We start from the raw sequence: 72,089 nt of genomic DNA on the forward strand, positions 1-72,089 counted from the left end.
TTTAAGATTTTGAACTGAAATTTTATTATGAGTTGGAAAATCTAGTTCGGGTTTAGATTATGAAAGTTATTAAATTGTTTTTTTCGCGCATGCGCAGAGAAATATGAATTGCTTTAAACGTTCATATTTCATAAAATTTTCAACATTTTAATTTTAAATGTTGATATTATACTTCTCTTGTGTACTGTTAAGTTTTCTTAAAGTTTGGTATGCTTTGATGGGAACCTTTTTGAGTTATGAGCCAAAAACCTTCAAATAAAATTCGTAGTTCTGAAAGAAAAATACTTACATCATCATGAATATCAGTGATATTTTCTTGAAAGTACGTAAAATACGTACGTACATAGTAAGGTTCCTCAGTTCTGAAATGTACAGCTTATTCTCAGCTATTTACGTGAACGGTGATCAAAAAATTGCTTTCCTCAATTTGTTGCTGGTGCCCTAAATGCATGGGTGATATAACTTTCAATGGAATATGACAGCTAGAACATACTTTTTATGTGACAAAAGTTGGAATTGGTATTTTAGTCCTCGAGAAATCCTTCAAAACGTTGAAAGTGTCCCCAATACTTTTGGTCATATATGTGTACTGTCCAATCAGGGATTGCATGGAATTTTCAGACGTCCAGATAAGACGACTCTATGTGAATAAGGTTAAAAGTAAAAATTTGATGAGCGTTTTCCGCTCATTTGAATGAGACTCTGCTTTTGCAAAAGCAAAAATAGATTCGCCCGTCTCCGGCTGTAAAACGGATGTTTGTCTTTCCATACGATCCGTAGTCAGACAGTATGTTAATAATTGATGTATATATTATTTCCAATAAGTAACTTTCAAATCCAAGAGTTGTTGGAGGGCGCCTGCTCACAAGTCAGCTCCATACTCCACTGTGTTTGTGGAGCTCTACTGTTGCCCCTTGAGTTTGTAAATAAGCGTTAAGTAAGATCAATTTGCAAAGGACTTGCAACAAAACAACTGTTAATAAATTCACAATGGATTTATGAGATTACTTTTAGAAAGAGGAGTTTATGAATGTATTATTTTAGGTCTTCTCATCCAGCACTGCTGATTCTAATGGCTGCCAAAGTTCCAATGATTTCTATGCATTCGGAGGATTGATTTCATTAAGCTGCTGACATTTCTAACCAGCAATTCTATTATGTGGCGGTTAGATACATTTTTCGGAAGGGGTGTCTAGATTTCATCAAAGATCATCCAGACGTTTCTATGGTCTCTCAAGATATGCAAAAATAAGGCCATCTTTTGTCCAACAGATGTTATTCCACACCCAAGTGAGCCCAAGTCAATGCTCATTTTACTCTTGAAATTATGACTGAAAAAAATTTTGCACTAAATGTTTCATTCCAAATAAAATGATATATATAATCAAATAATTGCAAACTATAGTGAAAGAATAATAAGTTGATGCAATGAAATAAATGCATAAGTTTATGTGATTTAAAGATCTCTTTTAGCATGCATGTTTTGCTAATTGAAATGCAATAAAGATTAACATATTGCCTTTATCCTCAATACAAAATTTTACAACCTATATTCCCCACAGTTACCAAGGCCCTAGACAATTTAGTATTCAATAAGTTTTGATTGAAGTTTAAGAGGAGGCTGTTTGCTAATCTTAAATTTTTTTTTTTCAAAACTTTTTTTCTTCTGAAAAAAAAAAAAAAAAAAAAAAAAATCTGTGAGCAGCTTCCTGCTTTATAAAAAATTTTTTTTTTTTTTTTTGCTGCACTTAAAAATTAATTTTAGGAAACAACAATACAATAATAATATGAACTTTTTAGTGCTAACACAAAGAAAACAAATAGGTCGGTAAAGCTGATATTCATAAGGCAAAATATGTACATCATAGGCAGCTCATGCATCAAAAAGAGGGGGGTGCACCTACAGCTGACTCTTTTATGAATTGATGTTCAATGTTATTACTGATTAAATGATCTTAGGGACGCGACCAAAAAAGGCTGGATTGATGGTTGCAATCAAATCCTTTCTTCAAATTTAAAGCTCCCACTTTACATCTCATGAAATAACTTGGAAAAAAAAAACATAAAACCTGCTTGACAAGTCAGTTCTTTATTCATTAAGCTCAAACCTATCGATCAATTTTATAATCTTTTGATTGATCCTGAATTTTGAACTTAGAATAGTGAGGGGTGGCAGTTGCTCTCCTTGCCCCTCCCGTAGAAGCTGTTTATGTTGCATATAAACTACCATATCAGGATTTGTATCAGTGTAAATGATTTTTCATCCTTATAAGTTGATTGACCAATAATCTTTACAGAAAAAATCAATTTCCTAGTTTTTTTCTGAAAGGTATCTGATTCATACTTCAGTTTAGCATGTAAGAAAGAAATTGAAGAGCAGATGCAAAACAGTAAAAATAATTTATTATCACAGTAAAAAATTATGCATTTTTTGTCATACATATATATAAGGCTTTTATAAATTTCCACTAACATCATAACATATTACACATGAATGGACAACATGATCACTTACAATAACTTCAATAGTTAGTTTTAATAAATTAGTAAATAACTTTGACAATTTATAATACTAGAATTTGATGAATGTAAATATGCTTCTCAGATTAACATATTGGCAGAAAACTTCGGTGCACATAAATACCATGAAACAATGGGAAAAAAAAGTTGTCAAAAAAAATGTTTTTAATGGTTAGAACAGTGATTTCTGTTATCAGAATCAAATTGGCTACTTATGCAAATTTTAACGTTTGATAAAATCTAATCAAGATTATTAAACACATGGACTTGTTTGGTCTTGAACAAAACTATTTTACATATACTTTAAAATTTACACATAATTTCAAACAACTCAGGTCTTCTCTCGATGATAAGCAGGGATTTAAAAGCTCCAGTGGAATAAACATGAAAATTCATTTTCAAGTAAAATACATCATTAATAACAATTCATTCAGCAAAATCTTTCAGTAAAGAAAATTAAAAATAATTTCAGATAAAAACTTTCAAAAGCGTTTTTTCAAATAAATAACAATTAAAATATCTCAAAGGTAATAACTTAATTTTGTACATAAGATTTTAACAAAGCTGTACTAAAATTAATTTCAGAACAGCAAAATTACACACATCAAATTTCAACAATCTCAGAATTATTTTATTGTTTCGGAATTAAAGGGAATTTAACATCAAAAATTTTGCATATATTTTAATAATATTTATTTTCAAAGGAAACCATTCAAAAAAAAGTGTTAAGTTCATAAGCACTTAAGAGTACATATTATTTTAATAATGGAGTGAATGAAGATTAAAACAATGGGAGGGGGGAGGAGAAGAAGCACAAAAATACAACAGTTTTGAAGGAACTTTGAACATCTTCATTGAACTAAGTTAATGGCAGGAAACTATTTCATTGTCCTCACAAACTTGCTTGTAATACGTCCGACAATAAAGCTCAGTGAATGAAGTCAGAACGGCCAATTTGACAACACTAATGGAACAAAACGCTGCACCTGCACATACGCAGGTATTGACCGCCTGCCCCTATCATTTTTCAGTTGAGCGCCATTTGTGTTCTGTGTAAGACTTGTTTCACAAAGTGCTTGTTTAGTTCGTTGATACTTGACCGAGAACAATAAAATGAACGAAAAAGAGATCATTTTAAAGTCTGTCTAAACGGTTTCAAGCAAAAAAAAAGGGGGTGGGGCCAATTTGAACATCTACTATACTTACCAGACCTCAATCTTCCAGACTTCTTCCTATTCCCCCCCACCCGACTCATACTCGTTTTGAAAGGAAAGAGATTTGATGATATTCCTGGCATCCAACGAAATGTTACGAGGCTTTTGAACTCCATCTCAAAAGAAAACTTCTTGCAAAGTTTCCAGGACATGTATAGCAGATCTCAGTGGCGCATAGTTATGGGAAGGAACTATTTTGAAGAACAGTAAGGTAACTTTCGTTAATATATTATCTAAGTTAATGTTACAGGACTATTCACTGAACTGTATGGTCAGAAGTTGTAGTTTCACAACTATGACTTCAGTTCTAGGCATTCAGCATTTCATTATACTAATTAACATCGGCTCAGTAATTCAAAGGAATGTAACATCAATATAATTCTTTTGAAGATAAAATAATTATGTTAAAAGACAACATTCAGAACCATGATAACAATAGGTAATCAGTTCAAAATCATTTAATTATGAATGTTGTTCAAATAATTGCATGAAAGATTTAAATAATGAATAGAAAAAGAAAAATAGCTTTTAAGGGTTTTAGAAAAAATCATTGATTTATGCAATGACAGGAAAGCAGCCCATAAAGTAGAAATTTCAAAAGCATTAATTGTTTAAAATTTAAATAAAAAAAAAGCATAGTGTGGATCTCATAAGTAGAGTCTTTCTTCATAAGTTTTTCTTCATATCGGCTTATTTCTAAAAGTATGGTAACTCATAGAGGGTGAGGGGATATTTCCACAAATCAAATACATAATTCCTCAACATTTCTCGTAATTATGATATACAAGATGTAGGGTAAATGATACTTTCCAGTTAGGAAATCCGACTTTCAAGGAAAAAATGATTCTTGTATGAGTGCCATCAAAAGATTACTATTGAGAGAAAAAAAAGCCTTGAAAGGAACAAATTCTTGTAGAAACATTTTATTTAGATTCTAGAAAAAGTAAGACTGTATAAAATATGAATAAACCAACTTAAAGAAAATATTAAAAACATATTACACATAAGTCTGAACTAAAACATGAAATGGCGCAAAATGGAAAATTGGTCGGAATTGATCTTAAAAGCAGTGAACTGGAATAAAATTAGCTGTCATCTGCCAAGAGGTAAAATAACAGTATCTTCATGTTCAGCATAATCTGTATAAAATACTGCAGTTTCAATAGATTTTTTTTTCTTTTTAGTTGATTTAGGGCTGGACGTACTTTGCTGAGAAAGGCACTGTAATTTACTTTTTGATTCCTTTTGTTTTTTAGTCTCTTTACTTTTAGCTGGTGTGGTTTCCGCACTTTTTGATTCAAAGTCAGGATTCTTTTGATTGACATCAGTCTTATCACATTCTTTATGATGAACATAAAACCTAGGACTGTCAAATTCACCCTTTTTCCCCCTCAATGGTTGTTGGGCACCTGCCCCTATTTTTTCGCTATCTGGACCCTTTGGCATTTCTAATAGCTCATCTTTGTTGGCTTTATCCATGGAAGTAGCTTTCGAACGTCGTGGGGACTGGGAATGAAGTTTTTGGAACAAATCAGCCATTTTGTTATGAGGAAATAATGCCGTCAAAAGGCTTTCAATTAACACGAATATGAGTCTGCGATTCAAGGATGGATGTTGGAACACGTTAAATATTAACATGGATCCCTTGAAAGATGTTTCAAACCCAATAATATGCTTCAATTCATCTGAAGAAAAATAAAAATTATTGTAAAAACATTATTACAAAAACAACAAAGGATTTTTTTAAGTTTCTAATTTTAGCATTTAAATGCAATTCTTAGATGCAGTTAATATTACACATAGTGAAAAATTTAGGCTATGCATTACAATTTTGTTTCAATAAAAACTCAACATAAAAAATGTTGTGAGAATCTCTTTATAGTTTGATGCAAGTAACATAGTTAAAATATTCTTTATGATCTTATAGCCTACTGAGGTAATAAACCAGGTTGAGTTAGGAATGTTGTTAACTATGCACATAGTGTACATGCCTCATTTCCCAAAAATTGGTCCTGGTACAATTGAAATATTTTTTTCACATACACAGGGTTGCCACGGAAGTTCAAGAATGAAATTCCCTGACATTTCCAGGTTTTCCAGGTGGTTTTGAGAAAAATTCCAGGTTATCGATCTCCACCTTCATTTTGCAACATTAATATATACATCTCAAATTTTGATGAAACTTACCTCATTTTCAAACTTTACAAACAATGGTTACCAAATTTAATTTACTCAAGCTGAAATAATCAAAAATATGTACTAAAGGTGGTTCAATTTTTTTTTTCTCTCAGCTCGAGTCCAAGACACCCCTTATTTTTTTAGACTTACTAATAGTATTGTGCTGTAAAAGTTTTAGCTTCTTACTAAAATTTTAAGAGGGTGCTCAATGACCCCTTAATTTAACATTAGCTCTAGCATAGAAAAAGTCACAAATTTAGAAACATTTAATTTCCCCAGCTGTTTTTTTTTATGTAAGTAATTATTTTATTGCAATGAATATGCATATAACTCGTGTAGATTATAGTATGTAACGTTGTTTTTTCAGTTCAATGTATTTTTTGAACCCCCTCCTCATACTTATGAAGTTTGAGGGAGGGTGTCGAGCACCCTCTTTCAGTTGGAATAGGAAGTTAAAATTCTTCCAGTATTTTACTATCCACAAGTCTAAAAACATTGAGTGGTGTCCTGTTTTCTAGGAGAAACCTTTTTTTTAAAGTGTATTTTTGAACTACCCTAATGTACTAACACAAGTGAAGCAAATCACTGTAATAAACAATTAATGTTAATGTAGCATATCTAATTTTCAATAGCGAGGAGCCACTGCCTTACATCAAGTGAAAGAACTGCAAAATTAACAATTGTGACATCTGTATCACAAAAATAAAGTTAATTGCTAAAATAATCTGAACTAAAAAACTTATGAAACCTAAACTTTTTCAATTATTGCCTTCTACCCCTCCAATCCATTGAACTCAAAGCTCTTTTAGACTTTGGCCTGTAAAAAAAATCATGCATCTTTTAGCTTCACATTTCCCCTGTTTCTTGCTCATAAAATAGGAGTGCTCCCCCCCAAGTTCAACGGCAACAACCCCCCCCCCATATTTCTGAACGCCTTGCCTTAGCGCTTTTTTTTTTATTTTTAACCCTTTTTTGTATTTTTTTTTTTAACCTATTTATTTATTTTTAATTATTATTGTTTTGAAAGAAAAGTGTGCTCGTTCCCCAATAAAATACACACACACAGATTAAAATAATAAAGTAAAATAATATGAGTAAATAATTTGAATAAAAATAAAGTAAAATAAATAATTAAACCTCCCCCCCCCCCCCCAAATTTTGATGGCACTCCTGTGGGCACCCTGTCATAAAGTTAAATTTTGAGCATTGATCAGAAACTTCTCAGATGTGTAGATTTTTTTTTAATCGGATTACTTTTATTTCGAAAGAAAGAAGCGCATTGGAAGCCTTTAAAGATCACTACCAAAATACTAAAAGATTAGCGATATTGTCCGTTTTTCACTAGTTGAGACTTGGCCACGCCCCCAACACGTGGTATCGGAAGATTCTATATGCGTCTTTTGGGGATGAGGCTTCAGACCAACACTGAGAAAGGTTGCAATTGGCCATCGTTATCGCGCTGTAAGAAGACGAGTGTTCTATAATTTTCTAAGAAATTACCTCCCACCTTCTTTCCCGAAAAAAAGGTGTGCTACTAAGACAATTGTTCGACTTAAAAGTATTTTAAGATTTGCAGTGTATTTCTATACGTTTTGGGTTAATTTATCATTGATTTTGCGAAGGAAATCCTAAACTTTCTGTCTTTCACGCTAAGTAAACATTTTCTGAAAACACGGTGAACAGTTGCAGGTGAAATTGGAAGGAAATTTTTTCCTTCTATTCTGCTGAAACTTTCACAGCTCTCAAACGTGGGTTTTTCATAGATATTCTAATTATAAATCTCTAATCGCATATTGTTAACTTTGCTGGTCAACCATTTCTCACCTTAATATTTTCGATCCGATTTTCTTCTTTAAAGCGTTTATTAAATATTACACAGTGCTTAGGGATAAATGAACTACTTTCGCAATATTTTGAACTGTTTTACTTCGAATATAATGAAGAATTAATGCGTTTTCGAATTGTGTTTGTTGTTACTTTGCGAATATGAGTCATTTTTAAAATAATACGTAGATTTGTAAAGTGAACAAGCAAAAATTAATGCCAAAAGATTTTTTAACTATCACCGCATTGAAAAAATAACAAAAAAAAAAAGAAAGAAAGAAAGAAAACGACAGACGATAACTTTAATTTCGAATTTTTCTGAAAATATTTCTGTGTCACCTCATTTTTGACCCATTTCAAACAGTGAATATTTTGTAAAAAAAATGTTGAATTGATGTAATCATGTAGAGACAGTATGAAAAAGTATTGAACTACTATTTCGATTCCTAGGCACTTCATTTTTAACCATACACATTTAAAGCCTACGAACAATTTTGGAAGCCTCAGTAGGTAAGTTGCACTCTGTGTGACACATTTCAATACTTTAGTACTATTTTTTTTTTCCCAATATGGCTTTTATTCTTCAGAAATGAGAAAAGGAACAAAATAAAAATTAAAGCTGTTCACATGCCTATATGGTTATCTACAGAATAATTGAATAAGTGCCTGAAACAACGTTTTATGTTACTGTTTTAACCTATTTATTTTTGTAAATACGAAAAAATATACATGCTTTTTTTATTCAAGTTTTTTCGATTACTCTAAAAGAAATTCAGTTCTTCCAGTACTTTTACGGAACAGCGTTACGTGTGGGGATCATAAAATAAGCAAAAGTTTGTTGCCCGTACAGATCCGAACAAGGACGGACACAAGGGAGGGGCGATGGGGCGACCGCCCCTGCCTTGAATCGAGATGCAGAACTCTTCCACGGCATGTCTTTGATACTGAAGTTGAAAATTGTTTTAGCCTATCTTCAATAGTTTGACGAAGCTCTTGCTCTCTGGAAAATGAAAGTGTAGCACATATCTTATTCTTAACACATTACTGATAGAGATCTGAACTTTGTATATAGGAAGTATTTCAAAGTTCCAAAAACTCAATTTTAGATGATATTAAATAGGGTTATAGGGTTCAAGGGCTCGTCTCAGGAAAGTTTCGAAAATTGAAGCCCCCCCCCTCAAAAAAAAAGAGGAACTTTAATGGGACACCTTTGATGGCGTTAAGGTAAGGGATGGGGTTTGGTACACTCCTCCACAATTTTGTAGAAAAGGAAGTCCCTCCCCTTCCCAAAATAACTGAAATGAGACGATCTTTCATTGTGTTTGGAAAGGGGGGGGGGGCGGAGGTTTGCGAATTTATAAAAGGGTAAGGGTGTGAAATCAATCGCCCCCTCCTTGAATAGTTTCTGGATCCGTCCTTGGCCCTGAATGTAAAATGCGTTATTTTTATCAAGAAACGTTGCTATAGTCAACCTATTCAGTTGTTCAACATATCCCACACTGGCAAGGAAACTGACTCAACCACAAGAAAAAAAAAACAGCAATGGAGAAAATTAAGGTTTGACGCAATAGTAATTTTAAGTGATTTAGTCTCAAACATTACAATATGCGCAGTCAACTTATTATGTGATGTTTATTAATTAGTTTTTGAAGTATAGATACATAATGCATACTTTAAGCTCGAAAAATATTCTTCCAAATTATGAAATTTTAATAATGTGTCATTATTGATGAAATCGTTTCTACGCCCCCCTCCCCCCCGCACCATTTAGGTGAGCTAACTTTGTGGTTTTTGTGTCGAGAAAAAGCACTAAATTTAGATTTTAAATCAATAGCCGGTACGGTTTTCCCAGATTTTGAATTGTGTCACTTTCCTTGCCGGAGTGCGATATGATTCTTTATTAAAAACATACATGATCATAAACAAATTGTGACTAGAGCTATCCAGGAAGGAGGGGGGGAGCCGGTCTTTTCCCTTAAAACAATTGTTACTGCGATTTTGGTGACTTAGAGCAAACCTAAGGAGTCGTTCACAAATGATGTCACGCTTGAAAGGGGTAGGGAGAGAGTTCGGGGTTCATGAACTTCGGACAGTTAGTCTCAAGGGGGAAGGAGGGTATTATAAGAAATATGACTTCACATATTTTGGTCCAAATAAAAGCGTTCGTTATAGCAATATGTTCATCGAACATTGCGTGAGATGTGACGAGGGGAGAGGCTAAGGTGAAGTGTAACGTCCTTTATGGACAATCCGTGTTTACGTTAGGCTACTGTGTACTGAAGTGTTAAAACTAACTTCGTTTCTGCCCCCCCCCAGAAACGAAGTTGGTTCCCCCCCTCCCCCCGCCTTGAAAATACTCGCCCTGGGGGTAATCGTCATCTCTTAAGCCGGCCCAACCGATGAACCTATAATTTTAAAACAGTATTCAAACCAAAGACACTTTTTATAACGTATCGCAAATTATTACATATTTCTAAACATTAATATTCATGCAATACTTAGAGAAATAGCCTTGATTTTAATAGTCAATTGCTTTAAATATTTCAGATTGATTTTTTATTGTTTTCTCATTTACTTTTATTTCTCACTAGACTCCTTTGGTCGTAAATAGAAATACACTTACTGCACAGTGGTACGTCGACAATATCCTAAGACCTGTTTTGTTGCCGTTCCTTTTGCAGTACCCTCGGCTGATTTTCAGCAGGACTATGCCAGATAACATACGGCATGTGTTGATATTAACTGTCTGCAAGCTTGTCAAATTCTTCCGTGGTCTTCCAGATCGTCAGATCTCTCGCCCATCGCGCATCTCTAGGATATGTTGGGATGGCGATTGCATCTGGCAAGGAATGTTGAAAACCTCATTCGACAATTGGAGCGAATTTGGCGGTTCCACGTTATGATAATTTCGCAATTTACTCGTCCATCTTATATTTTTGTTCTTGAAATTGGAATAGAAAAAGAACCACATCAAATTTTCGAAAAATCGCTTCGAGGTGCACAACCCCATGCTACAAACTAACTTTGTGCCAAATTTCATGAAAATCGGCCGAACGGTCTAGGCGCTATGCGCGTCACAGACATCCTCCGGACAGAGAGACTTTCAGCTTTATTATTAGTAAAGACATGTAAATCCTTTCTGGAACAATTGCCCAATCCCCGCCTTTGGTTCAACCAAGTTTTCTTTTTTTTTTGGGGGGGGGGGGGGAGAGGGGGGGGGCAACTTTTGTTCGAATAATGTTTTCATCATTTTTCAAAAATAACTGCTACTGTAGATCTACTGACTGTATATCCGCTCTATATGATCTGAAATTTTGTACAATCCATACAGATGCATCAAAAAGACTCAACCCGTAAGAGCTACTGAGTCAACCCCCCCCTCAAGAAAAGGGAGAGGGAGATGGAGAGAGATATTAAGTCTTCAAAACGAACGCAACCCTTAAGCATTTCAATGCCACAGTCTGTGTGGCAATGAAGTTTTCCTGTCCCCCCCCCCCTTTTTTTTTCATCAGCGCACTTGCAATTTCGAATATAGGACGTTAGTGTTTAAAAGGATATCGTTCAAAATTCAGAAAGCCTATCCTTAATAGAAATGTTTCATTCGGAAAACAAAATACCTTACTTTTTTTTGTAAATACATTATTTTTGTTCTGAAATTTTCAGTTTAAAAAGTATAGATTCCCCGTAGACGACAATTACGCGAAGCTAGAAACGAAAGGAAAGAACACAAAGACATTTTTACAAATTTAAATGCCCGCCAAATTTAGGGTTGTCTCAATTGAAAGCGGTAGCGATCACCCCCGCGCTAAACTTAGCTTTGCTTTCGGGAAGGCGTTCCGAAGTCTCTTCTCCTCATGAACGCACAATACTTCTGTAAGAACGATCGGAAATATGAAATTTTTCATTTTCCCTGACATTTCCCTAATTTTCGGCCATTTTCATTTTCCCTGACAATTCCAGGTTTTCCTGGTGCGTGGCAACCCTGCATACAGTGAAAAACCAAACTTATTTTCTGACTAAAAGAATGTCTGCTTTTAAACTTCAGCATCAATTTTGAGATGAAACATTTTTTCTATCATATTTTGGCTATATTTGACAGCATGTTTTAATTTGGTTTAGCTTTGAAGGGAAAGAAGTATTGAAGAAACACACAGTTATTAACTGGGTTATATTAACTGGGATTAAAAGCAAATCTTTAATTATTTATTTCCCCAATGAGATGGGTCACAGTAGCATACATTTTTCATACAGTCTGCTACACAGATTAAATTTTTTTTTTTTAAAACCTGCAAGAGTAACCACAAAATTTGGGCAGAGAGAATCGCTCAAAAATAAAATGATATTACAAGCTACAAGCACATGTTACCTGTGGATTAAATCCAGAAAATACCATTCCTCATCAGCTTAAATTTAAGATTTTTTCTTTAAAAATTTTAGGTTATTTTCTTCCCCAACTAAGAAATAGTCTTCAGACTTTCTCAAGAATCTGCAACTCACAACACAGCATCACGCTGTTCTGCAATCAGTGGGACAGGTTTAACCCCTAAAACCTGTCCCTTGACCAGTCTTGGTTGACAATGTATGACAAAAGCACGGCATATTTAAAGAACAAACCTTTAAACAAAAGCTAGTATGAAACATGCATAGTATAAGTAAAAATTCTTACCAGGTATTGCACAAAACAGCAACATTTTCGTTACTAAACATGTTCTCAATTTAGTGTTAGCATCTCTTTCTGGAGATGGACTTGCTAGTTTGCCATCTGGCCAAATTGTTTTGCTGAAAAATCAAAATTGAGCAAAGCAAAATTAGTTATCCAGTTTTACAAGACAACTAGTAGTTAAATAATAATTCCATGTACATAACGATCTGCATGCATATTGTCAAAAACCGAAAGCACAATATGCAAGTTATTATAAGTTAAAGTATAGAATAAAAATCATAAATTACAAAAGCACTAGTAACTGAAATATCAAGTTGAAGATAATACAACAGATTATCATGCAATGCTTGATTGTCATCTTTTGAAAGAAGCGCTGGTAATTACTAAAGTATCTTTCAAATGGTATTTAGTATCTATATTTCAGTTAAAAAATCTCCACAATTAAACACTTTTAATATGAAACTAGATGTAACTAATTTCAGATTCAAAACTTTTTTGAATGACACTATCATTTAATAGTAAATTATTAAAAACTAATCCTGAATTAGTTTATTAATTGAAGCATATTTATAAAGCAATAGAAACCAATTAAAAAGAAATTATATCTTAAAAACTAAAATCACAATAATAACAATATAAAATGATAAATGCACCATGTAAGTATTTATTACATACATTTATTTTTATATGTTACTGTGAAAGTCCAAAACCTGATTAAATGTTACCATTTGCTTGTGAATGCCAACATTCACACAGCAAAATCATCCATCAAAGATGTGATTGCTGACATTCTCCAATATTAATATTTTAAAGTAAGATAAATACATAAATTTTTGGTGCAAAAGTCTGAAATGATTATAATAATATTTGCAGTAAAATAAAACATTTATTTTCATTGTATTTTCAATTCTGATTGCACCAAAGATTTATAGCTAGTTTTGGCTTGACTACAAGATATGTAAAGAAAAATTACCTCAGAAGCTTTAACCATTCAGCTATTTGAGTTGCACTAGTCATTCCTTGAACATACTCTCTGATTTTTCTATAAACAAAACATATATAAGAAGAAAGAAAGCAACTGACTATCAAAAGAAAATACATGCTACCATATCACCCAGGATGCCCGAATGGACCAAGCAAGAGTTTTTGGAATCCTGGTGAACCCTGAATTTTACAGAATGATGCCTGATGCAGGGTAATATAATATATAAAATTATTTATGATTGTGCCCAAGCATTTAAAACCCCAACATTTGATTATGTTCAAAATAGATCAAATAACCAAGCAATGAAAGTTCAATTTTGGAGATCAGTAGTATTGGATTAAGGTGATATATTAAAGCCTAGCATTGATTCGAACAAATATTAGAAAGGGCAACATTTCCTGTTCCTCAAAATTTCAAACCAGCTACAGTCAATAATCGGCAAATAGCCATTACAAAAGAAACTAGCAGGAAAGATTACAAGAATGAGCAAAAACAATGCAATTAATGTCAATTATGACTTTTTTTTCACTGGGAAAGATTCAACAGTAACCCTACGAATTACTGTATCATTCTCAGTAACTCATGATGAGTAACTATACACTTATCACCACACTTTACGATAGTTTTCAATAACTACAAACTTTGCTAGAATCAGAATCTATCCCCAGAAAGATATTTCCGAAATTCTCACTTCAAATGATGCATTTTATGAGCTAGAAATGAAGGGAAGACTAAACTCTCATGCCACTCAGTTGATGACGAGGAGCTTGGTTCACATTCATGAGAAGCGGATACAACTACAACTATTTCAGCTTCTATATTCTGTGACTAGTGGTACCCGCACGGCTTTGCTCGTAATAGAAAAATTAAAAGGTCTTTTGGTTCGCCTGTAGATTTACAAATAATGTATGGTGAATTTTCTCACCAATTGGCTTGTGTCCATGTTACGGTTCAACGTTATGATAATTTTGAAATTTACTCGTCCGTCTTAAGATAGTTTTGTTCTTAAAATTAGAATAGAAAAATAACCACTTCGAATTTTCAAAAAATCGCTTCGAGGTGCACACCCCCATGCTACAGACTAACTTTGTGCCAAATTTCATGAAAATCGGCCAAACAGTCCAGGCGCTATGCGCGTCACAGAGATCCAGACAGAGACTTTCAGCTTCATTATTAGTAAAGAAGACAAAGTTTAGCAAGATTTCCAAGCAGTGCCCCAGTTCGTAAAAAATGTTTGGGGGAACTCACCAAGAGCACCAAACCAATTTACCTTACATTTGCATTATTTTTACAATGAAAAGATAAACACTCTGGGGATATTCCTCCACAACTACAACACTGCGTCTAGGCAGAGCAAATGTATAGAGGAGGGCATATGGTTGAAAGACTGGTAATTTTTTTTTCAAGAAGAAAGATTTTAGCCTTCAGTTTTTATAAGATAATTCCGTAAAAAATTGTTGAAGAATAAAAGAGGAATTTTTGTGGTACATATAACAATGCAAAAGTTTAGTTAAACATTTAACTTAAAAGGAAAACTTTTTAGAAAAGCAGTGCCGGAATGACGTTTCAGCACCAATGCATCCATGATATATAAATAGCCTTTTCCTCCATTTAAAGAAATGCTTATCATATTACAAAGCATTCATTAAATAATAATGCAGTATACCTATTAATTGAGCCACCTTGCATAGTTTTAATGATCTGTCTGAGCAGAGCCATTATTCTTCGTCTGAACCACAGATCCTTATTTCTTAAATTAAAAACTTCATCCATTAATAATAGAATTATTCTAAAAGGAATATCATCAGTCTGTAAAGAAAAATAACTTCATTGTAGCATGACAAGATGCAAAACAGCATAATCAACTAATATAGATCAATAACTTAAGACTATAAAATAGCTTACTCCATGATACTTAATTTTTAAGAAGGCAATGAAAACATGGAGCCTTGTTGTGTAGTACGCAGGTTTTAATACAATGAACTTTCCGATTTGTGGGCATCATCAGGTATTACTGGTTTTTTCTACTTATGCAGCCTTTAAATAGACTCCAAGAGAGAAAAAAAAACTTATTTTTGGCAGTGTGAGGAGTTAGCTGGTTTACAGTACAGTCTAAGTCATCAGTATTTAAAAATCAAAAAGTATAAAATAGCATTACCTTATTTGAAATATTTTACATCTAGGAAGATGTTGCAGAAACCATATCATGTTCAATAAAGTCTTTATAAACACACTACTGTATTAGTAACATACAATTCAATATCAAACTACATCAGAAATTTAATTTTACCAAGAATATTCAAAACCAAATGAACACTCAAAGGGTCTTTTACATGCCATATGATCATACAACACGCATATTGTTGATTTTCTGCATCTTGAAAATCTACTGACTTGAGCCAAATTCGAACCAACACCTTTGAACATAAGAGGCCAACACTTAAACACAACCTCACTCTGTTAGTCGGTAGCATAGAAATCTAAAAGTCTTGTTTTTTTTAACATGCTACCGTATTTGAAATAAATTTCAGATCTTGATAAATTTACAAGAGTAATCCATGAAAGAAATAAGTACCTCCAAAACTTAAGCAAATTTTCAGGAGGAAAGGTTTTTATTTTAAATTTAAATTTTGAAAACTTTTGTTAGTGCATAAAATAAAAACTAGGAAAAAAATCACAAAATTATAACAGTTGGTCATAATTGTAACTTTTTTAAACTATAGAAACACATTTTTTGTTTGACCTTGAAGTTTTTGTGTAGTGTGTATGTTCTTTCTGGTCAAAATATTGTCAAACTCCTGGTTGATTGTGCCACAACAAAATGCCGATGTCACCTGTTAAGTGACTATCGGAAGAAATAGGAGCAGCATATAAAGGTGAGAACATTCCTTTATGACACTTACCTTGTAGGGTTGTAGAGCGTAGGATCTGATGAAAGGGGGGAGGGGAGTCAAAATGGCTAAATTAAACTGTAAATATAGTTTGATATAGCTGTATAATTTAATCGAAAGATATTTCATAAATGAATTCGGAAAGTGCCGTCCTTGCTAAGACATTGCATGAAATCACACCCGGCAGAGTGATGAGGGGTAGTAAGAATTTACAAATATGATTTGAACAAAAAACCCAAATTAAATGATTTCCCTATTCCCTATTGTTTAAAGAACTAAATTTGCTTCAAGTAACATGATTTGCAAAATATACTCAAAAAATCACCATTGTAAATTTTTTGCCAAACTCGCCAACTTCTGCACAAATTTTACGAAGAGAACGCGTTGTCTTGGTTTCCACGACTTTCAAGACCAGTATTATATTGAATGCAGCCATGGAGTAGGCCATCCTTGTAAGGAGGGAGCCATAGAATTTTTTAACAAAAGGTTCATTTAATAAGATAAGCTTCTACAATTTTTACACCTATTTGTGCAAATTATACAGTTATGTTTTTTTGGAAAAGAACTTCTGTTTTTCACTTAATGAATTTAACTAAATAGTTAAATTATGTTGAGATTCATAGTAGTTTTTTATGATTTTAAAGTTTTCTTACTGTTAGTTTATTTTAATACAAAATGGCTGTAAAATGCCTCAAAAAACAAGACACTAGTTAAATAGTTTATGTAAGAGGTGTCACCATTTATGGCGATTTCTGCACTTATGACAATTTTACATACAATTACAGGACTATTCAGCAAACTTTTTTGCCACAGGTTGTATATATAGTACATATATATACGATTTCAGAAAAGTTTGATATCTATAAGAGATCAAAACACATTTGATGTTCTGCAAAAAACATGACAAGAGATTACCACTATTTATCAGACAGCTAACATTATATCGTCGCCTCAGAGAAATAGTTGGATATCTTAGTGTTATTTCTGGAATTAGATATCTTAGCAGGGGCGGCAAATAGGGGGGTCGAGAGGGGGCGTTCGCACCCCCAATTTTTTTGAGAGAATTGGCAAAAAAATGAGCAAATTCAATCTATCACAATCAGTGTTCAAGAAAAACAATATTGCTGGTTTTCCGTACCGGTTGATGAAACTCAACACATTTCCAGACATGAGCAATTGTTTTCCGTTTTTTATATTATTAGAAATGTATCAAGCCTTTATCGGCCTTTTCAGAACAGAAGAAACTGATGAGGAATCATGGTGAATTTTAACTAAAGTCGTAATTTCCTCACATAGGCTAAATATATCGTTCTTGTGTGCTCTGTGTAATGATGGTTATGAGAGGCTCAGGTGGTGTGGCTGCATGATTTTCACAGGAAAATGCCTTGGTATTTTACATTCATTGTTAGGCTCATATTTTAAGTGTGTCTATTTAATAAGTCACTTAGTTTATCACTTTTTTCTTCTAGAAACACATTTCAGCTGCTCAATGCATAGTATGCTTTCGTAGAAACTCTTAAAAAATACATACTATTTTTGAAAAAAAATCTCACATCAACAAATATCTTTTCTGGGGCTCCTTAACTATATAATCTTCCCCATATCATGATTACTTGCTGTTAGCCAATATGTGTTTTGTTCCATACTGAGATAATTCATATTTAAGAAGCTTGACCCCCCAAATGAACTGCTGAAATGCTGCCCCTGTATCTTAGTGTTGCTCTGAAAAAAATAAGGCAACAATATTCTGAATGATACAAGTTTGGCAAAACAGGGTTTCATGAAAGAAAAGTTCTTTAATGCCTGATAAATTAATTTTCCTAATTTTATCTATGTTGCATTGAGAGTAAAAACTTACTTTAGGTTCCTTAAATGTAATTGGCTTTGCATCACTGGTAGTACAACTGTTGTCGACTTCATTGTGCCTGGAAAGAGCTCTGATTAAACCGCCTTTCAACTCAAACAGTGTATCAGGAACCAAACGTACAATGTTCCCGACGGTCCGTACTGACGTTTTGATGGGATTCACCAGCGTACCAACCTAAAATTATTTTAAATATAGATACATATACATCACACAAGTATTCAGTGAAACATTGTGATGTTACAAAGATTTGTTTTCTTTTTTTTTTAAATTGAAAAAAGACTTAGAAAAACCAGAACATTTTACAAGCCAAAGGAGGAGAGAATGGGCTAGCTCAATACATATTTGATGAAGTTGTGTAATTTAACCCTTTCTAAAACTGGAAGAACACTTGTCACCAAATTTATCAATTTTTAAATGACGCTATAGTTAAGAATTTCACTAACTTAGGATTAGATGATACATGAGCCGAGGAAAATATACTTGGCATTAAATTCATTTTATTTAACTATTTAAATAAACTCATCTTAAACCAATCTTGCACTGAAAGTATTTCAATATACCACTACTGAAAAAATCACTGAATAAAAAGCAAAGAGTAATGTAATCACATTTGAATCGATTATTTCAGAAAAGGCGTAAGTCCTTTAATCCATTACTAGTAAATACATTGAACTTGCATCCTTACTGAAATACTAGATTCATTTGCGGAAAATGGACTCAACATCAATCATTAGTTCAACACACGTGCATGCCCTTCAAAAATAAATAAATAAATAAATAAATAAAAATAATTCACCATCCTTTACAATCTACCCCAGATACTAACCTACAAGGTGAACCTTTTCTTCTGATTTTTAAACATAAAAATCCAACTCTTCGCGCGCACGCGGTGCAAGAATATTTTTTTAGTTTATAAAAACCCATAGCCAATTGGTTACAAATTTATTTTCAATAGTAAAGTAATTTCATAGCAATACCGTTTGAGAAACAAATAAAAACTCTTTCATTATTTTAATTTCAAATTAAAACTTACTACTCCAACTTCGGTTAAAGTTGCAAGAAAACGGATGATGGCAGATGTATCTTCTATGTTTAAAGGCCATAACTATAAACCACTACTAGCAAGCAAAAGTTTTTCAAATTGATGTTTATTTAATTTACATGTATATAGCAGAGCAATACACAATATGCATGGCAATAAACAGCATATATTACAGCATAGCAATAATTGCAACAGGAATTTTGAAGAAACAATAACCTACCGAGCGCACAAAAGATTTCTTCCCTTTTTCAGAAACATTTGGCTGAAGAAAATTATAAACCATCAACAACAATCCTTCACAAATAGCAAGGGTATCGTGAGAAAGGAGGAAATGTATGAAATCATTAAGCATGTAGCGTCTTTTCTCCATCAGCTGCCTGCTAAGGTTATTAAAAGGTTTCTTTGATGGAAAGTTAAAGGAAGACAAAACTGGAAACTGAAAGAAAAAGTAATAACATAGACTAGATGATTAAAAGTATTTGGACACTTTCAAAAATTCGCATTTATATGGATTTCTCGATAAATAAAAGATTAATTGCACTGCAATTTTTTTCACATAAAAAGTATACTCTCTCTGTCATTTTCCAATTACAATTAAGTCTGCTATTCATTTACGGGACCAGCAACAAATTGAGGAATCAAAAAAAGGTTTTTGATCCTTTTTCATTGTAAATAGCTGAGAATAAGCTATAAATTTCAAAGATAAGTTAAAAATCTAAAATTTATTTATATGTTTTCATGAAAGTATCTCTTATACCCACCGAGATATAGGCATTTCTTTCAAAAATGCAATTTTTTTGAAGGTTTTTGGCTTATATCACGCGCAGTTTTTGGTCAAATGTTACTGAACTTTCAGAATATGTGACAGCATATCGGAGAAACATAATAATAAAATTTGAAGTTAAAATATTGAAAATTTAATGAAATATGAACGTTTAAAGCAATTAATTCTTCAATGTGCATGTGTGAAGGATAGCAATTTATAATGTTTATAATCCAAAGCTCAGATATATCCTACAACTCATAAAAAAATTCCACCTCAATATTTTTAAAATTTAAAAAGTTATCAGCGATCTAATGAGCCAAATTTCTATCATTCTTGGATAGGTGACGAATGGTAAGGGGTCGTAGGCAAACTGGCAACACTTTCCTGCTATTGTTGCAGAGTGATTCATGATAAGAATGGATTATTTGCGAACAATCACTCACAATTCATCTTCTAGCCAAGAATTATTAAAATTCGGCTCATTAGATCACTGATAACGTTTTAGATTTTAAAGATATCAAGATGGAATTTTTTAATGAGATGTAGGATATATCTGGGCTTCTGATTATGAAGATTATCAATTACCATTCGTCACCTACCCAAGAATGATAGAAATTTGGCTCATCAGATCGCTGATAACTTTTTAAATTTTAAAGATATTGAGGTGGAATTGCTATCCTTCACGCATGAGCAATGAAGAATTAATTGCTTTAAACGTTCATATTTCATTGAATTTTCAATATTTTAACTTTAAATTTTATGACATGACTATTTACAATGAAAATTTTAATTAACTAAATTTTAATTCAACTTAATTTTTGTGGGAAAATGGCGGCTGGAGTATATATATCTTAATATATAAAAATCTTCTGTGCGGACGTTTGTCACCATAAGGCTTTTAAACGGCTGGACCGATTTTGATCAAATTTTTTGTGTGTAATTAAGTTGTGGCAAGCATGGTTTTGAAGCGCGATGGATTGAATTGGAAACGTTTCTGTTAATTAATTAATTTAAACATTGGATGCTTATATCTCCCAAATGATTAATATTTATTTTAACCTATTGTTGAGCGAGAATTGAAATAAATATTTAACCTGTTGCCAAAGGACAATAAGAAAGCCAGTTGTGATTTCTGTAGTGATTTAATTTATTTAAAAATTGGATGGTTATTTCTCCCAAATGATAATATTTATTTTAGCCTTTTGTTGAGCGAGAAGTGAAATAATCATTTAACCTGTTGCCAAAGGAAAATAAGAAAGCCAGCTCTGCTTTTTGTAATGAAAATTTCCTTCTACGATTGTGATGTGCTTCTCTGTAGAAATATTTTGGTTCCCTTAAAAGGGACATGTATTAAGCAGGTTTGCAACATAGAGAACTAACCAGGACAAAACAAATCTTATAACATGATATGAGATAGTATGATTCAAAATAGCATTAATTTAAGTTCTAGCGAGAGGGTGGGATTTAAAAGTTTGCGTTCATAAGATCGACCGCTAATCGGTCGGAGTACGCTTCGTTCACGATCGGTTGGATCACAGTAACATCAAGGATTGGCGACTTTGGCCATAAACAATAGAGTTACTGGATTATATGTTTACATTTTAACTGTTGATGTAATGTACTGTATTTTTGTTTATTTGGCGAAATATTTTAAATTGCAAAGGATTGTTTTTAGTTTACTAAGAGTTTAGATATTTTAGTTGAAGAATATGCTTATTTTTCATCAGAAGGGGGGGGGGGGATGAGTGATTTTCACTTATTCAGCGAACTGTTTTTACCTTTATCATTTTTTTAAACAATATTATTTCGATAGTTTTATTCTTTTTCATATGCGGGATGTTGCAGCGGGATTTCCCGTTCGTTCTAGATGGGTAGTTAGTTTTTTACTCTGAATATCTGAAACGCTTTTTATACTACGAGTGGCTGAAGGAACAAACCATCAAGTAAAAAATAGTAAATAAAACAACTGCTCTGTGGGCATTAGATAAATCAAGTTGTAATAAATATACGCATTTTGACACCATAGCAGCTTAAAACATTTTTTTAACTTATATTTTCAACAGAACGGTTCAAACACTTGATAGTTTATTGAAATTTTTTAACTTTTCCAATTTACAAAGTTTGAACAGAACAACGTCTGTCGGGTCCTCTAGTAATATATATATATATATATATATATATATATATATATATATATATATATATATATATCTTTTATGTGAATAAAACTACAAAGCAATTGGTCTTTTATTTCTCGAGAAATCCGTAAAAATGAATTTTTGAAAGTGTCCCAATACTTTTGGCCATATAGTATACAATTAATTTTACAAATAAAATTTAAAAAATTAAAAATAGATAAAAGTTTCTTATCCAACAAATAATAACAAATAATAATAATAACATGAAAAATCAAATTGAAGTTTTCTCCAAAAGATCTATGTTTAATTAGTAGGAAATATTGTACTCATTATTTTTTAAAAAATCTTAAAAGTAATTTTCTTCTCAATAAATACAATTTTTTTTTTCAATTTTATACTGAATTAAAGTACTGTTACACTGACTTAACATGCAGATAAAACTGAATTAAGGGGAACATTTGAGAACTTTTAGCAATAGAGAGGAGAGAGTGGGGAGCAGAATAAAGAAATACATTTGAATTCAGTTAAAACTTTAATCATAGCATAACTTTTAATTGCTAAACTATGTTTCAAGCACGCAAACACATAGCATACAACACACATAGAAAACATAAGCATGCTTTTATTATGTAGCAAAGACTTTTCAAGAAATAAACTCACTTTTTGAACAAGAAGCTCGTGGAAGTCGTAAAATTCGCTGTATCGCCGGACAACAAACCACTTTTCTTCAGGACCTTCCATTCTATAATGACTAACAGATATGGCATACACAGCAAAAGTTCTTCCAGCATGATGAGTAATGCCTGTGACAAAGTTATTTTTAGTCAAATAAAAAATCTAAAAACAGAAATAATACACTGGGCAAAGCAAAAACTCACGGCACAACAAAAAATTACATATTAGAATTTAATTGAATAGAAAATAAAAGTTAAAGTTTCTGTGTAAAAGAAAATAAGTATAGAAATGTTTACAATGTGGTTGCATATTGGTTTTTTACAAGTTGCAGAACTAGTGCATTCCGCATAATCAGGCATCCATTTCTTTATGTAGCACCTTTATCGGCAGATAGCCATTATACTATGAGAATTTTGAAGCCCAGTTTTTACACCAGGTGGAGGCACCCGGGCTCTCTTCGATACCAAACTACACCAGAAATTTAATTTTACCAAGAATATACAAAACCAAATGAACACTTAAAGGGTCTTTTACATGTGACATGATCATATGACACTTATATTGTTGATTTTCTGCATCTTGAAAATCTACTGACTGAAGCCAAACTCAAAAAGACACCTTTGGACATAAGAGGCCAACATGTAAACACTACTTTTGTAGGAAGTCTTTTCATCCATGAGCTCAGTACATTTTGCATTCAAAAAGGCGTTCTCTGAAACGCAGAAACATGTCTGCAGTAATCTGCGAATTGGTGCTTTTTAGACGTTGTTACTTTACGTTACTTTATTGTTCAGCACAAGGTATTTATTTATCTTACTACGTCACTCTGTTAGTCCATAGCATAGAAATCTAAAACTCTTTTGTTTTTTAATATGCTCAGATCCAATTCTACCACATACCTGCCTAAAAAGCAATTAGTTCATTAAAACCATACATGCAACTACTAAAGGTTTAGTAAAAACCTACTTTGGTGTGTGAGAGAGAAACATATCAATTAGAATCAACTATTCAACAACTAAAAATAAAAGTTACTGCGAAGCAAAAGAAATAGGAATTATCTTGTAACCTATATCTACCTAAGCAATTGATTGCAGGTCGTAGGATAATGTTTTAAAAGAGAAAAATCATAAGCTTTTGCAATAAAATGATCTTTCAACGAACAATGTTTTGACTATCATATGACACCTTTAATCTAAATTATTTCAATAGCTGTAAACTGAGAAAGAATTTTAATATAACATTCGCTTCACAGTAATGTTTTTATTCTAAACGAGAAAATCGCCCGTCAAGGTGTGGTGGGTGAAAATTGCTTCTACATTTGAATGAAGCAATTGCCTGTTTGGTGATATTTTGATAGTTGACATTTTAACCCTAACTCCAGTGGATTAACACTAAACCCCAGTAGGTAGCATACATTGTTGACCACTTTTTCGTTTCTTCATTCTCATTAAATGACAGTCTAACTAGTAAAACAGTGAAGTTGCCGGTTCCAGTTCAGCTTTGTCAAAATAAAGCATTTCCCTGCATGCCAAAAAATATTATCAAATAATAAGTACCTCACTGAATTTTTGGCTCTTTAACAATGAAATAATCCCGTCATGCACACTACAGCAAAAGTTTCATTGTTGACGACACTAAGAGCATTAATCGATCAGTGAATTGGCTATTACATATCGTTGCCTCAAAGCAACACTAAGACATCTAATCCCAGGAATAACACTAAGATACCCTACTGTTGCTCTGAGGCAATAATATATGAGGATTGCTGAGTGGTTTGTTTTAAAAGGGAATCTCTTCCACAGAAAAAAGTGGAAAAAGCTTCTTTACAGAAGCTTTTTTCTTTCATATTTTTTGCACTGAACCTTTTTTTTATGCAAGCTAAGATGAATCAGCCCATTAAAGTTGGGTTTTAATTTTAATGACTACTTGGGTTAGTAAACGCTAAAATATTTCATCCCGCTTTCTGCATGTTTCTGTAGTATGGTCTTTTGCGCTTTGCAAAAGGTCTTTACACTTTTTCATATCTCTCTAATTATTATTACATGTCTTGTTGTGTAATGCTTCATTTCCACTCAGGTAGCTAGACAAGCAGATCAATTTGCCTAGTTTTGAAGCATTTTTGACTCATGATGATCAATGTTTCTTCATCTACATGTATATTGAGCAGAGTTAAATCAGTTGCTGCCAACTTTACTTCTCTTTGTTTGACCCTATATTTTCATTCCATATTTTTTCTATATCATGCATATCTTCCAGCTTTAACCTTTAAGCATTTTATGTTCTCCAAACAAATAATATATGTATGTGTAAGAATAAAAATCTCAAAAGTAAAAATTTGCCAACACACAGATAATGTGGAATGGGGGGGGGGGGGTAAGATAGACTAAATATATTTCAAAAAAGCATAAAATTTGAGCTGGTCACACAGTTTGCAGAAACAACAATCTGCAATCATTGGATTGTAGTTCACTGAATAGTGGACAACCTTGGGCTGGCATCCATATAGCATCTAACATTCCTAACTCATCCACAGTCAAGATAAAGTAAGATGCAATAAAAAAATGCCTCCAACCATACTCTGGAATTCTATGGCCATTAACTGCAAATTAAAAGTATCGGGTTGTAATATGTCAGGGGCGCCGACTTGCAAAAATTATTGGAGGGGCTAAACGTCACCGGTGATCCAGGGGTATGTAATCCCACGGAGCCCCCCCAACCCCTTTTCCAAAAAAAAAGTTCAGATTTTTGAACTTTGAAAATGCCAATTTACATATTTTCTGATTAATACAAACAAACAATATGTGTTTTCAAAGTCAATCTAAGAATTGGTACACAAATTTTCTGGTTCAATTAGATCATATCACTTGTCTTCAGTGAGGGACATTTTTACAGTTCTAATTTGGGGAAAGCCGTCGTGCAGTGCCATGGCTAGGCATTGATATAAAGCAGGGCACTTGACTTGCATCCCAGTGGCGCCTACCCACAAAAAATATTACTGGTAGGGTGGGGGACATACCGCGGGTCTAAACCCGGGAAATTTTCTAAATTGGAGATGGAAAAAGTAAGTTTTACAGTTTTTTAAGCATTTTAGAACAATGTATTATCAACATTAGAATCCCGAAAACTCTACTCTCGCTAACTCGACACATGTTTTAACTTCGAAAAACGGAAAATAAAAAAAAATTAAAAAAAAAAAAAAACACTTGTACGGTATTTTCGTAAAAAATTAAATTTATAGTATAATAATTTTGTTTTTAGACTATTACAGAACAGTGAATATATATCTGTAAAAAGATTGAAATTATATTTAAATAAATCTTAAACTATCATTAAAAAATCAATCATAAACTATTACTGTCGCACTTTGATTAATAAGTGAAATAGCTCATTTAAACTTGCTTTGAATAAGGCTCAGAGTTCATTAAATAAAAAAAACATCCCAAAGTTAATTTGTTTCATATTAGTTAATAAAATTAATATAGTATGTAAATAGTCGGTTTTTATAGGGTCTTATACACTAAAAATATTTAAGTATTTGAAAATATCTAATGCAGTACTATAGTAATACAATAATAAAATAGTACTAATATTTCGAAATTTTAAATCTAACATTCTGTATGTAATTAATTCACTATTTTACAGATATTTTTAAAATTAATCTAAACACCAATATTAGGGCTGTCTTTAGAAAGGTGCAAATATCGACCTCCTGACTAGATTACTGAATTTGAAGTGGATCACTGCTCGAATATTCAATTCATCCAAAATATCTCGGTGGTTATGAATGAACAGTCAAGTTGTTCAATCCTTCTGCCCGTTGTTGATCGGACAGACTTGATCCGCAGGTTCGCACACTGGGACAAATTCTAAGTGCTCGCAGCACCATAACATTATCATTATCCACACCACTCATTTTCAGTTAACCTACTTTTTAGCGTAATAATTATTCATTTTAACTCATTACGGAATGTATTTTACAAAGTCGTCAAACAAGGAAAATAAAAAATACTAAGACAAATTTGAGTTTAGAAAGCATTAAATAGCTAATAATTTTCTTAAATTATTGGGGGGGGGGGGGGGGCTCTGGCCCCTCAAAATTTTTTTTGAGGGGGCTCGGGCCCCCTCAGGCTCCATGGAGTCGGTGCCACTGTAACATCTGAAAGCAGTAACCTAAGACTTTTAACCAACAGTAGATTGATGATGGTTAAAAACGATGAGTTGCATATTAAATATACCGTATTTTCCTGCGTATTATCCACGGGCGGCCTATAATCCCCAGGTCCTAAAATCGGCCTGAAGAAATAAAAGCTTTGTATAATCCGCGGATAATACAATGTAAAAAGATAAAGTTTCAATTTAACATACTATTTGAGCAACTAAATTAAAAACGTGAAAAAGTAATTACTTTAAAGGCATAATTAAAATTAATCTGAAATATAATGATTTCTTTTTGAAATCTTGATTGTAGTACGCTAATTACTTGAAAAACAAAGAGTCAAGACAAAGGAGCAAACGGTCTAATCTTGTGCAAATGGCTACCTATTTCACTGTAATGTTACTTATTTTACCCAACCTGAATCGCCAAGAGGAACATTCAAGCAACGTAAAATAACCAACATACAGGCAGGCAGCGATGAACGGTCTCGATCGGTGAATAGTACTGTAAAAATATTCAGGTTCAATGTGTTGGTGTTAAGGGGAAAAGAAAATCACAGATAATTCGCAGTCGTGTATAATCCGCACCTCATAAACTTTGCCATTTTAACACGCTTTTATTAGCTTCACCTGTATGTATGTATGTATCTTGTAACGGAATCTTGCAGCTCAAATTTCGCCCACTTCCTGCGATCGGATTCTTTTGAAATTTGGCACGCGACCTCAGATCCGATGACAATGCAATATTTTATAATCAAATTAATTAACTCTTTTAATTGTTAGTTTCCTTCAATTTTAATCAATATTTTGGCATAAATCCAACAATGTGAAAAAGGAGAAATTAAAAAAAATACATTAAAAAATGCTCGCAAAAATTATTTAAAAATATCTACAAAAACCTTTAATTTTTCTACATCAGACAAAATTTGTTCCAAGGTTCAAAGGTAATTAGAACATGAAATATAATTGTTTTTAACTAATTTCATGCCAAAATTTAGGTGAGCCTTCAATTGGAAATTCATTGCTGATTAGACCATTGTTGAACAAAATTTATATTCAAATGCATCTCAAATTTTCAAAGTAATATAAATATGATTTTCGCAAACATACATCGATGACTCACAGTAGCTTCCTATCGGGGTGCCCTTGTCTTAACTTCAAGATATTACCTCGCACTCGTTTTATAAATAATTTTGTCGTCTGATAATTCTCCAACATAAGACTAAAAAACAGAAAAATAAAATAATAGTTTAAAAAAACTAAAAGCACGCTTTCGTAGCAAAATGAACTAAAAAGTGAAAAATAATCTTTGGATGATAGTAGTTGACCAATCACTTAATTTTAATTGTAATACAAAAAAGCATGGGGGCTTCTTATCAGTTGTCTTGAATTTCTTCCATTTGTTGTCCAAGCAAAAATATAACTAGACAGCACCCCACGCTTTTTTGTAATAAATAAACTTTGCCTTTTTTAGCAGATAATCCGCGGATTATATGCAGGAAAATAAGGTACTAGAAAGAAACAGAAGGAAAATTCCCCTTTTCTTTCAGTCATAGTTAAAACATGAGACTTTAGCTAGGTTCTTATAAATTACATGTACAGGATAGAAGAAAAATGAAAAATAATACTGAATCAAGTGCTCACATATTTACCAGTGCTGTGTACTTCTGCCACTATGATGCCAATTTCTTTCGTTTCGTCTGACAATGGTCCAGACGAAATTTCAGGGAATTCATAATCAGAGGGCGAAATTTCAGCATTCAAAAGTTCGTTAAGCATATCCTCGTCCGTGGGAACTACAGCATCACAGTTGAACTAAAAATATTCAAATGAGAAAGATTACAACTTTACAAAAGCAAGTTTTTTTTTTCCAATTTACAATAAGTAAGCTTTGCTTCCCTAAAATACTTTTTAAACCCATACTATGACATGAAAATTCAGACTATAGTAAAAACATGTTAAATTAAAGCTGTATTTGATAGTAAAAAAGAAAATATAAATATAGTCATCACCTTTTCTTCTTCTGATTTGGAAGACGATAAACTATCTGAAATAAAAAAGAAAAGATACTTAAAGAACATTATTTCAGCAATATGTTAAGCAAAGAGAGTTTCTCAAATTGCAAGAATAAGCAAAAACTTTAGTTTACTTATTTAGACAACTTATGATTCAGTTAAATAAATACCTTTTTACATAAAAAATTAAATAAGAAAAAACAATGTCAAAAAGCACAAATCCAGCAAAAACTTTTGCAGGATGTCTTTCCATCCATAAGCTCATTTCTTTTGCATTGACAAAGGCGTTTCTAGTAACGCCGAAACATGTGTCTGCAGCAATCTGCAATTTGAGCTTTTAAACGTTTTTTTAAATTTAACTCATGATTCGTTAAATCTGAAATAAAATGTTAATTCAGCAAGAACTCTTTAGGTTAACTTCTAGGGGGCATGAGCTATTTTAAAGGAAGAAAAATTTATGCACATAAATAAAATAAAAAGAAGTTTACCTAAATCTCCACTCATTGTTAAGTCATGCAATAAATCTAATTCAGCTAGAAGCTTGATGTATTGTTTGGAGCCCTTAAAACCGTTAAGATAGAACTCATTCTCTAAAATTTCATACACCTAAAAGGAAATTTTATGAATTAGTTCAGCATTTCAAAATACTTAGTAATGTGAGCAAAATATCAAAAAACACGACATACTTACAGTCGATTCTTAATTTAGTGAATACTGTAAAAGTACTTGTGTCTTTGAGATTTAAATTTTCACGTGGCACTTGTAATTACAAAAATTTAAGCCAAGCAAAATATTTTTGTTTTTCAACTTTCGGTCTGTTCATATAAAATTCGCAAAATTTTCAGCTCGCAAATCTTTATTATCGCAATCGATATCTTTTTTTTCGCAAAAATAAGTGCTTTAACAGTATTGGAACAATAATCTCTTTGAAATCAAAAATGTTCTTACATGGGACATACGGCCAGAAAAAAACAAACGAGTTACTAAATTGGTGGATATAGCTAATTCATACATTTTTTTTTCAAAGCCAAGCTCTATTCAATGCAAATATTGGCAAAGTATGAAAATTACAAAGCCAAACAAACTAATGCCGTCAAACGATATAACGTATGGCATTAAAATGATATGCCTGAAGTCAGTTCGTATTTTTATGAGTCTTATTTCTCATTGCATCCGCTGATGTACTTGCGTAATATTTGCACCAGTCAGATTCGTTTAAACTTTGTTTCTTTTCTTTTTTTAAAAATTTCTTTAACAGTAGTTTCCAAAAATCGCTACAAACTACTATTTTTTGCTTTGAACTACTCATTACACTACTTTTTTTAAAAAGTAGTGCGCTACACTACAAATTACTAAAAAATGTAGCTACTGCAGTAGTGTTGCTACGTGTAGCATTTTACAGGGTTCATACTCAACTTTGAAAATTAAAAGTAAGGAGTTTTTAAGGAGTTCATTTTACTTTTTAGGGACTAGTTTCTTGTTTAAAGATGCATGTTTTAAAACGTATAAGGGGCATTCAAATGAAACGTGGTCACTAGCTTAAAGTGAAGGTTACGATTTTATTAACTCAAAAATAGTCACCTAAACTGTTAACACATTTATCCCATTGCAACACTAAGCGGTCAATTCCATCTTTGAAGAAGCTAGTAGGTTGCTATCGGGTCCAGGACTGTGTGTGTGTGTGTGAACCCAGTCACACACTTGGTCGTCCATTGTGATATCCGCGATATCCAGGTATCATCTGCAAATAGCTTGTTTTAGAGGTCCAAAAACTTGAAAGTCACATAGTGAAAGGTCTGCACGGTGGATGTTCCAGCTCCAGCATTTCCCACCGAAACTACTGCAATGTTGTCTTCACTGCATTGGCCGTATGTGGACGCCTTTGGACAACATGCCTGGCTGTTTCGACTAAATGGCTCGTCTAAGGCTCTGTAAAGTAGCTTGATAACACTGGGCATTGATGGTGATTCCTCGTTTCAGGAACTCAACAAGCAGTGGGCCCCCTCCCCGAGTGAGCCCTTGTGGTCAAAAAAGGACCTGTAGCGTAGTGGATGATAACTTGTGTGACCACCTTCTCTTTGGCGTTAGATCACTCACTGTGCAACATGAAAAGTTGCGCATGCGTCAGTCTCTCAAACAATATATGGTGTCTCCATACATGCAGTTACGTGGCATCCTCAAACATCTAAAGTGAACTTAGACGCAGTGACCTGGTTTCATTTGAATGAACCTTATATTTCAGAAAAATTATATACAACCCTTTCATTATTTATTTTGCTTTCATACAATACACTGACTGCACAAACATACTAAATTTATAGTAAAATATGCATTTCCTGCCTCTTGGACTTGAGCCGACCCAGAATCAAATTCAAATATAAGAGGGGGGGGGGGGGGTACCATTGAAATATATTTTCTTTTGAAATTAGCATAGAATGCTTTAAGTGACCCAAAAAAAAACATTAAAAAAAAATCATGCAAAAAAGATTTAAGAGAATTCAAACACTCACACTGGAAAAGGTTTTATTTCTCTTGATTTAGTGTATGGAGGGCATTAATTCAGATGCTCAGACTTTCATTACTTCATTTACGTGATATTAAACTTGATGGAGTATCAAGTCTCCTTACCTTTTCCTGCACTTCTTCAAAGCATGTTTCAGTAATATTTTCTGTTTTTATCCGAGAAAGTAGTTTCTTCAGCAATAGTTCATCTAAATTCACTTTTGAGGTAGCCTGTGTACATTTGAAGAAATGCAATAAAATCTTTTAAACCCATATTTTACTAACTATAAGTATTAAAGAATTTTTACTGAATAATGTATTCATCAAATGAATATTTGTATAAAATATGATTTTAACATTTTATTTTAAAACCGAAATGCATGCTATCAATCTTTAATGCATGAGAAGTTAATTGGCAAAGTATTTTGAACATTTTAAATGTTTTATTTTCTTTATCGTAATGAAAATTTTAAATTTGGAAACAGTCTTAAAAACAACATGAACTACAATAACTTACATTTGGACCTAAGTAGGAATCGAATATTTGTAAAGCCAAACTTCTCAATTTTTCTGAGACAGATTCTGCAGAGGCGTCATCATACCCATTATCATTTAACATTTCGACAGTAGTACGAAACCCCTTAAAAATAAAAATTATAATGAAGAAAAGTTTGCATAACAACCATGAAAAACAAGATTAGAAATAGTTGTTTGATTGCAAAATAGAGTTAAATTAGGCTTATATCTTTGAGGACACAGTTACAATAAAATTAAAACTTTCAAATGATACAAAATTTGTTAATTCTCATTAGGCATATAGGCATGTTTATTCATTACGACGTGAGCATAAACTAAAAGATATTAACATGGATACAAAGGTGTAATAATAAAGCATTTAATGACACACACAAATTTTTTTTAAATGAATTATTTGTTTTAGTAAATGTTTGAAGTAATGCTTAATTTCATTGCTTCTGATATTAATGTAAAACATTTGTGCCATACTTTGCGCCTTATATTTGGTACTTTATATTTACACTCAAACAGTGTCAAATTTTTCGGACCAAAACTCCATATTTTTTTCGCATGACTCCTTTAAATGCATATAGCTACTATATGCAATAAGTTGAGATAGACATGAGCATATCTCAAGAATTTGGGGTACTGCAATATCAGATTCTCTCAAGGAACTTTTATATGTTTTTCAATGAATAATTTAGAAGAAATGTACAAGAAATCTAAAATAGCAATCCTAAAATGCAAATATTTTGCCAGTTCTAGATTATCTCACAGACATTCATTTTTATCCTTCTGAAAACATAATGATACAAGTGAAAACTACGACTATATGAAATTGTGTTACATAAATATGCAAACATGTTGAACACTTTGGCTGCTAATCTTACGCTAGCACATGATGCAAAATGGTTATTAATGTAATTTTAAAAATACATTATATCCTTTGGCAAAAGGGCAACGTTTTGACAGCAAATGTTTAAAAAGCAAAGTATTTTGGAATGTGTCTTTGCACTTTCTCTCATATTTTTCAAACTATGTTTATAATAAAACAGTAAATTAACATGTTGTTCATTACTATTGAAAATAAAAGTATTCAACACAAGATTTGGTCATTTTTAATTATTTAAAAAAAAAAAAAAAAAAAAAAAAAACACACACACACACACAGACACACATAAAAATTGATGTTCTTACTTCAACATTATGATAAAAGAAGACGTATCCATCAGCCTCCATTCCAGTTAAATATTCTAAGAAAGAAAACATAAGTTATGTACCACAATCAAATTCACTTAGCTCAATGGAAGATATTGATACATTTTTTAAAGGAACAACCAAATATCAAGGTAAGAACAACAAAATATTATAAAGAGCTTTTCGCACACTAGAAAGAGATCAGATAACATAGAACACAAAACCGGTTAAGTTTTCAGAATAATAGCTAAAATGGTTGTTAAACTCCAGCACTGGGTTACCAGGTGAAAATTTTGGAAGCTAGTCGAACTGCTTCATGAAATTAGCCAAAAATAGCCAACCCGCAGAACAGTCGCTCTCCCTTCTAGATACTTGGGATGAATTTTTAATTGCAATTATGCTGAAATACTTATAAGACATTTCCTGCATTGTTACATGCAAGATTCATGGATTGTATTTTTAAATGATTTAATACATTTCTAAATCCACTAAATAATAGCTTTCATATTCTAAACCTTCTGATTATACTTAATCATGAATTCAAAAGTAATGTATATAAATAAAACAGAGAAAATTTGTGTATGTTCCCTATACAAATCCAGTTTATTTCGGATCTCGACCAAATTTGGCAGGGAGGTACTTGCACACCAAAGAAGGAATTTGTAGGAGGTTTTCGAACGCCAAAAAAGAAACGAACAGTTTGAGTTTTAATTTTAGGACCTGAAAATGCTATTTTTCTAATATGAAGGTGAAAATATGCTCACAAAAATTAGAATAAAATATCCACGGAAACCCCTGATTTTTCTGCATCATATGAAATAAGTTCCAGTGTTCCAAGGTAATTAGAATGCGAATTATAACTGTTTTTAATAAATTTCATGCTAAAATGTTGGTAAGCCTTCAATTAGAAATTTATTGTTGAACAATGCCTTTATTACAATTTGTTGCGGGAAGAAAATCATTGAGAAGAAAGATGTTGCCATTTTCTTTCTCAAATATGAACAAATCAACTTCTGGTTTTAGTTTAGAGGCTTTTCCCATAATCGGGGGATTTAAAATTTTCCTTTCGGGTTATTTTTCCACAATCTGTCAGGAAATTTTACAGATTTTTTCTGTTTAACGCTGATTGTTGAACATGTGTCACTTGACATAACTTTTATTTTCAAGGTAGGCCCTGCAAAGCGGGACAATGCAGCTAGTCCTAAATAAAAGTAGAAGCATGGCAGTATGAATGCTGATGTGTGTTATAAACATCTGCAATGTTTTCAAAATAAAATTATAGTGTAGTGTGAAAAAATTTTTTTTTGCTAATATACTAACATTCTGAGACAAATATGGGAAAATATAATTTATGTATTTTTTTGTATTCAACAACATACAACAAATTTTAAACTTATGGAACACATGTTCCATAGTCATTTCAGGGTTACGGGAAACATGGAATACAAATATACTATTTTCATTCAGTTATTCCTATCCAAAGAACTAAATAAATTTTAACAGCAAATATTGATGGTCATCCTTTTATAAACAGTTGATTTGTTTAGGTGCAACAACTACATAAGGTATACAGTATTAAGGGGTTATACAGTTTAGTAGCATCTTAAGTACTCAATTAAAAACATCCCCCATATTAAATACATAGATTAAAAGAAGTTAAAAGTTGCTGGATGCTTACAAAAAAAACAAATAAAAATAAATACTTACGAGTAAAGTAATCCAAAGCAATATTGTTATTTAAAATTACATCAAATGGCAATGAAATAAATTTCCTTGATGTAGAAACAGGAGCATCCACAGTATCATAATTCTAAAAATGAATAAAACATGGTTAATAAGATGATGAAAACGTTTAAAAGTCATTAAATCTTTTTCTCAAATAAAGTTATCTAATGCAAGTCGGGGGGGGGGGGGGAACTTTAGATTAAAAACTTAATACAATCTACAAATTCATAGTACAGTAACACCTGTTAATAGTAAAGTAGAAGGGACCTAACACAATTGTTATAGCAATAATTTTGTAATAAAAAGTTAAATAATGCACAGTTAACCTTGAAGGGGAAATGAAGGTATTCTTTTATAGCTGTAAATTTGCTATCAACCGGTGTGACTGTATATGGTTAAATTCTTTTCAAATATTTTCCAACTAATCATTTAAAGGGCATTAAGAGATAACCAATTACATTGTAACTATCTTTCAACTAAAATCTAAAAGCTATTGAAGAAAACCTACTTTGGAAAGCATTTTATATTGTGCTTACATAAATACAGAACCTAGCAAATTTTTTTAAAAATCTTACAAATTACTCAAAATAAATTTACAGAAACCATTTCCTTCAAATACAGAAAAATAAACTGTTACAAGTAAGTAAAACTAACATCTGCTTTTATTTACCACTGTCCAAATAGGATTTTGTAAACATGAGTTTTAGACAAGTATAGTCTCTCACTCCAAGGAACATATTCGGCAAAAATAAGGGAATGTAGAGTATTCCTTAAATAAGGAGGTGAAAATGAAAATAATTTAAGAGTGAAAAAAGATGGTGCTGCTCTAACCTCATTAAGTGGGATAACAAGGGATTTTTGTTTAAGTTTTGAAAAAGTTAGCAGGCGTTTTGGTGTAAAGAAATTATGCACGCTTCAGAAAATTTGACGTATTGCATTTTGGTCCACCTTTAGAGTAGGACAAATGTACATAATGTATACTGCTAACCCTTAAATGCATCGTTTTGTCTTTTGGCAACCTACCCAATTTAGTCTTCTAAAATATTAGAAAAAATTGAAACTGTGTAGTTTCCAATAACTAAGAAAATGCTCACTATAGATGCTACTACAGTCAAACCTCGTTATCGTGACACTCAGATTTCATGACACTCCGGATGTCACTTCACTTTTTTAAAGTTCTGAAATAATGCCATATAATATTAATGTAAAAAGGCATTGGATTTTACGACAGATTTTTTCATGCAACTCTGGTTACGACGATGCTTTGAGCTGCGCAAACTGGATCAAATATTTCCTTGCAATTGAAAAATTTTCAATAAAGTAATGAAGACATCTAGAAATGTTTGTTGTAGGATCTTTGGACTCTGACAAGAGATTTGACCAGGCATGACACCTCGAGAATGGGGTGGGGGGAGGGGGCGAGTAGATAAGTTCAGTAAGGTACAGGTTTCTGACTTTGACAAGAGGGACAATAGAGAGGAATTCAAAGCAGGTGGCCTGTAATCAGGGTTGCCACTCAATTTTGGAAAAAAAATTCCCTGTGTTTTCCCTGTATGAAAATAAAACATTACAAACGAGCGAGCACTGATTATTTGGAAAAGAACATTAACATCTTGATAATTTCACCACAGGGTAAAAAAACGAAACACAAATTTCTAAACAAATAAGGGAAAATAAATACGAATTCATAATAACTGAAATAATAGCATGGTGGTTGAATATATTCAACTTTTTATTCAAAAAAAAAAAAAAAACTTCTCTTAGCCATGGACCTAAAAGTGCATAAGTGACCCAGAACAGTGATTATTGACGACTAATTTCATACACTCTAAATTATCATGAAATTCAAGATTCTATTTTTATGATAAATATTTTAATATTTACTTTAAAAAAACTTTCAAGCAAAATTACCATTTTTTATTTTACTTTATTTCTGAATTTTATTAATATTCTCATTATAATTATTACTATTTATTTAATTTTTGGTAGTTTATATATTTGGGAATTGATTTTTGTAACTTTATTTTAAGAAGGAAAAAAAATTCCCTGTATTTTAAAGGTTTTTGAGGAAATTTTCGAAATTCCCTGGATTTTCCCTGTTTTTTTGTTGATTTTTGAATTTCCTGTGTTTTCCCTGTTTCTTCAGGTTTCCCTGTGGCGTGGAAACCCTGGTAATACTACTGGACGAGGGAAACAGCAGGAAAAGAGAAAGACTATAGCTACGTTAAGCTGTAGGTGGTCACAACTTTCTTCCATGAGAGAAAAAGAGATAAGGGGCTCCTCATTAGATTGAAAAGGGACACGCAGCACTTAAAGTGGATAAAAAGATTATAAAGGGTTTTTTCACCTTTGAAAGGTGAAAAGGCTTAGCCGTCAAAATGTAATCAAATTGTGGACAAAAAAGAAGAGTTTTGAATTGGTTTCTTTCTTGCTGGCAATTTTGTGGAAGAAGGAGTGTGACAAATGTTATTAAAAAATTTATCAAACATTTTATTGAAAAGTATTGTAGAATTGAAAAAAAAAGTGAAAGTTTTTTTTTTCTTGAATAATTTTTGTTATATTTACCAATAATTTAAATTTACATTAGTTAAATCTATTTAAAAACATAAACAGTATTGATTTCTTCATTAAATCTAATTTTATGGTTAACTAATGTTTAATTATGAATTTTTAAACTATCCCGGTTATGACGTCGCTCTGGCTATAAAGACACTTTGTTGAATGTCCCAAAGGTGTCGTGATAACGAGGTTCGACTGTAAATCAATTTTAAATGTGTAAATGTATCAATCTGATTGAAAACAAAAAAAAGATTCCTTTTTTTTTGGAATTCACAAATGTAGGACTTTTTAAAAAAAGTTTAGTGAGCTTGAAAATGTGCACTCTTAATCCTATGACAAATAAAATGTTACTACTACTAAATAATAAGGAGTTTTCACAATTTTTATCATTGTTTTGGGACATTTCATGGTAAATTATTTAATTATTTTTCAGTTAAAGTTAAATGCTGCCGAGTGATTTTTTAGCCCTAAACCATACCTAAATTAAACCGATTTTTAGAAGTATTTTTCTCATAATTTGAACAAAATTTTAAAGGCAAGGAACATATGAGGCAGTGAGAAGCAAAGGGTGGACATTTACAAGTTTTGAGTAAAATGCTTTTAAAGATCAGATCCTGGGTAGACTTCCATTGAAAGGTTTTTCTAAATCATGCTGTCTAGCAGCACCTATCAGGGCTACTAGTACCATCTCTTGCCCCCAAGACAGAGGAGAGGTTCACCTACCATGTGTACTGTTTATCTCCAAATTTTTAATTTTGGGACTTTCATACCTTTGCTTCTCACTGCATCATATTTAAAAGTGTTTTTATCAAACTTAACAATAAATGAAAATTTAAATTCTAGAAAAAAATCATTTTACTAAAATTTAAATCACAAAAATGAATCCTTCTCATGTATGCAAATGGTAAATTTCTGATCTTAAACACATACATTGCATTTTGCTTTCATCAAACTTTTTATTTGCAACAAACATTACACAATATGTTCCCAATTTCTCTCTGAAAGTCGAGTCAGTTTGTATGTAAGTAACAAATTAATTTAAGAGGCAAATAAATCTAAGAATTGCCCCTTACAAATATGGTAAAATCACAAAAAATTCTATGAAAACTCAGAAAATTTACATAAATAGAATTTCAAAATACAAAAACTCCTTTTAAATATCTGTTAAGTGTTCTGGGCTGTTGTGTGTTTTTTTTTTAATTATTATTTAGAAAAACGCCCCATCAAGGTATGATGGGTAAAAATTGCTCCTACATTTGAACCAAGCAATTGCCTGTTTGGTGATATTTTGATAGTTGAAATTGTAACCCTCACTGCAGAGAATTACCCAAGCTCCAGTAGGTAGCGTTCATTGCTGACCATTTTTTCGTTTCTTCATTCCCATGAAATGACACAGTCTTACCAGTAAAACAATTAAGTTACTGGATCGAGTTCAGCCCTGCCTTTCCCTGCATGTTAAACATTAGAAAAACATATTACCAAATTATCATGTCATGGTGCGAGTTTCATTGTTGAAACATGCGCGTTACTCGATCATCGGCTATTATATATATGAGGATTATGGTTATTATTCTTATTTTTAAACTTGTTTTCAATTGAGTAGAGTAACTTAGTAATATTCATAACACATTTAGAATGTCTTATTTGTTCTTTAAAAGTGTAAAACTTAGCATGCAAAATATATCTCTTTTTCACAAATTTTCTAATAAGATAGCTCATGATCAAACATCAAGATTGTTGATGATTAAAACAAAAATTACAAGGCAGTGCACAATAATGTTCAAAACTGGGAAGAAGATATGATTGTTTAAGTTTATCAAGGAAGAAAACAAGCAAATGTGTTATAAATTAAATAGTTAATAATGTTATAAATGACTTGGTTTTATTCAAGTATCAGTGACTATTTAAAAACTAGAAAGTTAAATTCATGATTTGATTCAAAGTGCCATCTGAATTTACTTTTTATTAAAACAAGCTCAAAAATAAAAAAGAGAAGCATTGATTAAAATATTCAAATCGTCTCTTTTTCAGAGCTTGAATAGCCAAGAAACATCAATGACTATATTGGCAAATTACATAAATTCATTTTAATAAAAGAATTTATAGAATAATGAGTACCAAGTAAAATTCTGCAGAGTCAATATCCAACTGTTTAGAAATTCCATGCAATCTCTCAAGACGTTGGTTAGCAACTGCTTGTATAAAATGAATACTTTTGATGAATTTCTTCATTTCTGTAGAAAAAACTGCATTACTTCATCAATTTTAAATTATAATACATAAAAAATTCTAAATTGTTTCTTAGAGAAAATATATAAAGGACATTAATACCCTCCCCCTCTCAATAACATTCTACATTTGTAGTTTGATTCTAGGCTGCTGAATGTTTAAGTAGGCACACATGCATAACAAAATAACAATTTTATAAACATTATAAATCATTATTTACTTAATGCAATTGACGTAATATTCTTAAAAGCAAAAAACAAAAAAATGTAGTATTAAAAATTAAGCACTAATAATTATTTTCTATAAAACTTAACTTTCATGCAACACATGGCATTATTTCATGAATTCAAACACAACAAGTCAGACTTAATGTTAGAACATCATTAACATTAACAAAAATCTAAGTGGAGCAATGAAAACATTTTTGCATGCACATACTCTTTGTTCAACATACCATCTTTGTCTCCACTATCTTTAGAATTTTGTACTTTCAACTCGTGCTTTGCAATTTGTTGAAAAGCAACTAACTCATCTTCACTCTCAGTTCGCCTCAGAACACTTAGTAGAGCTTTATTATTTATTTGGTAATCTTTACACTAAATCAAGAACAAAAGAGGAAATTACATTAAAATTTAATACACAAATCTCGCATTACATATTTCACAACTTCTAACAATGAAAATTGCATAAGTATTGATTAAAAAAAGTAATGATTAAAAAAGATGTATGTGTAAAACTTTCAATTTCAATGACCTTCCATTTGTAAACAAATGACAATATTAAATATAATTTTTTTCAAATAATTTATATGCTAGCACAAGGGTTCTCAAACTTTTTCGGCTCGCGGCACCCCTTGAAGAATTAGAACTTTCTCATGGCACCCCAGACCATCTTTATTTTTGAGGTAAGTGCACCAAATAAGACCACCGTGAGGTTCATAATCTAGTATCTTGCTCATTTATGAGTGAATTAGCTCCAGCTTTTGAATGCTCATCAGATGACTCAGAAAAACTAAGAAAAAATTAAACAAGTGAAAATTTAAGTGTTTTTTTAGCAGTTTTAACAAAGAAAGACGGTTTAGCCTTATTAGGAACATAAATTAGGTTTCAAGAACAATAAATAACTTTTTTCATTCTAGTAACCTACAGTGATCCATGTCAAAACGAAACATGGGTGCCCATATGCAAAATTGTAAGTGGGGGCTCAGATATTTTAACCATGGTTTAGCATGATATTTTCCCCATGAAAACCAATTTCAGGACAGATTAGAGTCATTAAAATTTGACATTTTTAATAACTTATTCATTTATGGCAGGAGAAGAATTTTTACATTTTTACAAAGAAAAAAAATACTAAAAGCAAGGAAGTTTTAATTTCTAAGGAGGGGCTCGAGCCCCCCCCCCCCCCCCCGCTGCCCCCCTATATGGGCGTCCTTGAAACGAAACTTACCATAAAATAAGGTCAGAAAGTTTTGGCATCAGTCTTCTGTAATAACTTTTGCTACCAGTTTTCTGATGCCTGGTAATTAGAAACTGATTGTTGATAACACTTTATAATCAAATGTTTCTGATGACGATGAAGTTACGATCCAACAAATTTTTACTATGCTACATTAATGAGGATATGACCTCATTGGTGTAGATGACCTTATTATGCACCCTCACCCCTTTAAATATATATTGATACAAAGGAAACTTTGCAGCACCCTTCGTTTCTTTCTACAACTCCCTAGGGTGCTGCAGCACCCAGTTTGAGAACTCCTGTGCTAGCAGTAATAAATATTCTGAAATGTTGAATACAGCATGGGGAGGGTGTCCTGAAATGGCCTGATGGTTTTCGAAAATTAACAATTGGAAAACATTTATGACTTTTGAAAAATTGTGAAACAAATTCATGCGACAAGCCACAAATTTTTATCCTAGAGTTCTTGATTTTAGTAAAAAATAATTTCTATGCATGGCGTGGCAGACTGTAAGTGCATAAACTAAAGAAAAGCAATTAAAAACCACATCCAGACCCCGAAGTGCTTTTTTTGGGGGAAAAAGTAGGAAATAAGGAATCAAAAATTTAAAAAGTAGGAAAAAAATCACTTAAAAAAGTAGAAAAAAATAGGAAGAGATTCGACTACACATTTAATTTTATTTCTAATTTAAAATAAACTTACAGTATTTTTGATTTAAGACTGTTCCAAAAATTAACTAAAAGTACTTTTGAAGGGAATTAATGAAAGACTGAGTCGCAAAAAAAAAAGTAAATAAATAAATAAAACTAAAGAAAAAAGCTGACAATCATCAGTACGGAAAATAAACTGGTGTAAACAAAGATATTAATTACAAATATATGAAAATAAAATCCAAACAAAGAAACACCTTTCAACAATACAGTAAATAAAATTTTTAAATGTGAAAAAATAAAATACAACATAGCGACCTCAAAAATAAATAAATAAATAAATAAATAACAAAACTCATATTTTAGTGCAATAAAACCATATTTTTAAAGATTTGTTTTGTCAAAAACGAAAACATTCCTTCGAAAGCATCCATTTATCATTTGAAAATATTAATACTCAGCAGCTGACATGCATTCTTGCATAAAGAGGAGCAGATATTTGAAAAAGGAAAAAGACTGAAAATGCAGAACTAAAATAAATTTGTTTTTAAATATGGGACATAAAATTTATAATAAAATAATTAAACTTAATAAATAACAAAATAAGTAAACTAAAGGGTTTGTATAAATATGTTACGTATTTTTAGCATTCAACATAAATTTTTGTTTCAGGCACGTCATTTATGGGGGTCAGTTGGGTTAATTTCTCTCTTCCCTGACTTTGGGAAATTAATGCTTAACTACCTATACAAATTTGTGCGGTTTCTGTTGTTTTCAGATAAATTTGCATTTAGTATACATCCTTCGCTATCCACCCCGGAGGAAAAAATCAAAATGACGGGCCAGTTTTATTTTTAATCAAGCAATAAAAACGAATATTGTTTTGATTTTTCACATCCTTCTTGTTCCAAAATTTTTGCCAAGGAGAAAATAAAGGAAAAATCCATGCATGGTAAATATAACATTTTAATCAAAGACAAATATCAGTAACTAATGTTTCTCTGTGCATAAAAGGGAAGGCATATAGTTTCTCTCAATCCTTCGAACACAACAAAAAAATTCATTCAGAAATTGTTCACGAAATTGAGAGTGAGGGGGGAGCACCTGGCATCAAATATCTACACATATCTCTTTCTCCCCCTCCCTCCCTTAAATCAGACGTTCTGAGTACAATACCTTGCAGCAGATAAGCAGCATCGGTATAATTGTCGCACCCCGAAAAGAGTAAGAGTCTGTTAAAAAAAAATTTTAAATGCTCAGAAATGCCGCATTGCCATAAACGCAGCACATAAAAATGATGAGCAACTCATCGATATTGATGATATATCAGAGTAGAAAATACCCATTAAAAAGAAAAAATATACAGTACATATTTGCTTGTGGCTCTATCCCCCAGCTTTTAAAAATGTGAAGAAATAAAACCGGAATCTCACATTTAAATTGATTTCCGATTTTTCACCAAAAATCGGGAGCGTTTTGCCTATTTAGGTTTTGCCGCTTTTTTTTGCAAATACTCTTTGCAAGGAAAGAAAATGAAATTGTATTAATTTTATAATCATGTTAAGATTTAGAATGAAAAATACTCATATTTATGCATGAAAAAACTTGGTTTCCGCGATTATTTTTGAAGTGGTTCGTTTTAGCAAATTTCTGTTATCTGTTGCTTTTATTTTGTACTAGCATCAATAAAATATGTACAGTGTACAGGTTTTTCATTTTTTGCTTCCTAACGTTCCTTTTAAGGTTTTACATTGCCTTTCTGTTTAAATAGAGCTCCATTTAACTTGTAATCAACTATACAACTTGGAGAGTAGAAAATTATAGACTTTTCCCTTTTCCCGCACTTTTTAAACAGTCGACTGTTTACTTTAATTAAAGCTTTTAATTGACGGGTAAATATTATGTAATTGCATCAGAATGTGCCAGTATCTATTTCTTTATTGCTTCGTTAAAACAGTAGGACTGAAGTCGGGCGATAAAAAGAAAAGTCGATCATAAACGTCGCAATGGCAAAATAGTCACTTACGAAAATTTAACTTTTAATCACGCAAACGTCGCGGTCTTCCTTCCAGAAATTATTGTAGTCAGTCAATGAAAAGCTCAGGATCAGCTTGTTTCTTTTGCTTTTCAAAATTAAAACATGCAGAAAATTATTGGTGCGGCATTGTAAAAATAAGAATCAATGCACGAATAGAAGTGCTACACTAAAGAAAGAAAAAGTAGGAAAAAAAGGAAAAAGTAGGAAAATAAGGAGAGAGCTCTAAAAAGTAGGAAAAATAGGAACTCTTCGGGGTCTGCACATCACAATACTTCAAAATTTTTAATGAATGAAAGTACATTTCAACACTTCCAAAGTGTCCACCATCAGTTGCAATTACATGTCAGTAGATTAATCAGTTTTCAAACAATTATAATGGGAAAATTCTGGAAGAAAATTCCTGAAGCAAATTCATGGTACTATGAGACAAGTGATAACCTTTTTCTCCCATTATTTCTGGTTCCATTCAATTGTTCTCTGAGGAGGCAGTTCTGCAACATCCCCAAACACTTAAGAAGAAATTATCAGCGATGAATGTGCATTTATTTCATTGGAACTTTGATCAGGAAATGAGTTTAACTTTGTCCTCTGATTCCGACATTGATTGAACAGAGGATGGACATTTTGAAAATATTGCTATGTAATTTTATTCATTAAAAATTTTGAAAAATTTTCATGTAATTTTCCATTTCCTTTTTTTTTATTCATTGGCTAACCAGTTATAGTGTCCTCCATTGGAAAATTTTAAAAGTAAAATCAGGAAAAGTGAGAGTAGAAATATGTTCCCTGTCACATGAATTTTTTTGCAGTTGTTTTAACCTTAACCATTTTCGTGCTATGAATTTTTGAAAACCATCAGTCTATTTCAGAACAACCTGCATGTCGAACGACTTATGATATTACATGCAACACATTGACAGCCCAGTCACGACATCCACAGATTGCAGTTTCGCCCTTGTTACGGGCTCATTAGTCTGGAATATTCAATAACCAAGCTGGAGGAAGATGCCATCTCATTGAAGCTGAGAGTGCCAACAAAAGAGGTATCAGCACACTGGGGTGCTAAATTAACTTTAGACACCAGTTTGTTGGTTTAGTTAGTGGGGCTCGACCAATGGGCTGATGTTTCAAACATGGCTGATGGAAAAATCTAAATAAGGACAGCCGAAATACAGGTTTCCAATATTTTTTAAAGAACAAAAAAGCATTCAGTATGTTGTAGAAACCAAAGGTAAGGCACATTTAAAAAACTGAATGGATAGATAAATTTGATAGCTAAAGCCTCCGACACATTCATATTTCTTATTTTTTACACGCAAATGTTATGTCAAAAATCACAGCAAAGTAGGAAAAAATACATGGGCCGCAGAAATATTTTTCTTACAGAAGAAAAGATAAAAGAAAGGAATTTAAAGTACTGTAATGACGAGTCACACCATTACTCTAGTAGTTAAATGCTCAAAGGTAAAAGAAGTAAAACAAAACTTCAGCTAGAGATTTCAATAAAAAAAAACATAAAAATAGAAATCTAAAATATTACTATTGAAAAGCATAACTTTTAAATGTTTTTGGAAAAGAAAACTTTAGGAAGTTTTCTTACAAAATTTTCACTGACAATAAATAAAAATAGGTTTGCAGTCAAGGAGGGCCCAGGGAAGTGGTTCTTGAATTCAATCTTTTCCTTAGTGGTCCCAATCGTGGCCTGAAATTATATTTTTGGAACTTCAGTTTTGAAAAAGTGGGGCTTTCAGTTTTAAATGATGAGTTTTATTTTTCAAACATATTTCTTTTTCGAGAATAAGCAAGAGTTCCATCATATTAACTGGATTAAAATAGAAAGTGGGAGCTCAGATTCCCCTAGTATGAACCCTAGCAATGGATGGAACACATACATAACTAGGGGAAAAAGTAAGCTGAGAGTTTAAGAAAACATTACTAGTAAAAGTGTTTCCTAAACAAATATGTTCATTGATCAACTTCATATTAATAAATTCATAACTTACCAGCCAAATTAAATTTTGATTAATAACATCAGGATCAGCAAATTGTTTGATTATAGGTTCCAGCAAAGCACATAACAAAACCTCCTAAAAAATTTAAAAAGTTTACTGTTATAGAAAAAGAAAGAAATCACACATACTCAGTAATCAAAAAGTTCATTTGCTCAGATCAGAATTCTAATTTTAAGCAACATGTGAACTTAAAAAAAATAATTTTACAACAATTTTTAATGAATAGGTTAAATTTTGTCTATACTTCAAGTGGTATACATTAGAATATGATGCAATGTAAATTCTTTTTTGAAAATTCCAGTTAAAATCAAGATTAAACTATTTGAAACAATTAAATTTTGAATGATGTATAATAAGAATTACATTCTTATGCAGTAATTGCTCTTTTTAAGTTTTTATTGTACTTCAAACAGTTAAACAATAAACAAGGCCAGAGCTTAAAAAAATAAACAAAAGCCTTCAAGAACATCATTAAAAACAATGGAAATCGAACTTACTCTTAAAAAATGCTTAAATATTTTATTGCCGAGATCTTCAGGTGGAAGTAGGAAGAATAAAATAGTATCACAAATGTACTGCAGATATCCTAAAAAATAAATAAATAAAGTTGAAAGTACTTACCAATTGATGATTGATAGATCTGATAATAAATTAAAAAAAGTATTCTTGCTATATAACATTTGAATAAACTATGGAAACAATAAATTACCAGCCAATCTATAACATTTGTCTAACTTTGAACAAAAGCCTTAAAAAAACATATCTAATTATTTTCTTTGTGGGTCTGATTAAGAACATCAAATTATTACTTTGAAACAAAAATATTGCAATGAAGAAAGTAAGTTTTAAAGAAATCTAAAGAGAAAATGAATAACCTCTTTGACTTTCTTCTGTTGTACATACGCTTTCTCTACAAATGTTTGTATCTAAGGTAGACTCAAGCTCAAAAAAGACAGATTCAATTGTAGAATTCATGTTGTTCTCTGAAAAAAAAAAGAAAAATTAGATTTTGCGTAAACCATATTGAACATGAGGAAACTTAAAAGAAAGCATGCTTCCTGTATTACTTACTTTCCTTTTGTTGTTTTCGAAATTTAGCTTCAGCTAGTCTGTACAATCTCAAATGAGTTGTAAAATCTTCAACAACTTTCTGTGTGATGAATTTTAACCAATTAACTTCTTTTGAACTAAAGTTTAAAAATAAACAAATTATTATTTTGAAAAGATTGGAGAAATATTAATATATTTTTCACTTACCACACATTAAAATACTCCATTTATTTGAAAGTTATTATTTTTATTCACATTACACATGGCAAGTTCATTTTTAGCGATTTCTTTTTAAGCAACAGTAGTTTAATCACCCGTAGAAGAAAAAAACAACAATAAGATCACAATTAAATTCTTAAGAACTCCGAGTTTACTATTTACTTAAAGATTTCCAAGTGAAGAGTGTTTCTAAATATTTATGCATGAATTGTTAATTATTTTATATTTAGCTCAAGTGCACACATGTTAAAGATATTGTCTAAGTTTTCCAAATCTATTTACACAAGTGTAATACTTTTACATACATATTTGCACTTTATCTTAAGAATTTCAAAATTTGTCATTTGATTATTTCTTATTGCTAATGTAAACCACTTTTGCGAAAAGGTCTTTGAGTGCTTTGAAAAGAATGAAGTCATACATCAAAGTAAATTATTAAGAGATTTTAAACTAATTAGCAAGGAATCGGTTTCAAAAATTACACTAGCAGTTGATTTAAATCCTTTAATAAATTTCTTTCATACTCTGTATACCCATTTTCATTTCTTTGCATGTTATTATTATCATCATTATGCTTACCATCATTATAACAATAATAGTAATAAATATGTAGTACTTATTATTAGTTAAGCAAATCTTTTGAAATTGTTATTGTGAGTAGCAAAATTTAACCACATAGTTGTAGATCAAAACAGCATGCAAAGAAAAAAGCTTTAAAAACCAAACTGAATGAGGAATTGAAAGCTATAATTTGAAATGAATTTTTTGTAGCTCATTTTATAAGATGCTTTAGTGCCATGACAATTGGTCAAAACAGTGATCAATGAAAAGTAACTGCGCTGAAACAGAGGCCGACAAAAATTGTAACATCTGAGAAGTCGGCGAAACATTTTAAGTGCCACACAAATGAGTTCTCAGATTTTAGTTCTGAAAGAACCGGTCTTTAAGGTATTTTTTAGCACTTGGTACCTGTTTATGAATGATTAGATTTAAATGGCAGTAAGGGGAAAAAACAGTTCTAAATAAATGATGATTTGAATAACATCTTTCAATTTTGTGACGGTTTAGCTTAAAAAGTTAGAACAATATTGAACTTTTTCTCCTTTGTTTTTTGAAAAATAGATAATGAGAGATGCTCAGAGAAATATCCTCATATGATTTGCATAAACAGATTCATCGAGATTTTTCTGACATATTTGTAAAAAGTAACAAAAAAAGTTTATGCTTTTATAAAATCTGAATACTTCATTCAGGAGAACACATATTTTTGAAAAGAAAAACACTTCTTAAATCCTTTTCAAGCATGCAGAAATTTTACAATGCTTTTGCTTTTTGGAAAGTACCTCTCTTTTGCATTAATTTTTGGTATAAAGAAAGCAGTGGGGGTATTTATATTAACTGACAAATAATCAAAATATTTTATGCTAAAATATGATGAGAAAATGAAAACTCAACAAAACATATCAGGGGTTAATTTGTATAGGAGCTCAGCACCTTTACCTTTTCAATTTGGTGTAGATTTTTTAATATTATACAGAATCGAGGCTATTTGGGTATATTTTTTTTGAAAACTAGAAGGTTTTGTAAGTTTTTTTTCTTTTATATGACACATTAACAAATGCTTAAGTTTAAATTCTAACAGACCAATTCCCTCTAAATATACTAACCAAATTTTTAACTGCACCACAGACAAATTTAAGTATGATTGAGATATTTTGCACTCTTACTGATGAATAAGGATAGCTAAGGATAATTTAAAAATCAAAACATTTTCACTACACATCTGAGTTTCATTAAGTTTTCAAATAAACAATAAATTATTAATAACTAACTTTGCTTTGGAATTGATTACTACTTATAATTTACTACTTAATATGAAAATGTAACCCAAAGCAACAAGCAGAAGAGACACATATCTATGTAACGGCATTAGGAGAATCGTGACCTTATCTTAAGAAACAAAGGCAATACCTGTTAGAAAAGCTAATGATCACCTTCTTACACATTTCATTGAACCTCATAATGAATTCTTCATCTGCAGACACTTTGAAGTACCAAGACAGAATGAAATCTCGGAGGATGTATGAAAGCATCTAGAAGACAAATTAATTTTTAGTAACTAGGAAAAATGAATTGAATTTATTCACATTGATTTGATGTTTTCTTCATTTATTTATTTATTGTTGCTTACTTCTTTAATTTGACAATCAATTTCATTGGACCCAGTAAGGCGTTGGTCATGTTTTGAAAATGTCCGAGGTTTCTCTAATAGTACTTCGACCTAAACAAGAAATTGAAACAATCAGGTTGTTTATTATTGTTTTTTTTTTTGGGGGGGGGGGGGAGGGAGGGGGTTGTTAAATAAATTGAGAAAACAAATTGTCCAGGCAAAAGAGAACATATCCCAACCTAGTTCATGCAAAAAAAAAAGAAAAAAAAATACGTATTCAATAAGTTCAATCAAAAAATTATGGATCCAATCGTAATGTTTAATGATTATATAATTAGCATATTTCTATCAAAACATGATGTAAAACATTAACATTAGGTGCAAACTGAACAATATTAACCTTTTGCTGGTGTCAAGTCCAACATTAAATAAATAATAGTTTTTCATGTTTTCCTGAAAGTTTTTTTTTTAAATGGACCTGTTTGCTTTTGTATGGCACCTCCTCATTTTAATATGAAGAGAAAATTGTTAACAATTGCTAAAATATCCACAGCAATTAAGCAAGTATTGTATGATAGCATTGAAAGAACATTCTAGTATTTTCTATTTAGGAATATTCTAGTGTTCTTGGGGTCATCCACAGCCAGAGCTTGACTAAAGTTTTTGAAGACACTGAGCACGAAATTTTTTTGGTGCTCCCCCTCCACCCAAAGATTATTTTACATGTAGAAGCAGTAAAATATCTTGATACTTGCGTATTAACATATCTGTACTAAATTTGGTGGTACCTTATATTACAAAAATTAGAAGTGACAAAGTATTACGATAACTATTCATGATGATATAAGATGTATTCAAACTTTGCCCGTTGGAAAAAGATATTAATATCAAAATTATCCATGGGAAAACAAAAAAGTGTTGTAAATAAAGAACAAACTTGAGTGGTTTTGGGATTAGTGAAAATGATTAAATTTTTAAAGTTTTTTTTTTTTCTAAATTTGATATTTACCTTTTGTTATAGTGCGATATGGAATGAGTTCAAAATTAAAAACTTACCTACGGATTTGGTGCCCCCCAAATGTTGGTGACCGAGCCCATGCCCCATGCGCTAATCTGGCCCTGTCCACAGCTTTTACTTATCTGTTAGGTTTGAAATATTACAATAATACATCAGATTCAAAATGTCCCCAAGCTAGGCAAAATTTTGGCGATTTTTTTCCGAATGTGGCACCAAAAATTATGCCAACTTGTCAATATCTTAAATTTCAGATGAAGGAACAATGTCAAAGATGCATAGCAGGCAAAATCAACACACACGTAAAATTTTAAGAACAAAGGCAATTTTTAGAGAAAATTAATGGAATAAACGCCAACAAGATCACAACTTATTTAACACATAAAAATAATTTAGAAAACTTGTAACAATATCTTATTTCAATTTTTTCTTACGTGCTTGCCAGCCTTTTTTACATGTTTGAGGAACAAAACAATACATAGCGAAATGAAAGTAAAATAGTTTAAAAATTCAGAAATTCTAAAAAAGTCAAATGCAGTGAAACCTGTGTAAGTTGACCACTGGCAGTGCATTATTTTAATGGTCAACTTAGGAAGGTGGTAAACTTACAGAGGTTGATACACACATAGGACTAATTGTGTTCCTGATTAAGGCGGGCAACTTACAAGGGTGGTCGTCAACTCTATAGGTTTTACTGTATTTCCAATTTTTAAAAAACGCCTATAACTAGTTGCAGCAATTCCTCGTTTTAACTGCCAAGCTCAAATGTGACAGCAACTTCTGGGTTCAAGGGGTTTAAAAAATTAAATGAATCTCAGAGAGAAGAAAAGGGTGGGAGGATTGCACTTTCCTGGGTTGATTTGACAGAAACCTTGACAGCTCACGAATAGTGGTTCATCCCTTGTGTGATTTTATGGTCATATAATGCATTAATGTGCTTTATGACTGCTTAAACTAAAGTGTTCAATTAAGGTTATACAATTACACTTTACTTTAAGTAATCATAAATCACATTAATGTTTTATGATTGTTCATTATGTATATATGAAACAAAATTTATACATATAAATGGAGCCAACGAACAGAAGGACAATTTTTGAAGAACAACGTTTTAATGCAATTAATAGCAGATACATAATCTGAATTCAAATATGCTAAAAACTTACTTTTCATATAAAATTCACCTTATATAGTTTTCTCAGCTTAAACTAAGGTTTTCAAGTTTTCGACAGATTATACCAGTTTTCAATAGCTCTAACAAGTTATCTGATCAAAAACCAGTTTTTGACTTTGAAATACCGTTCCTGCTTTTAAGTTAATTTTGTATTCTTAAACATAATCCCTGCTTGGCACTAGAAAGGATCTACAGGAACAGATTGTCCAACCACAGATGTTTTCAAATTTTATTGTAATTAATAACAATCTGATTAGAAAACTATTTACAAAATAACTACCTTTTTAATGCCTTCAAAGGGGACTCGATTTTGTAGCTGTGGATTTTTGATGGAGTGTTCAAACTGCTTATGTACTTTACTAACTGGACTGGAAAATAATATTATTAAAAATCTAGAAAGAAAAAAACATAAATAGTTAAAAAGCATTCACTATAAAACAACAACTTCAGAACAAGATTACAATGTAGGTATCATAAAAAAGAAACTAAATTGCCAGCGATATGTATACGTAAAATACAATAAATAATTCATATAGCGAAAGATTCACTAGAAATTTCAACCAGTAATAGAATTTATGACAAATAAGTAAGCTAAAAATATTGTACATAAGTGCATTAAATTGCTCATGTGCATTGTGCAACTTCTTGCATTTAGTTTTAAATTACTTTTGTTTAACTCATGGAGTCGGATTCAAATGTGTGCAATAAATATCATGCAGTGACAAGCACTAAGAAATATTTATTTTTCTTGCACCAAAAACATAGAAAGTTATTTAGCGGGTATATTTAGGACCTCACATATCTCCTCTACAAGAAAAAAGACTCATCAACTGGATCATCTAGACAGGCTTTCTTCGGGACACACCATTCATTTTCTGTGGACTTCAGCACACATAGGAGTTGATGGTAATGAGAGAGCCTGGTCAAGTCTGCTTCTGAAGAAGAGGTGTGCTCTAGTGGGGATAACACATTCAATCATATTTCCAGGATTGCCAACTGCTCTGCAAAAAAGGCGAAACTCCGCAAAAAGTTATTTTGGTCGGTACTTCCCGTTCGAAAGGTTTCAAGCTTAAATTTTGCTATTTTTTCATAAAATATGGCAAATGAAAGATGCTCAAACTCAAAGGTTGAAATAGTTTTTAAAGCTGCTTTATTAATTTAAAAATAATTATTTTTAATACTTGTGCTGTGCTTGGAATATGATTTATTAAAGTGATAAACCAGTTTTAGATAAGTGGTTTTAGGTATTTTTATTGATTTTTATACAAAGTACCAAACTGCTCCGCAAAATTTTAAATTGCTCCTCAAAATCACCACAGATGCTCCTCAGATTGTTTCTAGAATGTTAGCAACTGTATTTCCTCTCTTGTGGAGACTGAGCTAATCCCCCCACTCCAAAGGGAGAATTCTTTCGAAACACCAGTGGTAATTTCAAGAAGTTTGGATCAATCTAAGATCCTAACAAACTGCTTATATACTGTTGGCCTTATCAGAGCCCTCACTTTTCAGCAGGGTCACAAATCTTCCCTGAATGCCATTGGTGCAGTGATGACAGGGCCTCTCCTACCCATTTCTTAGATAGTTAAGGCTTCACAGAAAGAAAAAAAAAAATTTGAATTTTGACATCTTGAATTCAAATTATGTTTTTCGCAATCATGTGTTTGCATGTGTACAGGCATGTGTGTGTGTAAGTGTGTGTTTGTGTTTGTGTGCAGGCATGCATGTGTGTGTAGGCGTTTGTGTCTGTGTGCAGGCATGAGTGTGTGGGTATGTGTGTATATGTTTGTATAAGTGTGTCAGTGTGTAGGCATGCGTGTGTGTATGTATGCGTGTAGGATATGGACGCAACCTCTGGAGACGGTTTTCGCTAGAGGAGCAGCATTGTGAGGTGCGACACCCGGTCGAAGGGTGGTGCTGGCAGAGGGAGGCGGGGGAAATAAAATGATAGCACGCCAAAAACAGTCAAATGAGAACAATAAGCAATCGTGATTGCTCAAAAAAAAAAAAAAAAACAACAAGGTCCATCCACTACTGTTGCTGGACTTTCTTCATATATTTAAGTTCATTCAGATTGTCTGAATCTAACATTAGGAACAATAAAATCAACGACAAGAAAAATTGCGCCTCAGAGTCATATCTGTGGATAGAAATGCATTTCTTTCATTTACATTCACCAGCATCACTCAGTATGTTTTATTGTCATACGTTTCCGATTGGGTTCACACTCCTCCTTCCAATCAGCGGACACCTTATGCAACATTCACATTGCGTCCGCACACCCGTCACCGACGTATAGTTTTCTCCCTAAAACCAGTTTTCGGCCGGCGTTGCCATGACAGCAAGCCGTATTGTGCGGGACCCGTCAACGTGCCTAGAAGCCAGTTATCTGACGGCTCTGACGTCCGTAGAGTTGGGAGTCGCATTTCATTGGTCTCCACGAGATGAGCGCGCTCTCGCTATTGGGTGAGAGTTTCGACATGTGCTTTACGCGCGTTCGAATGTATGAATGCTTCCCCCTGTTCGGAAAACATAAGTGTGTCCGCTTGACGGAGCGAACGTGATGTGCGGACGCTGTTTGAATGTTGCATTACACAGTGAGACTTCTACAATAGCCGTTCATTTAATTTTCAAAATTAAAATTACTTAAGTATGACACTTTTTGAAATAATGATTTGAGAAACATGATTCTCATTACTGGGTTGCCACTCCATTCTGGGAAAAAAATTCCCTGTGTTTTCCCTGTATGAATATGGAGCATTATAAGCGAGCGAACACTAATATTTGGAAAATAACATTAATATTCTGATAGTTTTATCACAAGAGGAAAATAACAAATAATTAAAATAACAGGAAATAAAGTATAATTTATTATAACTGAAATAGCACGGCGATTGCCTTTATTAAAAAAATAGGATTTCTTTTTATTATTCATTACTTGGACCTTATAAGATAAAAAATGCAAAAGCAGAACATATTGATCACTAATTTCATGCTCTCTAAATTTAATTAGCATGAAATTCAAGACTCATGCCTAAATAAAACAATAAATTATTTTTGCTTTTAAAAGACTTTATTTAAAAAATTATTTAATATTAATATTTATTTAAAAAAAATTATTGCCATTTTTTATTTTGTTTATGATTTTTCTAAAAATTATTATTATTTTGGTAGTTTATATATTTGAGCATTGATTTTTGAAACTTCAATTTAAAAAAATATATAAATTCCCAGCATTTTTCAGGTTTTTAAAGAATATTTCAAAATTCCCTGTATTTTCCCTGTTTTTCTGTTGATTTTTGAACTCCCTATACTTTCCCTGTTTCTTCAGGTTTCCCTGTGGTGTGGCAATCCTGCATTATTCAACCTGGAAAACTGCACCTCAGTCGTCAGTGTTGGTTATAAAAATTTTGAGAAAATACAGTTGAATAATCAGAATGACAAATTCAAGAAGAAATTTGATAAAGCAAAGTTGGAGAAAGATAAAAAAATGTCGAGTATAAGAAAAAAAAAGAAAAAAAAACTGCTTTAACAGTGACAACACAATGATAAAATTTTGTCAGACACATTTTCAGCTTAACAAGAACGAAAATCCATCACAAGATGTCATATATTATTTTATTGGTTTGCAAGGGAAAGAAAAAAAAAGAGGAGGCAATGAGGGTTTGTATGTATTACAATTACAACAATTGTACCTAAATGATATAACTGATGAGTGTCAACATTTCTTTGGGAAAGTTAGTAAGGTTTAGCAAAATTGCTCTGTGAAAAGTATCAGTGAGCATAAAATTATTTGCCACAAAATAACATGTTTTACTTGTAACAATATTTTTCATATAAGAAGAAATATAGTTGTGTTTGATAGATAAGTTTTGTTTAAAATGATAAAATACTGAACACTTCTTACCCAACCAAGAACAAAGCAACTGATAAAACTGCTACACAACACATCCAAAATCCAAAAGTTGAAATGCTCAACAGCATTACCAAAAGAAGCCAAAATATCTTGGAAGCCATCTGGAACGAAAAAACAATTATTTTAGATATGGAGACAAAGCAAAGGAATATCTATCATGAATCTATCCATAATGTGTCTAAATGTGAGTAAGTAAATGATTAACTTCAGAATTCAAGAAGAAAAACATTAATGTTTTTAGACATTGATTATTTCTATTTAGTTAGTTTAGTTTTATAACGTGTTCGTACTGATACGGTTTTAGTCATTCCTTCTAGTCAGAATAGATTCAAGTCAATAACCAAAAGTAACTAAAAATAATTGCTATTAAGCACTGATGGGTCATTAAAAATTCCAATTAAATATAAATTACGTTTTTCACAACTAAACATTTTTTAGGGAAAAATGTACATATTATTGAAAGTATACTAATTGAACTGCAAAAAATTTGAAATTTTGATCACTGCTGGTGCAGTGATGCCATACAATGGGGGTTTTATAAAGATTTTTTTTCCTGTAAATATTGCTGGGTTTAAATGAATGTTACAAGGAGCCATTATTACTTTTTATTGCACTATTAACTTCATTGACCCACTTGAAACTCGCTCCAAGCGGGCAACTTTTAATTTTTTTTTCAATTTGTTCCCCTGTTCCTTGGTCCGATCAAATGGATCTTTGCTCCCAATAAGCGAATAATATTAGGCCTATGTAATGGGATTTGTTTCAGTTCTTTAAGATTTGGTCTGAATAAGCGGCTGGTCTGATTAACCAGTAGTCCAATTAAGCAGTTTCCACTATATCAGCATAATACCTTAGAAAAGACAAGCACAGCTTTTGCTTTCAATCAAATTAAGATTTAATACAAAATGAATAAAACTAACAAAATAGTAGTAATATTTCGAACTAAAAAAAGTAATAAAACTCGCATAGGATATTATACCAGTTACACTTTGTGTGAAAATACATTTACCAGAAATTATTTATTAAATTCCAATGCAGTTGAAAATAATAGAACAGTTTAAGTTACTTTACATAAAAATCTTACATCAGCATACAGCAAAACCAACTATTAACGAACGATTTAGATGAATACAAGCTTTAAATAACACATTGACAATTTAGAACACTTTATAATTTACCAAGAACCTTCAAAACACAATGCTGTTCTCAATTTATAATTTTTTGTATATATACAGCAGACTAGCGCAAATGCAACTTTTTTCAACTCACATTGCTCATGTGAATTTTAATAAAGTTTAAGAGATAGTTGATGCGAAAACTAAAGAAGTCTTCGTACAGTTTGCTTAATTTAACACAATAAAGCAAGTTTTGAAAGCAAAGTTACAGGAAAACAAGATTATACACAGGTAAAACAAGTACGCCATAAAACGTGTTTTAGGTGAGACAGTTTCAAGTAAGGCCCGAAGAAGTTGACAACATGAAAAAGGTTCGAAGTTACTGTATTGTTCAAGCTAGAAGGGGACATGTGAGATGCATGATACATTAAAATCAACTGTTTTCTTCAAGGAAAGAAATAATTCATAATAGGCCTAGCATTTATTAACGAATTTGGAATTTAGGTTCCAGCATATTGATGGTATATTTAAAAAAAATCAATTACAAACCCTATCGGGAATATATAATCATCAGAAATAGCATCATCAATCAATTCACATTTTCCCAATTACAGCACTGACAGATACATGACACAAACCACAGCAAAAACTTCACCGGAAGCCCATGTAAACATGACGGGATAATTCAGAAAACACCCCCGACAGCACCGCCCTCTATCGGCACCACTTGGACTCAAACGAAACAGTTACACAGGTAGGGCGCAAAATCTTCAGTTGCCGCTGAGCTAGTATAGAAGATGCGCGTAGTGGTAGAAAAGCGCATGAAAATTCGATGGAATTGGATACAAAATAAAAAAGCAACTGGTTGAACCATCTGATTGCGAATTTTTGAAAAATGTGAGAAATGCGTGATTTTTATGAGAGTGATTTTGTGTGACTTTTTTTTCTTGCTCCGTAAGTTAATCCGTGTAAAAGACGTATTTTCCAACAAATATTGAACGCACCTCTTATTCTATGACAGAGAGAAGTAACCATGCGGATTTGGCGTGGGTGCAGCTAAAGGTGAGAAACTAACTCTTTTCTAAAAATCGATTCTGTGGTTGGTTAATGTAGTTAAACTTTTCAATGCAGAAAGGGATGTTTTCCCTCCCGTCAATGAAACGTAATTTTTATCCTGCAAAAGTGTACGCTCTTCCATGCTTTGAGATTTTATTTATTTTTTTTTCGAATTACGGGCCTTAAAATAAGTAAATATATATGAATATAAATTTCATTCCAACTGATAAACTTCAATCATGATTTAAAAAAAAAAAAAAAAAACGCGCACTGTGTTTTAGTTTTCTTTTCGGTTTCTTCTTTTCCTTTAGAAATGACAGTTGCTACAGAAAAAAAAAAAGTTACGCAGAAACATTTGCTCCCCCTCCAAAAATGAAAAACCATTTCTGAGAAGTGGTAATGCAGAGATGGGAGCTTTGGAATGCATGTAGGGGGAGGGGGGGGGATGTGCAGGTGAATTACTTCGTGTGATGCAATTGAAGTTTTGACAACGGCGATAGAATAATTGTGTGAACACTTCTGAACAGAGCAGTTCCACTTTGCTTAAATGAATTACGAACAGGATTAATCAGAAAAGTTGAAAAATATTAAATCGAAAAAGTAATATCCATATATTAATAATAAATAAAGAATAAAAAGTTATGGTTTCAACGATAACGTTTTGTTTACAAGAACTAAAGTAGTTATAAAAAATGAAATATTTCATGAACCGAAGAATCCTAATTACTATCCTAACGTGTCATTTGAACACGAAAGATAGGTTTTTTTATTATTATTTTTTCCATCGAATGTTAAGCTTGGTCTCATTTTAAGGCCCCCACTTTTGTTTTGGGAAAACTTTCCAAACATTCTATGTACATTGATACACCACTAACTATTTCTAAGTGGTCCAGCAGGATTTGTTTATTACATATGTTGCTCTTGAATTTTCAGGAAATATGGGTAGTAATACGTTGAATCGTATGTGAGCCTCCACAAAGGAAATTAAACATCATAAAAGTACACTGAAAGTGTAATTAATATAGAGTTGAATCAAATCCCACATTTGAAAATCTAGCTTGTGGCTACACTTTATCAAATGTATTTCTATAATTGTATAATGGGATCGTTTCCAAAATTTTGAAAGTATTTTTTTCTGAAAGAGCATTCTTAAAAACATAGGATAACACCATTTTTTAAATAATTTGTTTAAGTTTAATATTTTTAAAAAATTACTTAAATCGGTGCGCTTTTATTGTTTACACTTCTGTCGTGTGACATCACTAATGATGAAATGATATTAATGTTGCCACACGTGTATTGGCAACGATATGGTTGATAGCGAGCGTAGAGCGCAATTTTAATTCGCTGCTTGATTATCATTACGTGGAAAAGTAGTAGAAAGATGCACCAAATTGCATCATTTGTGACGTCATAAAGACCACGCCTTGTTTTGAAGAATCGGACATTTTAAAAAATTAATAATAATAAAAATAAAAAAAACTGTTGGGAAAATGAAAGTATTTTCTGGGTCCATGTGTAATTTTTTTTTTGCTTATTCTATCCATTTCAATGACTAAAAGTAATACATTTGACTGAAGGAAACCACCCCATTCTTTCAAACATTTTTGTTTAGCAAGTTCTAACATTTGCAAACTCTTTAAAAAACGCATTGAAAAGCAGAAAATAGATTTGTTCAGCAGTTTTACAGTCATATTTGGCCCCTCTAAAATTTCTGAGGGGAAGCTCAAGCTTCCCGAGTCTTTTGGGTAATCATGCCCTGAATGTTTGTAAAAATATTATACACTGTAAAAACGATTCAGAAACGTTCCTGGAAGATAATACGCAGCTGATGTGCTCAATTTCTGCCAGTAACATATCTCGCAAAAACCACGAAACTTTTCCGGTAAAATTCAGTAATTTTCCTGAAATTATCCCGAAATATTGAGAAATCTTCCCGTTTAAAGCTAGACGTGAATCTAGAACTTCTGAATAATCTTAGTTGGGATAGTGCATCAGCTTGGCACCTTTCTAATATATCAAGACGGCAGTTCCAAAAGCAATATTGCAACCATGGCCAAAGCTAAGCCAGGATTTCAAGTACTAAGCATTTCACTTGCAATTTTTGCAAAGCTACGTAGTCCAAGGACTTATTCGCTCGCCTTTGGGAGCTTAATCAGTCTGGACGAACCATTATTAAACTGAAGCCGATATATCTAATAAATACTCTCAGTTACTCTTTAAACTGGGAGCTAAAATTTTTTTTACAACAGAGAGAAGTCTGCATTCGTGCAACTTGTATAGCAATTCAGGAAACTTTTTGACAATGATACTCGATATTTCCAGCAAGTGGATAAAAACCATTAAAATCTCGAAACGTTACACGGAAATACTCAGTAACGTTTCGGAATTTTTTTACAATGTATATACCCAGAGATTGTTTTACCACATTGAAAAAGTAGTGTCCAACGTATTCCATCTCTCCCTAACTGAAGATGTAAGTAAATCCAATAATCATTTCTTGTTACGCTCATTTTATTTTTTGGAAATTAATGTTGTTTTCTAAGTTCAATATTATTCTTATTTAATTGCAAAAGTATTGCGTAAATTTGCCTAGACATAATAATAATAATTGTCATTTTTAACATCTTGCGCATCAATTTCGAAACATTTTTATGTTGCTAAATTACTTTAAAGAGATTCGTTCTTGTATTTTAATAAGATACAGTGGCTCCCAAAAATGTTCGTACACTTTAAAATTTTTTAGTAAAACCAAAATAACGCAAAACTGAATTCGAATATGAAGTCCAGTATTTTTTCACATCATTCCTATGTCATTCTAAATAAAACCCTGTAATGTTTTCAAAATATTGACGGATCTTCTTTTTGAAATGGGTTAAAAAACGAAGAGAAAAAGAAATAATACGCCACAAAAGTCATCGTACACTCAAATATTTTCGAATAAATTCATGATTAAAATTATCATATGTCGTTTTTAAAAATTTTTTTCGCATTGTGTTGACTTTTAAGAGTCATTTGGCTTTAATTTTTTGTTAATTTATTCCTTAATATTGTGCTTATTACTTTAAAATGGCTGGTTTTCGTAAAAAACCACAAACACCATTCGAAATTTGAATTTTTTCCACACAGTGGAGGTAAAATGGTTTTAAATGTCTCTAAATTAGTTAATTTATTCCATTCTACAGTAAAGTGCTTGATAAAATGCTTTAAAGAAAAGAATCGGACCGAAAACAAGGCAAGAAAAGGTCAACCGGCAAAGTTGACAAAGCATGATCGGAGATTTAGTTATTATTAATTTAGTTAGTAAATTATGAAAAATACACATTTGAGTGCTGTAACAGTTTTTTCAGAATTTAATGAAACAGCTTACATTTAATATTCACCTAAAATTGTTCGCCAAGTTCTCTGATTAACTGGATTAAATGGGAACTCTTCCCGCAGAAATTTTCTTGTTCGTGCGAAAAACAGTAAGCTTACCCTTTTTGTCGCAAAAAAAAAAAAAAAAAAAAAAAAAAAAGATAAATAAGCTTTAAAGCGTTTTGGACAGATGATATTAAATTCGACATTTTTGGTTAAATTGTTGTATAATTGTCAATAGAAGAAAAAATGAGGAACTTGATCTTAAGAACTTAGTTGGATCACTTTATCAGGACGGTGAAGGAGTTCTTGTGCGAGGGGAGGGTGCATATCAGCATCAGGACTTATCAGTTTAGAATTATTTGATGAAATAATAAATCATGCTGTTCGTTTAAATATTTTAAAAACCGATTTTAAACTCTTAGCCAAAAATTTGGGTATCGGAAACAACTTTGTTTTTTATCAAGATAACAATAAGAAGCACACAGCTTTCAACGTTTGCGTCTAGTGCCTCAAAAATTGTCCTAAAGTTTAGAAAATACCCCTTGAATTTCCAGATTTGAACTTAATGTAACATATTTAGAGATATCTGGAGGCTAGATTACGAAAGTAAGGCTTTGAAACGAATATAGAGCTAGAAACAGTAACACTCGAAGTGTGGTTGAACACTTACTCAGAAATTACGCAAAAAAAAAGGAAGAAAAAATCTATTCCCAGACGTTTAAAAGGAGTTGTTGATGCTGCATGATATTCTACTAAATAATTACTTAATAAAAAGTTAGATTATTCAATAAATATATAGACATTTTTTAAAGTGTATGGTGTTGTGAGATAAAATTTCCGGCACTTTTTGGTTTTTGATTTTTACAAAACTAAGTTTAAATATTTTTAAAAAAATTTTCATGTAGTTTTGTTGAAAATTGATCATAGATCTTATAATTAAATACCTTTTACCAAAATGATAATTCCAACCAATGGATAGGGTCCTATTTCATTGAAAGTCGTAGGTGTACGAACACTTTTGGGAGCCACTCTATATTAAAAAATATAGAAAGCTACCAAAAAGATGTCGATCTTAGAACATAATTATACTATCTGGCGTTTTTATAATGTGATCAAATTACTTCTAATGATTGAAAGTTTTCACCATGTAGTGTAGTGTTTATATAGATCAAATGCACATGGTATTTCAGATGAAATTGCTCAAGCTAACCTTTTTTTTTCTTTTCTATTAGAAATATATATACTATCTTAATAGATTATGTTTCTTTTTGTCCTCTCTGTACATTTCTACGAAAGCATGAAATATGAACAAAACTGTGAAATTTTAGTAATAAAGAGACTACATATTTATTTTAACTTTCTGAATTTAACCACCTTGGAATATGTTCCAATGGGGGAAATTCAGATAGTCGAAGTCTGAAAATAATCTGTAAATTGTTTTCTTGACGCATACAGAAATAAATAAAAATGCCACATTTACAGTAAGTGCGTTCTATGACCAATCTTCTGTCGCATGAATAGAATTGCAAGTAAAAAACGAAAGGCATAGAGACTTTAATGCTGTGTGTGTGTGCATTTTTTTGAATGCTTTTTTTTTGTATTTTATTGTAAAATATTGATTGCATTGTGAAACATTAAGATCAGATTTATTTTTGATTTCTATAAAAACGGCCATTTAACACCATATGAATGCAAATCGTATTTACTACAATCAGCGTTTCGTTCTTATTGTTCATTGGGAGAATATGAAGAGCTACATTCATAGCAAAGCGATTCACATTTTTTTAAAACAATGTTTGTATGCATAACGTTTCTATTTAGTCTGAATAGTCATTTCTTGCGGAATGAATAGCAGTTCATTCAGTGTTAATAATGAATGGAATGTTACTTCTTCATTTAGGGGGGAAACCAGTTTAGATGGGTTGAAAAATCCATTAAAAAAAAAATCATAAAATGTTAGTAAAAGTATTCAAGAATATGTTGCCAAAATTTCAGTGAAAATTTCTGATTGGTTCCGGTATTAGGAACCTTTATCATCGTTTTTGCCATGAAAAGATGAAAACAAATTTAGCAACCGAGAAAAACACAGTGGGAAGAAGGACCACAGTTTAAATGGCAGTTTTCGCTGCGTGAGCGTAACCGAGTTTAATACGACCCCATATTCTACGAATTGTTGTCCCAGAATTGTTTCGTATTATAGGCGCTCGGAAAGAAAAAATACTTTGGTTATACGACAGATGGAAGCGCCCTTAATGGATTACCTAAGTGCATACAAGGCTATACCGAAGGATCGATACGGTAGCTGGCAAGAATACTAATAAACCGATACTATACAAGATTGGATACACGGAGAGAAATACAACTCCTCCCATCACATTAAAACTAGTAAGATGAATAATATTTTGAAGTGAGGTACACGAACATCAAAGGCATGAATTCTTTTCTAAATGTAGTTAGAGCAAATGTTATTAAGAATGTGAACGACGCGACGGTAAAGAACTTGTAGGGTCTGGTGGGGTAAAGTTGTCATATGTCACATAAATGACTATAGCTTGAAAAAAAACGCTCGAATGAATGTGAAAATTTTATTTTAGGGTAGGGCAGTTAAAAACTACATTTTGAATACAAAATTTTACAACTGGCAAAATGTTATTTAGTTTAAAAATAAATATTTTGTGTGAATATGAAAATTTTTAAAATCTGAAGACCTCTTTTAACTTTCTTGGGAAATTTTGTTTGTTAAAATTATTAACAGATTGACTGCACAGGAAGCTTCCTACATGTCTCAAGACCTCTTACTCATTAGCAGTTAGCTGAATCTATTTTGGATAATTTTTTAGAGCAATTTAAGTAAGATGGGATAAAGTGGTCATAATATTAGGCTTAACGAATATTGTTCTTCTAAAGTCACTTAATCTTTAAGTATAAGGCAGATGTAAATTAAATATTAATTTCGCTTAATATGTATTGTTTTTATAATAAACGGTGCTAAATATACGAGTATATGCGTATGCATACGCACATACTTGCGTAAGCACGTATATAATAAGTATTCACATAAATGCACCAATAAGAAGGTTTGTTGGTATCTGAAAATATTTTTTTATACAGACATACATTCGACTATACACGTATATACTCGCTTATACTCGTATATATACGAACAGTAGCATACTCAGGTATATACGTATATAGGCGTACGTACTCGAAAAGACACTTACATTCAAGCATATGATATATATGTATCCAGGGTGTTTAAACACTTGGGAAAATTGTTAAAAGGTGTTAGAGGAGAGGAGAAGAAGCAAGAACCATTAGTAAAATATGGTCACAGACACAATACTGACGCGCTACATGCACGCAAATGATGGATGCAAAACAGGTCAAAAATTTATTATACAAAGACAATTTTACAAAGCATTTTAGGTCTTAAGAAAATTTTAAAGGGATTGATGAAATTTGCAGCTGTAATACATGAGTCGCAATCACAAAGCACTCTCTGTTGCAGTAAACGAGACTTTTGAAAAACTTTCATCAGTCGCCGCGCCTTTGTTGCGATGCAAGTGTTAGAGCTGCTACATGCAGTAACTTATGACAACTGCTCTCGTGGATTCCTGATTATATCTCAGATATCCCCAATTTTTTTTTTCGTTTACATGAACTTCTTGTGGCTCAAAGTAGATTTCTGCGGGTTCATGTAAACCATTTTGAAGCCACTGATCTAAAACATCACTAATATACATTCACCTGTTGATTGGTTCCGTATAATTGAGTAACGGATGAAGAAATCCGGTCTCGACTAGTTGAAAGTGATGCCTAAGCCCCACAATGATTTAGAGGCCCCTTTTCTGTATTTTATCACTTTAAGTCAACGCAAAATAATGATAATAATATTTAATAGAGGAATGTTTTCAATTAATAAATCACTATTTTTTATTATTTTCACAAAAATTCACGATTTTTTTAAATGTTATGCGTAAGCTTGAAAAAAAAAAAGGCCTCCGTAGGAATATGAGGCCTCAGGTCCAGGCCTAGTTGGCCTGTGCGATAATCAGTGCCCTGAAAGGAATACCCCACACATAAGATTAAAATTTTATGGAATATAAAGTTTCCCATACACACAATGATAAAGTTTCCGGATCACGAAAAGTATTTCCCCACACATGATGCATTCAGGATTGGTTTCGTGTAGCAAATATTTTTCTTAAAAAAGATGAATAACACAAATAAGAAGACTTCTTTACTAATAATAAAGCTGAAAGTCTCTCTGTCTGGAAGTCTGGAGGATGTCTGGACCTCTGTGGGACGCGCATAGCGCCTAGACCGTTCGGACGATTTTCATGAAATTTGGCACAAAGTTAGTTTGTATCATGGGCAGGGACGTAGCTGACTCTTCGTTATTGAGAGGGACGATTGATGCAATGCAGAACAATCAAAAAAAGATTATACCCCCCCCCCCTTTTTTTTGAAAACGGGAACTTTAATTTAGTGATGTAAAAAGAAACGGGATTTTTGTATGCGCATTTATTATTCTCAAATATTGAGGGGGACTTTTGACAAGTTCAAAATATTGAGGGGGACGTGTCCCCCCTGTCCCCCGTGCCAACGACGCCCGTGAGCATGGGGGTGTGCACCTTGAAGCGATTTTTCGAATTCGATTTTGTTCTTTTTCCATTCTAATTTTAAGAAAATTTTTCCCGAGCAAAATTATCATAAGATGGACGAGTAAACTGCGAAGTTATCATAACGTGGAACCGTAACATGGGCAAGCCAATCGGTGAGAAATTCCCCATACATTATTTGTAAATATACAGGCGAATCAAAAGACCTTTTAACTTTCTACTACGGGCAAAGCTGTTCGGGTACCACTAGTCCTAAATAAATTAGATCTGGCGCGGAAAATCGACCATGTGCTGCAATTTTAGCCCAGAGAAAGTAGAACGACATGATATCAAGAAGAAAGTTTACGTTTTCTGTGACAAATAAGAGGTTTAGAGTACAATAAAATGTAGGAAATCACAAGTTTTCATTTAACGAAAATTTAGGTCAATTTAAAAATCTGTTGCTTGACATATTTTTCCGAAACATTAACGATATTTTACCGATTAGTATATAAGAACAGTTCCCGCCACTTGTGTTAACTTTTCGTTTGATTTTACTTAAGGGCTGCCCACAAAAGACATCACGCTTTAAGGGGTGTGGGGATCGAGAAGTTGTGACAGTTTACGACAAGGTAGGGGGTAACAAGAAGTGTGACATCCCGCAGATGTCAAGAACATATTGATGAAAAATAACGTGAAATGCGACAAAGGAGGAGGGGGGGGGGGGAGTAAGGTGAAGTGTAATACTTTTGGACAAGAGAGGGGGGAGGAGGGTCAAAAGAATGTTGAAAAAAAAAGTGTGACATCATTTATGGACAGCCCCTTACTGGTTAACATTTTAGGTATTTCAATAAAGTTGCTTGTATTTCGCATATGTTTGTATATAAAATGATCTCCTTATCAACATTTATACAACACTAGCTGCGTTGCTCGGCTTTGCTCGGTCTACTTTGAAGAAAAAACCGTTGCGTCAAGTGAAGTATCTTCAATATCCAGGATTAAATTAAAGAAAAAAAAAAAAACACCATGCAAAATTTTCTCGCCAAACAATGACGACAGATACTAAAATACTTTTAAGAAATTAAAATAAAATGAGAAAGATGAATTTAAAAGGCGTAACCATGGAAACACAAAATAAAATAAGTTTAAGAATTGAAAATGAGAAAGATGGAAATAAACAATGGATTCAAAAAGCGTTACCGTGGAAACGCAAAATAAAATGGTTAAAAACTTGAATAGAGAACAGATTTTTGAACTTCATTTAATTCGCTTGTAACTTTTTTTCTAATGGAGATAGCGGGTTAATTTTCCGACCTTAGGTCCAGTTAGATCTGGAGTAAAAAATGCAGCTCTTTCCAATAAAGTCAAAACGAAAACTGTGGGACAATTCCTTCACTTTTTATTGATGGATTTAATGAAGAAAATAGTGCTTAAATTTCAGCTAAGCCTAAAAAAATTCGAGCTAAAAACGTAACCCCCCCCCCCCCCCGCAATTAAGTTAGAGCATTGAAACAAATTGCGTAGAACGCGGAAAATTCTTCCTTTTCCAACGATATGCAATATTACTATGTGCGAGTAATTTTTCACCCCCATATTCGGGAATTTATGTGAAAATTGGGGCTAAAGTGGAATAAAAAAAGAACTTCATCGAATTGTTTTCGAACTGGTCTGCAAACCTTCTCAGGACTTAAAGGAACAAACTGTGAAAATTTCAGCAAAATCGGCGGGGTAGTTCTCGAGTTTTGCTTGAGTTCAAACACAAAGACGTCTTTTGGAGACTTCATTTTATACTATGTAGAGAAGGGAAGAGATGAAAAGTATGGGGGAAAAAAACTGAAACATGTTGCCGTGCGCATTTTGAAACTATTTTAAAATTATTTTTCAGTTGAGAAGCAAACTAAAAACGAAATAAAGCTTGATTTGTTTTTCTTGGCGTTTAATTATGCTTTATTACAGACTAGCGGTACCGGCACGGTTTTGCCCGTAGTAGAAAACTAAAAGGTCATTTGATTCCCCTATATATTTACAAATAATGGATCATGCTATGTTAATTTGTTTTGATTGGTGGGGTTTAAATAAATAAATAAATAAATAAATGTTAATTTCCTTGCCCATGTTACGGTTCCACTTTATTATAATTTGGTAATTTACTCGTCCAATTTATGATAATTTGCTCGGTAAAATGTTCTTAAAATTGAATACATACACAATAGAAAAAGAATAAAATTGAATTTTCGAAAAATCGCTTCGAGATGTTTCCCCTTATGCTAAGGGGGGACATACAGAAATCCATAACATACAGAGATCCAGACATACAGACTTTCAGCTTTATTATTAGTAAAGTTTGTGAAGAAATTGTAGAAATTAAAAAATGTTATATTTGAGGATTTTCCACTGTAATTTACCGAAATGCACATTAAAAAAAAAAAAAATAAGTCAGAAGAAAAAAAATTTCTGACCATTTTTCACATGCTGAGAAATAAGTCTCAAAATGACGTTTTTTTTTTCTCTCGTAAATACTCGTAAAAGTGGGGGGGGGGGATGTATGCTTAATACTCAGAAAGACATTGAACTTTTCCAAAGAAACTTTGGAATAAATCTTTTCGTGACTTCAAGGTGAAAACTGTTTCGTGATTTGCTTTAGAGAACAATTTGAAGAGAATGTAAAACTTTCCAATTTCTGAAGTGAACGAGAAGTTTCATGAAAAAAAAAAAAAAAAAAAAAAAAAAAAACCCTCTACATGTGCATAGACGAACAGTATTTGGAACTCACATCTTGGGTTGAAAAATAAATCATTTAACATTCGAGACTAATGAAAGCTGAAACTCGGAGGAAAATGGAAATGGCTTTTATACCTACTTATTATTATTTTTTTTTCCAGTGTTACTGAAGAACGTATCAAAGGATCAGGAAGGGCTATTTATGGATCCAGTTCAGTGTGTCTTATTTTGCATACATTATTGCTCTAATGAATAAGTTTTTTCTTGCGAAATCTGAATCTTTTAATTTTATTTTGCATATTTTCATTCAATTGATACGCTCAAAGCCCGACAAACTAAAAGTGAGACCCAAGGCTCACAATAATTTTGAGGCCCCCTGAAGGCTATTATTTTAAAAATGTGTGTATTTTTTAGCCTACTTTCCCAGTAAAAGTCAGAAAAAGAAGAAAAAAGCATGAAAGAAGGCTTAATGCACCTTAAAAATATCCCGAAAAACAAAAAAAAGTCAAAAATAAATAAAATAATTAAATAAATATCGAAAAATTAAAAATTGGAAAGTAGGGTATTGAGATGGGGAAAAATGTCTGTCGGTCTGTCTGTCGGTCTGTCTGTCTGTCCCCCCCTAATAACTTTTGAATGAATAGTCCGATTCAAACAAACTTTTTTTTGTTCGAAAGATCTCGGCAAGGACACCTCATTCCCATATTTCGCTTTTTGGTTTGAACTATTTTTTGTTCAATTTTGAACAGTTCAAAAAAACTTAACATTAGCTCCTACGGGGAAATTCAAGGCAATTCCGAACTGTGAGGCGAATATGCTTCAAACAAACTTTGTAGGAAAAAGCTTTTGATGAAAAACTTGTATATAAAATATCTTTTTGATTTGAACAATTTTCTGTTCAATTTTGAACAGTTCAAATCCCTTAACATTAGCGCCTACGGGGAAACTGAAAGTCAACGTAGATTCCGTACTTGAAGGCGGATTTACTTCAAACAAATTTTGTTGGAAATAGCTCTTGACGCCGAACTCCAGACTCCGACTCCGAGAATTTAGGGGCACCTGAATCCGAATCCGACTCCTGTGCCCGACAATTAATCGGACTCCGACTCCTCGACTTCGACTATGACTTCCTAGCTTTGGCAAAAATTTATATTCGACTCCGACTCCTTCATCCCAAAATTAGATTGACTCCGACTCCGACGCTATGGTTTTAACTGTGAAATAATTATTGTTGATGTGTTTTGTTTTTATTTTAACGCTAATGTTTTTATTTAGGTATTCAGTTTTCGGTGAATAAACTCGAAGTCATTTATGTTTCTACATAAAGATGCGCGCAGACGATTTTTTTTTTTTTTTTGACAATGAAAAGTATTTCTTTACGTTGACATTTTATTGTTTTTATTTATCTTGATAAGTGCATTAATTCATTTAAAAAATTATTTTTGGCAACAGGTCAAAAAGAAACGATTTTTTTTGATAGGATGTATTTATTTTAATGAGCTTATTAATTTTATTATTTTTTTTTCGTTTTGAAAGCTGTTGAAGAATTTTTTTTTAATGGAAAAAAGTGTATTAGCTGCTTTGTTTAAAAGTTGCTGCTATTTTATTTGTTCGTTTTGTTTTTTTTTTCTTTTTTTTACGCATCTAATTTTTTTAGATGAGTGAGGAATATTTTATTCCTAGAAAGTAGCTTAAAATATTGGAAAAATATGTTTGAAACAATTTGCGATTTTAGCTATTTTGAGAACATTGATCAGATTCTAGAAAGTAGTATGGGTATACGGGAAAGTAGGCTCGTCTAGTTCTAGACAGAACTTCTTGTTGTATAGTTGTAATGCTATGCTGCCGTGCTAAGCACAGATGTGGTATCTGCAGTAGCGCTCAAAATGAGAAATTGAGGATTAAAGTTTTACAACTCGTTTCTTTGATTTATGATTTAATTAAATGCTCAACTTGCGGTAGTTGTTTCGTAAATAACTTATCTAAAAACGGTAAGAGAGTATTTTTGTAAAAATGTTAATTAAAAATCAATAAATGTAGTTACGACAAATTTTCTTTTCAAAACCTTTTCATATATGCTAAGCTATTTTCACCGTAAGTGACAATTACTAGGCATTTTTAGGGTTATCTGCACAGATACGACAAAAATAGCTTCGTCAAAGGTGCTCAATGTATTATTAAATAATACTGAAGACATCTGCTTTCTTGGGACTTAGCTGTTTCTCTTTATTTTGTTAATACATCTAACAGAATTTACCATCTGAAAGGTACCATTTTCAAAACTCCGGACAGTTAAAACTAATCCATAACAATTTTCTGTTTTTTTTTTTTTTTTTTTTTTATATATATATTTAAAGAATGTGTTTTTTATAATGTTTTATTTTCTAGATTCATTTTTACCGAGCATGAAGATAATTTTGACAGCAGACGATACTTAAAATAAAAATATTACTCGCCATAGAATGAAATGCGTTTTTTTTTCTTTTTTGCATGAAAGAATTAGATATGAATATTTTACATGCGTTTCGTTTTTAGAATTTACATTTTAAATAAACATTTCAATAGAAAAAGCTGAATATTTACTTTAACAATTATGCAAAGTTGTATTAGTTTTTATTATCAACCTGAATCAACTATTTAATGATAAACTAATTTTAGTACTCTGTTACAATAAACTGCTACGTTATTAAATATGCTGTTTTACTAAGGTATAAAAGTCGTATCTACAAATTACTAAGAAAAAAAGTGGTAACTGCGCAGATACCACTTTAAAGGCTTAGTATTTTTCACTTACGTTCAAATTGTCTTAGCAAACTAAGCAAATTTGCAGTTACGACTTTTTTCCTGAAGCTTTTTTTAATATTTCGCATTCACAAATCGCCAAAAAACTTGAGATTTAGGTAAATTAAATTACTAACGAACACCTGGTGTCAATAACTCAATATTGATAAAATGTGCAGATACCACATCTGTGCTTAGCACGGCAATATGCATAAGTCTTTAAGTAATTTGGGGCCCCTTAGGAAAAGGGGTCCCCAGGCCCAGGCTTAGTAGGCCTGTGCGGTAATCAGGCCTTGGATACGCTTTAGTCACTATGAAAGGCGGTTCAAAAAAGATGGGAAATAATTTAACAAGTAACAGAAACTGTCAAACACACATAGCACCTTTTACCATGCATGTAGTTCTGAAAGCAAATGAACGGGTACTTATGATGGAAAAATCTAATGTGGACCCTACACTACTTCCTTTTACATCTATTGAATAATGCATGTTTTTTGAATAACTAAAAAAGAACCGAGGAAACCCTTTAAATATTTCCTCCCCTATATTCAGTAAATTACCGCCCATTAGCCAGGGCTAACGCAGAAATACGTGAAATACATCGCCAGCTCAGTCATTTCCAGCCGAGGACTGCAGTTTCGTGCTTATTAGCACTCATCAGCCTGGCATAGGAAAGTGACTGAGCTGGAGATGGAAAACCTCTTAAGGAAGCCAAGAGTGCTGAACAAACTGGTAGCTAATATAGAAACTAGCAGATCAGACGAGTGACCGAAGCAATGGTTCGGTTCAACTCGAAGATTGAACGCGAGGCAAGGTATATTCAGTAAATTACCGCCCATTAGCCAGGGCTAGGTCTGCTAATTTCTATATTAGCTACCAGTTTGTTCAGCACTCTCGGCTTCCTTAAGAGGTTTTCCATCTCCAGCTCAGTCACTTTCCTATGCCGCTCTGATGAGTGCTAATAAGCACGAAACTGCAGTCCTCGGCTGGAAATGACTGAGCTGCTGGTGTATTTCATGTATTTCCACCCCTAGTTTGTCGCGAACCGATGCAAAAAAGCGTTTTACAAAGATTAATTTGTCAATTAGTTT

The 72,089-nt window shown here is 32.2% G+C and overlaps 1 protein-coding gene across 1 annotated transcript; it reads right to left on the bottom strand.

Moving 5' to 3' along the window:
* Positions 1-4,770: 4,770 nt before the first annotated feature.
* Positions 4,771-57,131, bottom strand: LOC129234285 (sorting nexin-13-like). Its single transcript, XM_054868280.1, has 26 exons — positions 57,029-57,131; positions 55,356-55,465; positions 51,732-51,843; positions 49,284-49,373; positions 49,064-49,185; positions 46,895-47,010; positions 46,699-46,806; positions 46,321-46,409; positions 45,815-45,898; positions 40,116-40,257; positions 39,551-39,666; positions 34,856-34,958; positions 33,149-33,204; positions 31,953-32,075; positions 31,562-31,666; positions 29,422-29,539; positions 28,931-28,965; positions 28,571-28,733; positions 22,749-22,891; positions 19,405-19,620; positions 18,134-18,316; positions 15,051-15,193; positions 13,373-13,441; positions 12,403-12,515; positions 5,095-5,419; positions 4,771-4,998 (listed from the first exon to the last, which is right to left on the bottom strand). The coding sequence occupies exons 2-26, from the start codon at positions 55,463-55,465 to the stop codon at positions 4,827-4,829; spliced, it is 3,156 nt and encodes a 1,051-aa protein (XP_054724255.1). The 5' UTR covers positions 57,029-57,131; the 3' UTR covers positions 4,771-4,826.
* Between the last annotated feature and the right edge of the window lie 14,958 nt (positions 57,132-72,089).

Source organism: Uloborus diversus, chromosome 1 (assembly GCF_026930045.1).
Source record: "Uloborus diversus isolate 005 chromosome 1, Udiv.v.3.1, whole genome shotgun sequence".
NCBI classification, from domain to species: domain Eukaryota; kingdom Metazoa; phylum Arthropoda; class Arachnida; order Araneae; family Uloboridae; genus Uloborus; species Uloborus diversus.

What these genes read in the sequence shown, in the direction of transcription:
- LOC129234285 (XM_054868280.1), bottom strand. Translation starts at nt 55,465, where the DNA reads ATGGCTTCCAAGATATTTTGGCTTCTTTTGGTAATGCTGTTGAGCATT. An exon ending in TCGAAAACAACAAAAGGAAA is followed by an intron (nt 46,807 to 46,894) that starts GTAAGTAATACA and finishes TTTTTTTTTCAG; the next exon opens with AGAACAACATGAATTCTACA. An exon ending in AACAATGAGTGGAGATTTAG is followed by an intron (nt 28,966 to 29,421) that starts GTAAACTTCTTT and finishes TTTTTATTTCAG; the next exon opens with ATAGTTTATCGTCTTCCAAA.